At 35.0% G+C, this 72,089-nt stretch overlaps 3 protein-coding genes across 5 annotated transcripts; all 3 read right to left on the bottom strand.

The window, feature by feature from the left end:
- Nucleotides 1-4,324: 4,324 nt before the first annotated feature.
- Nucleotides 4,325-7,408, bottom strand: LOC139891629 (2-C-methyl-D-erythritol 2,4-cyclodiphosphate synthase, chloroplastic). Its single transcript, XM_071874609.1, has 3 exons — nucleotides 6,996-7,408; nucleotides 6,370-6,500; nucleotides 4,325-4,779 (listed from the first exon to the last, which is right to left on the bottom strand). Exons 1-3 carry the CDS (start codon nucleotides 7,327-7,329, stop codon nucleotides 4,546-4,548), a joined length of 699 nt encoding a protein of 232 aa, XP_071730710.1. The 5' UTR covers nucleotides 7,330-7,408; the 3' UTR covers nucleotides 4,325-4,545.
- A 21,773-nt stretch (nucleotides 7,409-29,181) lies between these two features.
- LOC139891628 (uncharacterized) lies at nucleotides 29,182-37,209 on the bottom strand. Of its 3 annotated transcripts, XM_071874607.1 has the most exons (10): nucleotides 36,870-37,209; nucleotides 34,859-36,260; nucleotides 33,831-34,723; nucleotides 33,644-33,747; nucleotides 33,119-33,188; nucleotides 32,145-32,849; nucleotides 31,246-31,448; nucleotides 30,822-30,945; nucleotides 30,183-30,389; nucleotides 29,182-29,673 (listed from the first exon to the last, which is right to left on the bottom strand). In XM_071874607.1, the coding sequence occupies exons 1-10, from the start codon at nucleotides 37,026-37,028 to the stop codon at nucleotides 29,530-29,532; spliced, it is 4,011 nt and encodes a 1,336-aa protein (XP_071730708.1). In that variant the 5' UTR covers nucleotides 37,029-37,209; the 3' UTR covers nucleotides 29,182-29,529. The 3 variants fall into 3 exon arrangements, with proteins under 3 accessions (XP_071730708.1, XP_071730707.1, XP_071730709.1); XM_071874606.1 differs by having other exon boundaries at nucleotides 33,831-36,260; XM_071874608.1 differs by lacking the exons at nucleotides 29,182-29,673; nucleotides 30,183-30,389; nucleotides 30,822-30,945 and having other exon boundaries at nucleotides 31,252-31,455; nucleotides 33,831-36,260.
- Nucleotides 37,210-39,735: 2,526 nt separating this feature from the next.
- LOC139891625 (E4 SUMO-protein ligase PIAL2-like) lies at nucleotides 39,736-69,128 on the bottom strand. Its single transcript, XM_071874604.1, has 17 exons — nucleotides 68,951-69,128; nucleotides 68,535-68,607; nucleotides 67,812-67,877; nucleotides 67,264-67,329; nucleotides 67,089-67,171; nucleotides 66,930-66,981; nucleotides 66,779-66,847; nucleotides 66,539-66,606; nucleotides 66,396-66,444; nucleotides 65,902-65,986; nucleotides 65,705-65,806; nucleotides 65,552-65,603; nucleotides 65,379-65,430; nucleotides 65,163-65,279; nucleotides 63,663-64,478; nucleotides 41,163-41,511; nucleotides 39,736-40,206 (listed from the first exon to the last, which is right to left on the bottom strand). The coding sequence occupies exons 1-17, from the start codon at nucleotides 69,124-69,126 to the stop codon at nucleotides 39,923-39,925; spliced, it is 2,559 nt and encodes an 852-aa protein (XP_071730705.1). The 5' UTR covers nucleotides 69,127-69,128; the 3' UTR covers nucleotides 39,736-39,922.
- Nucleotides 69,129-72,089: the final 2,961 nt, after the last annotated feature.

Below are 72,089 nucleotides of genomic sequence, written 5' to 3'. Positions count from 1 at the left end.
ATATATATATATATATATATATATATATATATATATTAAATCTTTATAATTATATATATATTATTTTATATTCTCGAGTATAGTTAACTTGTAATTTTTGTTCCGATGACTCGTACGTTTACGTTCGACTTATGTCCTGGTTCTGGTTTTTCGAACGTTATTTCGTATGCTTAGAAAACTTGTACTTTACGTTTCGCGACGTGTACCTTTAACAACATTTAGACTCAAATCATCAATAAACTAAATCACTCAAAGTGTAACTTAAGTGTTCGAGTGTTTTGGTTATTAGCTTCTCTAAATTAATGTCTCGTTATTTATCAAAGTATATTTAATAATATTATTTTACATCAAAACCTTCTATGACTAAGTTAATTATATTTTATCAATTTGTAATATATATATATATATATATTTTCATTTTGAAATATAAATTTAGAAATATTTATTCAAATATAATATTTAGTTTTTCAAAACTAATTATATTTCAGAGTTTATTATAATTTATTTTCATATTATAACATAATTTGATGTGAACCATTTATGTACTAGCGTTTACTCTGCCATCTCAAATATTCTAATTTACTTATTTAATATCAATCGAGTCACTAATCGAATATTAATATCGTTTATTAAATAATTCGAAATATATATAAACACGTTTTTAATTACACGTTGCAAGTTATTTATATATTTATATTCAATTAAATCACGGACCGTTATTATTTATAACTTGTCAAAAGGTTTCTAGAAAGATTCTAAATTTTAAGATAACGTTAAAACCTTTATCCTTATTAAAATGTCTCGGTAACAATTTTGTCAAAAGTGATTCCAGATATTTATAAAGTTATTTTCTTTTTAAAGAAGACGTGACACTCAAATCGTTTTATATAATTTCTAAAATTCATAATAATAATAATAACCTTAATAATCTACTTCTTGACATGTTGTAAACTGTGCTAATCTTTCGAAATATATCGTAGTACGTTTTATAACTTTGAAATAATGATTATATGTACTTGTGATTTAGCATAAAACTTTAATTAGGTTTTATATACATATTCAAATTACATTATGAAACGTTTTAGTAATAGAATTCTTTTAGACTGAAAACGTTTTCATACGTTTGAAATTAAATCAAATAACTATTATGAATTTTATTCTTCTAAAACTAATTATATTCAGATCACATAATCTATTACTAGAACTTATGTTTATTTTAAATCCTTATAGGTTTGTATTAACTTGTTTAATAACAATCCAGTGTTACTATATCTATTAGTTGTATTCGAAACCACTTATTTATATGTTCAATATATTTTGTCTATATATATATATATATATATATATATATATATATATATATATATATATATATATATATATATATATATATATATATATATATATATATATATATATATATGTTTCACATAACACATTTTATTACGTAGATGTTTACCTAAAACGAATAAGTATAACGCTATACGTTTAATACTTTGTTAACGTTTTCAACTCATATAATAGTTTTCATAACTTATTTTCATATCAACCAAACCGTTTAATGTTTTATTAATATATCACAATTTAATATTATTTATATATATATATATATATATATATATATATATATATATATATATATATATATATATATATATATATATATATATATATATATATATATATATATATATATATAAATATAATTGTTCGTGAATCGTCGAGAACAGTCGAAGGGTAATTGATTACATGAATATTATTCCAAAATTTTTGAGACTCAACATTACAGACTTTGCTTATCATGTCGAAATCATATAAAGATTAAGTTTAAATTTGATCGGAAATTTCCGGGTTGTCACACAAGTTGTATTGTACACATGAATTATGGACAACTTTGATCACTTTATAAAAAGGATTTAAAAAAATATTGAAATTATCACGGCCTAATTTGAGGCAAACGTAATATAGCTTTTAAGATACACACATTGAAACACGCAACTAAAGACTATATTATTCAAACTTATGCGTTAAACAAAAGGTGAATAATGTAATTCATGTAGTTCTTGACTAAACTAGCATATTCTCGTTCAACAAGCAGACCAACGAATTTAAAGTGCAACATCATATCATATTCTCATGCACATAGGACAAGTACCTTAAACTCTAAAAGCATATACCTAAAACAAAGCAGTTACAATGGGTCTGTCTTTATTGTGTATGGATTCTAGTTCTAGGATCTTGGAAGATCAATATCAGTCCTAAAAAAGTGTGTGTATCCGTAACTTTCATATTGACATTTACAGTACAAGCCCGAATCTGTTTGGGTGGATAAAAAACCAAAGTCAAATCTATGCAATTATCAAACCATATTCTAATTATTATTGTTCATCTGGTTTGGATTTTAATACAATGATGAAAGTGTAGCAAGTATAATCCTTACAATGGAAAAGCAATACACCAGCTCTAGATATCGATGCTGAACTAGCAAAGAAGAAAAAGGGTCCTGGAGCTTGTTCCACGTTTACCATAAAAGAACCATTAATCCTAGCTTCAGAGATTCCAAGTGGAGCATTGATGATCTTCTCAATCCTATCCCTCAATTTCATGCAGCCAGACTCAAGATTCCTAAGATTACCTACAACTCTACAAGCTGGTAGGTGATTACTCTCTTCCCAAAGACATGAAAGGATATCATGGTGAACTGATCAAGAACCTAAGCATGAAGTGTATTTCAATGATGACAGTCGTATAAGATTTCAAAGAATTAACCAGCTTCGCCTAGAGTCCATCCAGCATATAGTTAATCTACAGAGTTCAGCATACTTTTGTGTTGAATTTGCTCTGGCCTCAAATATAATTGTTAATGAGATCAGAGAAAGAGGACTCAATCCATATGATGATAACTTGTTGATGTCTGTGAAAGAAGAAGAATGGTTCTAAGTCTGCTTTAGAACTTTTTGTATATGGTAGTTGTAATTGTAATAGTATACTGTTGAAATGTACTTTGGCCGACGGGTTTGATAAAAAGCTAGTGTGGGCATGTGACTATTGTGGGAACATCCCAAAAGGGCGTACATATTTATTGAATAATAAATTAAAATGTTGTGTTCCCAAGGCGTTGACAAGTTCATCAATGAACTGCGCATGCGATTTAGTTCTTCATTCCACGTTGTCTTGTAAGGTCACTTATCACCGCTGATGTGCAACCTTCTTTCTTCAACTTCCTCTTCGATGTAAGTCGAATGACATGCTTGACAACACAGGAAACAAATTATGTCTGGAAGAATAGACACAATCTGTCTAAGTGTTTGTTGTTGCTTACTATTTTGTCGTTCCTTGTATAGATATTTTGTTGGTTCTTCAGCATTTGTTGAGTCTTCATAAGGAAACCAACTATTGACCATCTTGTGCTGATATCATGGGTAGCACAATTAAAAACTAAGACACACCACAGACTGGTATTATTCATACTTAGAGCATTTTAAGGAACCTATGTTGGCACATAATTACATTTAGCGTTAATAAATATATTGACATCATCAAATGGATCATTACAGTATTGTTGTGAGTGGACTATAGATTTGATGATATGTTCACTAATGTCCTTAACGAGGATAAAAAAAAAAAACTCGCTTTTCGTTGTGGGATGGGTTTGGTCAGTTACGATCGATTAATTGAACGTTTATAAAAACGGTTAACAGTCGGTTAATGGAACATCTGAAAAATAAATGAATGTGAAAAGAAGGGGAAAAAGGAAGTGAAAAAAACAATGACAACAAGTTTTTATTTTTAAATGGCGAATTACCAAATTACCCCTAAAGTTGGAGTTAAGGATAGTCATACCACTATGAACAGTAACAAGCTCATGGCCTATAATTATAATTATAATTATAATTATAATAATTATAATATATCCACCAATTTTGTACATTAACAAGTTGTATTGTACACGCGAATAATGAACAACTTCGATCACTTTATAAAATGGATATAAAAAAAATATTGAATTTATCACTGCCTCATTTTGGCAAAGGTAGACAAGCAATAGAAACTAACGACTATATTATTCAAACTTAAGCGGTAAAACAAAAGGTGAATAATAATGTAATAATTCATGTAGTTCTTGATTTAACTAGCATATTCTCGTTCAACAAGCAGACAAACGAATTTAAAGTGCAACATCATATCACAGTCTCATGCACATAGGATAAGTTATAAGTACCTTAAACTCTAAAAGCATACCCATAACAAAGCAGTTACAATGGGTCTGTCTTTATCGTGTATGGATTCTAGTTCTAGGATCTTGGAAGATCATTACCAGTCCTAAAAGGGTAAAAGTATATATTCATAACTTCCATATTGACATTTACAGTACATGCCCGAATGTGATTGGGCCGAAAACAAATCACTAGTCAAATGTGCGCAATTATTAAACCGTATACTACAGTAATTATTATTGTTCATCTGGCTTTGGATTTTAATACAATGATGAAAGTGTAGCAAGTATAATTCTTACAATGGAATAGGCTGTTTATTTATTTACCATCACTTTTTCATTAGAAGCACAACGGTATGAGCTGCAATACTTCTATTTTCTCCAAGGCTGTCTACCTTTTCATGGGTTTTAGCTTTCAAGTTCACAACGGCGGGGTCTGCACCTAAGAGTAAAGACAAGTTGTCCCTAATGGCCTCTTTATGAGGGCTTAGTTTTGGTCTTTGTAGTATCAAAGTGGCATCTAAGTTTCCTAGCTCATAACCCGCTTCGTCCATCAGTCTTACCTGAGTTTAGATCAATCCAAGGTTGAGTTAATAACATAATTGATTTGCAGGGTGTAATAATTAGGTTATCAATCATGTGATATATCATACTGATAACGATAAACTGAGCAGAGTCAACAGATAACTGCAGGAATACATATAGATAGCATAAAGGATAGCTTTATAGATACATTATTAGCAAAGTGTCAACTATGTGCAGCTGTAAGATGTGAATTTTTTACTTTTGTAGTTCTTATTCATGCCTATGTTTCACTCATGCTTACTGTATTATAATTCATTATCATAATAACACATAGCAATAACAAACCACATACCACAAACCGTATATTGTACGGGATAACAGGAATATGCTTGTTTATAAGCCGGTGACTTTTTTACTGAAGTCAACAAAGACAAATTCCTTGTACTTTAGCAAGTCAATTTATGCTTTCCATGTGGCAGGTAGTTAAGAACTAATATTAACAAGAATGAAGCGAGTAAATATTACATGATATCAAGATTAGTAATGAAGCATCAATAGTGAGGTTTAATTCTGAGATCTCTTTCATTTATTTATTATTTAAGATGATAGAAAGTCAGAATGCCACACATTAGTTACTATTTCTACACCTTCATACGTAAGAAATAGGTACTGTATGCAGCCAGGAACAATCGATCCCATAAGCTTGAAATTAGAATGAAGCGAGTGTTGGAAATATGTTCTCGGGTTGGTTACGGTTCAACCGTGGTTTGACCGTGGTACATATATTCCGAAGGTATGCCCATGAAATTAAATAATATAAAGTCCATTTATCCTATTCACACACAAAGGCCAATCGTAAATTTTTTGATACACCTTCTAATCGGGAATTAATTTATTAATCAATTGTTATTGGTTTAATAAATAAATACAATTTTGAGATTAATTAATTTATAATTAATTAATAAGCATGCTACCTCAATAAGCATGCTACCTCACCTTGAAAAGACAAAAAAAAAAAAAAAAAAAACAGCATGCTTGTGTTCTTTTTAACCGATACATGCATTCTCAAAAAGGAATCCCACCCTCTGCATCTTTTGACTAACTCAAAAAGGGGTTCACATTTTCTTCCTTTAAATTCTCTCTTTAAAACAATCGGTGGTTTAAAATAAACAAAAGGGAAGAATAGTACTTGAAAAAAAAAAAAAAAATTTGAAAGACTTTGCAAGTTTTTTTTTTTTTTTTTCTTTCGGTGGTCTTGAAAACAAAAGGAGAGAAAGGGTTTTGGTGAATTAGAAGGTGTATATCAAAATAAGGTTGGAACTTTGAGTGTCTACCGGATAGAGGAGCTCTCATTTGGGTTCTCTCCAAGCTAGGATTCTCAACAAAGACTACAAAGGTTGTAATCTAACTTATTCTTGTTCGTTTATTTATATTTTGTTTGCTAAAAGTTTTGTACATGGGTCCTTGGAAGAGTATGATTTTGTAAATTTTTAAAATGCTTCCACTCGCTTTGTTTTGGTATCATACTCCAACAGCGAGCACATTTATGACGATATTAAAGTTAGTAGTGAAGCATCAATGTAACAGCATAACGATTATATTGGTTGATATTATCACAAGAAACTTACAGCTTCTTTGATGAAAACGGATGATGCTGCGCCTTTCCATTTCGGATCGTTGTCAGGAAAGATTTGCCCGATGTCAGGTAGCCCCAATGCACCCAAAATTGCATCAACGACACAATGCAACAGCACGTCACCTAAAATACACAAAACACACAACTACACTTCATCAAACAATCATAATGCTGAGCATAACAGATGCATCACAACAACACAATCAAGTAAGAATTAGGCTCCCAATTCATTGAGCCACTACGATATACTCCTTAACTTTTTTTTTTTTTCCTATTTAAATGAACCAAAGAAATGTTTATATAACACCTCCAACTTAACTCCCTACAATTGTATCATACATTTGGTATATTTCGCACAAAATCTGTAACTATTCTAAAAATATATCTATCTAATAAGACTCTTTTATATGCTCACTGAGAAGTATTTGAACTATTATATACCTCAAAACTATATAATCTCCAATTTCCTATTTTCTAATCGATAAAATTGTCATTTAAATATTTAAATAAAAAAAATAAAAGTATACTTCACACACTAATTATACATAGGTCCTTACAAAATTGAACACCTAATATTCAGTAATTATAATCAAAATTAAAAAAACATAAACAAATTACCATCGGAATGAGCTTCGCAACCTCTCTCGTGAGGAATACTAATGCCTCCGATGATGAGTGGATATCCAGGCTCCAATCGATGAAGATCAAATCCGTGACCGACTCTAAACGGTAACACCTTCGAATTAGGTTTCGTACCCGCCGGTTTCTCAATTTCAACGGCGTTAGTTGCTGCCGCAACGACTGCCGGCCGTGATATTGATCGAATAGAAAGCGGTGAGCGTGTGGTGAAGCACGTGACAAAGGAGGTTGAAGTAGGTAGAATTGGTTGGTGTTTCGAGGATATTCCGGTCTGAACAGGAGGTGTGTAGGCTGATGTTGATGAAGTCGCCATAGCCACAGTGTGGTTGTGTGTGAGAGGGTTGATGTTAGTTTTGTTGAGCGTCGGAGTAATTTATTCAAAGGTTGGATCGGGTCATCGGGTGTGTGCTAGTGTAGATATATGGTAAGTATTCATTTTCAACGTGATTTATTTTTCTAATACCATTCGTAACAAGAGTTATAGCCCGACGTTAATATTAGGTATGGGCAATGGATCCAAAAAAAAAAAAAAAAAACTAGATCTGTGGGTATTCGCTTTTGTGATGGGCGAACAAAATTAAAAGATTTTATTTGCGGGTGGACGATGGATGTAATCATGTACGCGCTAACAGGTCGTGGGTGGCTGATGAATGTAATAGATCTGTTGCAGGTAAAATTCCATTCGAAAATTCGCAATATCCGTTTGAATGATCCACGAATATACCAGTTCTTAAAGATTAGAAATCACCACCTTGAATAAATGTCCAATTAATAAAAATTTACTCCTATAAGTTTCTACATTCCTCATATCTTTTTAGTATGGAACTTTTTATGAACTAGAGCATTCCACAACTACACATTACATATATTATATAATCAAAATGTGTTGTTGTTTGTTTCGTTTATTATACTGTCTTAATAATCTACATTAAGTTTTAGCTATATCTTTTAATTCGTCAACCCTAGTTTGGCAAATAAATTTTGATTGTTAATTTTAAACATTGTAGTGTCGCATATATTAGAAAAAATATATATATAATTAATATATGTTTTCTCATTTTATTATATCATAAACATGAACATGAATGTATGATTGAATCATGTTATTCATGTTATTTTTAATTATGTAATGATATTAATTTTTAATTTTTGAATTCTTTAATTTATATATCTTCATAAATAAGATTCGCGGGTAAACCCGCTACCCCCCAATATTTGTGGGTACTGGCAAGGATCTGAATATAAATCCGTTAACTAATATTCGCTAGTTAATGGATCATCAAAAAATCCACAGGTGCGGGTGATGGATATAGTGGATCCGCGCCCACGATCGGCGGGTGCCATCCCTAGTTAATATCACATGTTACGAGTTACGACTGACTGACATTGAGCTATATTTTAAAACTTTTTGGTGAGGTAATTGTTACATATACAAATGCCCAACGCCCCTAAAATTGGGCAACATTTACGTGCCAAATATAGGATTGGTGAGCGTCATTATGTGCCGTAAGGGATGGTCTAACATGCAAAAATGTCAAGGCGTGCAACATGTTATCACGGACATTTTTTTAGACCTTATTACATTTTCATCACGGGCATTTCTTAGACGTCCTTATTTTCATTTTTCTTCTTTTTCTTTCCATAATTCTCTATTACAACCCTTTTCACGACACTCTTATATCTCACAAACTTAGCCATGTCACTCACATAACTCAAACTCTGTCCACGTCAGAGTAATAATTAGAAGTTGTTTAGTTATCGCGCATTGGCACCGTAATGGTCGTCAATATTGACTCGAATTTATTTTTGAGACGTATATAACAAAGTGTTACAAATATTTTGGAATTATAATTCTTATTGTTTTATTGCGGAGTTTGGTTCATAAAGTTAGTATAAAAACATGTAGATATTAAATATTCAAATTCTAGAATAATTAACTTTCTCTCTCTAAAAAAGAGACGCTCCCAAATCTCTTACTGCTTCTTACGTTTTCATCTTCCCCACTCATCAAAAACACTAATTTTTTCTCGCCGCCTTCTCCGATCTAATCTGTTTCTGGTTTTGTAGCCCCCGTTCTTTCTTTTTTCTTCCTCCATCCACCGGCCTCTAGCCGGTGGCTTGGACCTTTTGATTGGCCATGGGTAAGAATCCAGGAAACAATAACAATAAGAAGAAAGAATCTCAATCAGTTGCAAAGGTGTTGCGAAGTCGAACTATTGGAGGCGATGAGAATATCGAGGTTAGCGATGACGCATCATCTAAGCTTGAAACTGAGAAGAAGACTGATGATTGTATGGCGGATGCTTCTGATCTATCAGCAGCGAAATCTAAAACCCACTCTAGGGATTTACAAACCGAATCATTGACTAGTGATGTGGCAGGTAATTCTTCCCCATCTGCTACTTCTGTTAATGTAACAACAGGGGATGGTGTGGGACCACAGATCAATAATCATGTCGTTAATATGGGCGATGAACAAATAAGCGTTTAAACAACTTCATATTCTTCTGAAAAAGATGTCGAACCCAAGATCAAGGAACATGAAGAGAGAGTTGGTGATATTGATTCGCCAAAGAAGAAAATTAGAGATCTTGATTCACTTGAGCAAGATAAACAGCCAATTCTTAATTGTCCTATGGAGGATAAATATAGGAGTGAAAAAAAATCATATGCCTTCTGTTTCGTATTTTCAGGCGGCTGGGGGATCTATTCCTAAAAAAAAAATAAACAGTGGACTTCAGGTTCATTGAACGTTCTGCTAGTTTGGAGGATGGTATAGATGTAGAATTGCCGCTGGCATCTATTTTGGAAGTGAATGAACGGTACAATAATACTCTTTATGGGTATTTTTTAGGCAAACGAGTGGCATATCCGGTGGTTAAAAATTATGTTACAAACGTATGGAAGAAGTTTGGATTGGAAAAAATAATGATGAACTCTAAGGGTTTCTTCTTCTTTAAGTTTGCTACGGAAACAGGATTGCTAGGAGTGTTAGAATCGGGCCCGTGGATTATTCGTTCAACTCCTATAATTATTAATTCATGGTCTCCTGATGTTTCATTAACAAAGGAGGATTTAACCCGTGTTCCGATTTGGGTGAAAATACATGATGTCCCGATTGCAGGATTTACTGAGATAGGATTAAGCGTCATAGCATCAAATATTGGTTATCCTCTGAAGTTAGATTCATACACGAGTACAATGTGTTTAGAGTCGTGGGGGAGGCCTAATTTTGCTCGAGCATTGATTTAAGTTTCGTCAGATAGAGAGTTAAAAGATAACATCAAAATGGCAATTCCTAGTGTCGATGGGAAGAGAAAATCCGTATGTACTTTAAAAGTTGAATACGAATGGAAGCCCCCTCGATGTGCGTCTTGTGCTACATTTGGGCACATGGAGCCTCACTGTCCAAAAAATGTTACTATAACAGAAGAAAATCAGTCAAAGGAGGAAGACTGCGTTGTAACAGTTGGCATAAAAGAATCAAATGGGGTAAGCAAGGTTAGTAGCAAACAATAGGCTGGATTTGGTGTGGGAAAGCCTAAGAAAATTTTGGTTTATAGGCGCAAGAAGAGCGTAGCCCAAATTAATGCTAATAATGGATTGTCGAAGGTAGCACCAGTGGATAAAAGAGATTCAGAAGTTGGGACAAGTAAGACCTCTCAAGTAAAGATTCAAAATTCGTTTGGAGCCCTAAATAATGACATATATAACCTAATCGACGAACCAAGTGATGTTGAATCTGATAAAGACGAAACTTCCGAATTTATGGCAGGGAAAAATGTAGCCAAGGCAACGACTACGTTTGACATGAAAAAGGGTTGGTTGTAGTTGTTTGTCTTTGCTTAGATGAGTAGGTTAGTGTTATTGGTTTTGCTAGTCCTTGTGTTTTGTAAGTCTAGCTTGTTTTTGTGGTTTTCTGTGAGGCAGTAAGGCGTGCTTGCGGTCGTTGTTCTTATTTGTATTTTTTATTATTTTTATAAATAATATTTACCGGGTGAAACCCTTTACCCAAAAAAAAAAAAAAGTATAAAAACTGTTATAATTCAGTAGGTGATGATGTAGCGTGAGGGTACGAAATAGTATTAAATTTTTAATACAAAATACTACAAAATATGACACAAGTTTTATTAATTTACGGATGGGATATACCTAAACCTTGCTACAACACTATAGGCAGTGTACCTAATCGTAGAGTAGTGTAGTTTTTAGTAAGTCCGGTTCGTTCCACAGGGAGCTGGTGAAGTTAACGCTATATTATTAAGTTTATTTGTAAAAATATATATATAAATAAGTAGTAGTATTATTATAAAATGGGGGTTTTACCGTTTAATGACCGGTTTGTCGATTTTAAGCGTAAAAATAAATGACAAAAATTAAAGTGCGTAAAATAAATTGCGATAAATAAAATGACAGAAAATAAAATTGCGAGTAATAAAATGACAGTAAATAAAGATACGATGAGAAATATAATAAAAGAATTATGCTTATTTAAACTTCCGTAATCATGATGTTTGACGTGTTGATTTTAATTTATTACCATGGGTTAATTGTCCTTTGTCCTGGTTTATTTGATACGGCTATCTGGTTTTTGTCCATAATAGTCCATCGGTCATAAATATAAAGTGCGAGTATCCTCGTCAAATTACCCTTATACCCGAAGTCAAATATTCCAACTGATTAAGGATTTAAACTGTGACGCAGTTATCACTTCTGTCAACAATTACACCAGTTATCACTGTATGTAATCCACCCCTGTTTTAATTAGTTTATGAATATTAATTCATCCACTTGATCAGAATGAATAATCAATTACCCAACCCAATTGATTAATTAAATGATTATAACAGATTCCATATGAACATCACTAAATAGGACAACCATAATCATTATTAATTATTAGGTTAATTAATTTGAAGATAGGTTCGACAGACTCCAATGAGTTGTCACTCAATTAGACAATACCCCCCATCTATTAATAGCCCATAGTTCAATTTCCACAAGTGTCGTTCTTTTGTTCAAACCCCAATTATGGTACAAAGCCCAATAACCCCGTCTTAATATTTTAGCCCAACATCACGATTACTTCGGCTCAAATAAGCATAATAATAACTTAGCTACGAGACATTAATGTAAAAAGGTTGAACATAACTTACAATGATTAAAAATAGCGTAGCGTTACACGGACAGAATTTCGACTTACACACTCAAATGATCTCTATCATAAATCTTATTATTATCATAATTTAAACTTAAAATTAAGATTATTGTTATATCTTATTACATTAACATTATGATAGAGATATAGAATATAGATATTGATAATTGATATTGATAATTGATCGAAGAAAAAAAAAGATCGAACAAAAAATTCTTCCTCCTTTCATCGTTACATAGATCGCTTTTATAGGCAAATTAGAAATTGAATTTTCATTTACGACCCCTGAACTATGCTCAATTAACAACTTTTTATTATTTAATATTATTCTTATTATGAATTATTTAAATATTATATTTTATTCTTGTGCATAGTTGACTCGTAATTTTTACACCGTTGCGTCGAGCGCTGAAAGTTGGTTCATGCCTCAGTTTCGGATTTTCGAACGTCCTTGCGTACTATTTTATATCGTGTACTTTGCGTTTTGTAACTTGTACTCTTGTCATTTTTAGACGTTCTTCATCAATAATTTGAACCTTTTTAATTGTATCTTGTACATTTGAGCTTTTTGGACGTTTTGGTCTTTCAAATCTTTGTTTTTGTCTTTAAATCTTCATTTTCGAGCGATTTGCGTCTTTCGTCTTCGCACTTATTTATTTAACTATTACAACTAAAAATAAGGAAATTACATTTAAAAACTTTACATATTGGAACGATATTGCTACTAAATATATGTTCATTTGGAGCACTATCAAATATCCCCACACTTGAGCGTTGCTTGTCCTCAAGCAATACAGAACTTGAAATAAAAACATACATGAATCACTTTTTTATTCATCGCACTTTGTACATCAGTGATTTTGATATAGCGGTATAAACAATGACAGTAATGATGGTTAAAGGTGGGTGTGTCATCCACAGTTGCCTCGGGTTTAGGTCAACGACACTTGCAATCAAATAGCCGATTTACTTTCGGTTTCCAAAGCAAAGTGCACATTTGAAAGGTGGTTTACAGTCCCACATGACTATTAAAATGTAGATCCTTAAGGAAATTGGATCTTTATGAAAACATTTGATCTTTTTGAAAATTTAATCTAGCTTTTACCCTAGATAAGTTTTCCGGAATAACCCTTCACCGGTGTTTGCAAAATATTTTTGTGGGTTGTGTGGGTTTCAGATTTGAAAATTTTAGCTCAACACTTATGGTTTTGTGTTACCCACTTGCTAACCTTGTATTAGGAAAGCAACACGTCCAGTTTACTTGTCCCGTATATTACCTTTCGGCAAACTACCGTCCGGTTGTAAAGGAAAACGATGAACAAGAAACTGTTAAGGCAATGTCCCGTGACATGCAGATGATTATGGTCTTATTAACGTGTCGGATGCTAGAACTATCCTTGGTAGGAGCGATAGTAAAGATCATCCTATAATTTTTCGGTCTGGCACAAGGTCCTGTCTCCGACCATGCTATGCAACCACCGTTCTTACGGTTGACACCCGATTTGGTTCAGGTGACCTAATGAATTCCAGGTGAATTTCTTAGGATTTTACGTTCAATGGTAATGAACGCATTGAAAATGGTTTTTCAGAAAACAAATCGGTTTGTATTTTTGATCAAAATATTTTCTCGTTCATGCTCGAGTTTAGATATCATCGAATTCCATGAGTTTGAATTCTCAATCTTTAAGGTCAATCTCTAGGATTGAGTATTATCAGTCTTAAAAGCTGATTTTTAATCTTTAAGGAGATTATCCTTTTCTGGGGATCTGATTCATTAGTCTTATCAAGCTAATTTGCACGGTGCCTCCCCATTGTACGAGATAAATCCTTCTCATGGTTAGGATAAATCTGACCACATGGCGACCCTGTTTGATGCTGAGGTCCGTGGATTTCCTGCTGATTTTAGTGATGACTTTTCTAGTTTTTTCGTCAACCTACAGCTGGTCTGGACGACAACTTCATGACCTAAATCAAGAAGCGCGTGTCTTTTTCGGAAGACTTTACTTCCTTTTAATGATGGAATTGATTCATCGTGTAGATCCATCTTTCTTTCAAATGTATTACAGTAAACCGGGTAAAACTGATTAGTATTGTCCAAAGCAAAAGTACCTGCAATAATCTTGTACAAAAATATGTGATATATGTTTTAAATTGAATAACTTGGTACATTCTTCCCACACTTAGTTTCTTTCTTTGCCTTTTTATTTTCTTTTATTTCATTTTAAATGAATTCAAGCGTTTTAGGGTGTTTCTCAATTTATGTCCTTTTCGAGGTAACGATAATTTCGGTATTATCACCTAGTTTTCACCGTTCATAAATATGTATAAACATGATTTTAAATTCATTTAGTTGAAAATTTTTCAAATTTTCACAAAATTTGGCAAATAAACTAAGTGCAAACCCGAGAGAATTTATAACCCTTCCCCACACTTGAGATCATGCAATGCCCTCATTTGCATGAAATCAGACTATAATTATAAATTCATGAGGGTGATTAGTGTAGAAAAGTGATTAAAAATACCCAGTTTGTAAGCATATTATTTTACATCACATTTGATATTTTGCTTCTTGTCGTCAAAATCAGTAGCTATTGCTGAACTTAATGTTAGTCTTTGAAAGTGCGTTGTTCTACCCTGTTTTGTACATAATATAAAATACAAACATATATATACATATTTTTGAAGTTGGGTATATTACCCCACGTTCAAAAATTTATAAAGTCTAATATCTTTTTGGCATACTTTAGATCAATAAAATTAAAAATAATGATAACAAAATTTGCCGTCCCACCCTCGGGTAAAGCAATTTCGGCTTAATGACCTAGTCTTCAACTCACAACGAATTTTAGAAATCATTTTTTCAACTTAATGAATTAAAGTAAATTTTGTTTTTAAATATCACACAAAACTTAAAAGCATATTAATTTCATATAAAACCTAAAAAAAAAACAAAAATTCAGAATGGGGGGAGAAAACTAGTTCTTTAGTGTCTGCTAGCGGAAAAGACCAATCGGATTCCATTCTCGGAACTACACGAGAACAGAACAACTAACTCTAGATAACATTTTCTTAGAACATTTGAATCTCCCCACACTTAGGTAGCTGTGGTGTCGAAATTGTGATTAACTTCATCGTCAATTTCTTTTAGTCCATAATCAACTTGCCTATCTGTGACTTTTTCTTTAAGCCAGTGCCCGGCTTCTTCCGTAATATCCCAAAATTCAACTAGTTTCGCCTTTTCTTTAGGCGACAGATTGGATACTAACCGGTTACATAACTTAAAGTTCCCCTTACTTCTAGCATCAATAGCCCGTTTATAAAGTTTCTTCATTGAACTGTTAATAACGGGATCATTTAATTTCGTATCAACAACGGGGTTATTTGTTATTGGGTCGTCATTAGGTGTTACTTCATTTTCCCCACACTTAGGCGTTTTATTATTATTAAGCACTACCGTTGGAGTTGGTAAAACAACATGGTTCTTACCAATCGTTTTTATTGGTTCAACGGTTTTGGTTGGTGGAGATTTAGACTTTCGAATCATAAAGGTGATTGATTTGTTACCACTTTTAAGTGTCATTCTTCCATTTCCTACATCAAATAACGCCCCGGTGGACGCAAAGAATGGTCGACCTAAAATTAGAGGAACGTTTGGGTCCTCTTCTATGTCAATGACAATAAATTCGACTAGAAAAGTTAAATTGCCTACTTGAACGGGTAGGTTGTCAGCAATTCCAACTGGGTGCTTAATGGTTTGATCAAAGAGTCGAACACTCATATCCGTTGGACTTAACTTACCTACACCTAATCTCTTATATAAGGAAAGAGGCATAACACTTACACTTGCACCTAAATCTGCTAGTGCATCATACATGACACAATCACTAAGTAGACAAGGAACAATAAATTCACCCGGATCACCTACCCTAGGTGGAGGTTTTGGTGGAACTGTCTTCACCGGGTTTATATTTACGGCTTTTGTTTCTTGCACTTTCTTATTCTTTTTCTTCTTCTTCTTTCCAGAGGTATCACAATCTTTATTACCTATCACTTGCTCATACTCAACTCCTTTTCTTGGAAACGGGATGGGTGGTTTGTATGGTGCCACCACTGGCTTTACATACTCGGGTGGTGGTGGTGTAACTTCTTCATTGTTACTCTCATCTAAAACCTTCCCATCTTCTGATGCTGGTTTTTCAGAATTCGTTGACACCATATTAACATTCTCATTCCGAGGATTTACTTCAGTATTACTCGGTAGCTTTCCTTGTTCCCTCTCACTCATCATGCTAGCAAGAGTACCTACGTGTTTTTCTAGATTCAAAATGGAAGCTTGTTGAGTTCTTAATGACTGATCAAACCTCTCGTTCGTTTGGGTTTGAGATGTAATGAATTGTGTTTGAGATTCAATCAGCTTTGCCATCATTTCTTCTAGATTTGGCTTTTTCTCTTCGGGTTGTTGTGGTGGTTTATACAAGCTAGGTCTTTGTTGATTGAAAGTATTGTTTTGAGTTGGTTGGTTATTCGGACCTTGTTGGTTATACCAGTTACTTTCGGGTCCTTTTGGATTGTAAAGAATGTTTTGATTTCGATTTAAGTTTAGCCTTGGCGGTTGATAATTATTTTGATAATTATTTCCCGGCCTTTGGTTCATATAGGAAACATTCTCTCGTTGTTCCATCGTTGGTTCAATGTGACAATCTTTCAATAAGTGTGGTCCACCGCATTGCTCACAACTGATTCGTATTGCGTGAATATCTTTATTCATCTTTTCCATTCGTCTTTCGAAAGCATCTATTTTTGCGGAAACGGAATCAAAGTCAGGGCTAGAATCGGCTCTAGCCGCTTTAGATGATCGAAAGATATCTTTTTCTTGGTGCCACTCATGCGAGTGGGAGGCTGTGTTATCAATAATTTTGTAAGCTTCAGTTGCGGTTTTCTTCATAATGGATCCACCAGCGGTTATGTCGATGTCTTTTCGTGTGGCGATGTCTACGCCTTTATAGAAGATTTGTACTATTTGAAAAGTATCTAATCCGTGTTGAGGACATCCTCTCAACATCCTTCCGAATCTTGTCCACGCCTCATATAATGTTTCATTTGGATTTTGCGCGAACGTAACAATTTCTCCTTGAAGTCTCACGGCTTTGGATGCCGGAAAGAATCGTTTAAGAAATTTTTCAACTAAAACATCCCATGTGTCAATCGCCCCTTCAGGTAACGATTCTAACCAATCTTTGGCTTCTCCCTTTAAAGTCCAGGGAAATAACATGAGATAGATTTGTTCGTCTTTCACTTCTCGGATTTTGAATAGTGTTCAGATCCTATTAAACGTACGAAGATGTTCGTTTGGGTCTTCATTCGGCGTACCACTATATTGGCACTGATTAGTTACCATGTGTAGAATTTGTCCTTTAATTTCATAATCTGGAGCATTAACTTCTGGTTTAATAATGGCGTGACCTTGGCCAGTGCGCTTAGCTCTCATTCGTTCTTCCATACTTAGAGGTTCTAGATTTTCCATGATTGGATTTGTTGTATCCGAATCACTAGAGGATTCTGATTTAATGGTTTCTTTCCTCAACAATCTCTGTTTGAATGATTGGTGGTTCCGGAGGAAAGTTTAATGGTTCGGGATCTACAAACCGTTCCTGAATATTCTCCGGATTCTCAATTGTGAGGTTTGTTTCAAAAACAGGATTATCGGAAATTTGAGTTTGAGGATTTGGTCGACTTGATGACGATTCTAAAGAAAAATCAACGGCGGCGATATTCGTTAAACGATGTCTTGATCGAGTTACAGGTGGTGAACGTACAAAAGGTGGTGAACGTCTTGCTCGGTGCATTCACTGAATATCCTATTAGTTTTAAAAAGGAAAGAAAAATTATAATAAGTTATCCAACCAATAGACTTTTCTGATTTTGCCCACGTTTCGAATAGCCAAAAGATGCAGCAGAGGGGCAGGATTCGTTTGGTCTCAATATAATTGAGGACTGTTTGGCTCCAATAACCCGGTCCACGTACAAATCCAACTATTACTACGAACCAGAAAATTTTGATGTCTATCAATTTAACCACTTAAAATAAATTTTCGTAATTTTAAGAAATTTAGAGAAGAAGTAGAAAAAAATTCTAAGTCCTAAAAACTAGAATGGCGAGAAATAAGAAAGAAATAGATTGCGCGTCGAAAAATGTCGAAAAATAAAAGGTCGAAAAATAGGCGTCGAAAAATAAAAATAAGAAAGTAGTGCGAAATACGGCGTCGTAAAATTCTAAAGCACCTAAAACTTAGTCTAAGGAATAAGCACTTAAGGGATTTTACGGCAAAGCCTAAAAATTCTAGAAGTAAAAATAACTATGGCAAAACTAAACTTAATACTAAAAGTTGCGACTATAGTCTAAAAATCTAAAGGTAATAAAACTAAAAAAACATTTTTTTTTATAGACAAAATTTTAAAAATATATATATTTTTTTTTAATAATTTTTTTTTTTTTTTTTTTTTTTACGTTTTTTTTTTTACGTTTTTTTGTTTTTTACGTTTTTTTTTTTTTTTTTTTTTTTTTTTTCGTTTTTTTTTTTAAATTTTAAAAAAAAAAAAACGATTTTTTTTTTACAAATTTTTTTTTTTAAAACGATTTTTTTTTTCTTTTAAAAAAAACGATTTTTTTTTTTTTACACAAATTTTTTTTTTTTTTTTTTAAAAACGAAATTTTTTTTTTTTTTTTTTTTTAAAAAACGATTTTTTTTTTTTTTTTAAAAACGATTTTTTTTTACAAATTAATAATTTTTTTATAATTATAATTTTTTTTTAAAACTTTTTTTTTTATTTCATTTACTATTCATGAATAGTAAATGAAAATAAATTAATTAATTTACTATTCACATGAAAGCGACATGATAGCAATTATTAATTATAAGTTACATAATATACTCCTGAAGTATTTAATAAATACGACTTTTTTTAAAATTTACGTAAATTTTTGATTCTTAAATATTTTTATATTATTATATTCTATTTCAATATTATTATATTATTATATTCTATTTCAATATTATTATATTATTATATTTTATTTCAATATTATTATAATTAAAAATATAGCGTTTTAGCGCTCCCCGGCAGCGGCGCCAAAAACTTGATGATGTAGCGTGAGGGTACGAAATAGTATTAAATTTTTAATACAAAATACTACAAAATATGACATAAGTTTTATTAATTTACGGATGGGATATACCTAAACCTTGCTACAACACTATAGGCAGTGTACCTAATCGTAGAGTAGTGTAGTTTTTAGTAAGTCCGGTTCGTTCCACAGGGAGCTGGTGAAGTTAACGCTATATTATTAAGTTTATTTGTAAAAATATATATATAAATAAGTAGTAGTATTATTATAAAATGGGGGTTTTACCGTTTAATGACCGGTTTGTCGATTTTAAGCGTAAAAATAAATGACAAAAATTAAAGTGCGTAAAATAAATTGCGATAAATAAAATGACAGAAAATAAAATTGCGAGTAATAAAATGACAGTAAATAAAGATACGATGAGAAATATAATAAAAGAATTATGCTTATTTAAACTTCCGTAATCATGATGTTTGACGTGTTGATTTTAATTTATTACCATGGGTTAATTGTCCTTTGTCCTGGTTTATTTGATACGTCTATCTGGTTTTTGTCCATAATAGTCCATCGGTCATAAATATAAAGTGCGAGTATCCTCGTCAAATTACCCTTATACCCGAAGTCAAATATTCCAACTGATTAAGGATTTAAACTGTGACGCAGTTATCACTTCTGTCAACAATTACACCAGTTATCACTGTATGTAATCCACCCCTGTTTTAATTAGTTTATGAATATTAATTCATCCACTTGATCAGAATGAATAATCAATTACCCAACCCAATTGATTAATTAAATGATTATAACAGATTCCATATGAACATCACTAAATAGGACAACCATAATCATTATTAATTATTAGGTTAATTAATTTGAAGATAGGTTCGACAGACTCCAATGAGTTGTCACTCAATTAGACAATACCCCCCATCTATTAATAGCCCATAGTTCAATTTCCACAAGTGTCGTTCTTTTGTTCAAACCCCAATTATGGTACAAAGCCCAATAACCCCGTCTTAATATTTTAGCCCAACATCACGATTACTTCGGCTCAAATAAGCATAATAATAACTTAGCTACGAGACATTAATGTAAAAAGGTTGAACATAACTTACAATGATTAAAAATAGCGTAGCGTTACACGGACAGAATTTCGACTTACACACTCAAATGATCTCTATCATAAATCTTATTATTATCATAATTTAAACTTAAAATTAAGATTATTGTTATATCTTATTACATTAACATTATGATAGAGATATAGAATATAGATATTGATAATTGATATTGATAATTGATCGAAGAAAAAAAAAGATCGAACAAAAAATTCTTCCTCCTTTCATCGTTACATAGATCGCTTTTATAGGCAAATTAGAAATTGAATTTTCATTTACGACCCCTGAACTATGCTCAATTAACAACTTTTTATTATTTAATATTATTCTTATTATGAATTATTTAAATATTATATTTTATTCTTGTGCATAGTTGACTCGTAATTTTTACACCGTTGCGTCGAGCGCTGAAAGTTGGTTCATGCCTCAGTTCCGGATTTTCGAACGTCCTTGCGTACTATTTTATATCGTGTACTTTGCGTTTTGTAACTTGTACTCTTGTCATTTTTAGACGTTCTTCATCAATAATTTGAACCTTTTTAATTGTATCTTGTACATTTGAGCTTTTTGGACGTTTTGGTCTTTCAAATCTTTGTTTTTGTCTTTAAATCTTCATTTTCGAGCGATTTGCGTCTTTCGTCTTCGCACTTATTTATTTAACTATTACAACTAAAAATAAGGAAATTACATTTAAAAACTTTACATATTGGAACGATATTGCTACTAAATATATGTTCATTTGGAGCACTATCAGTAGGCTTATAACTACCTTTAATGGTTATAAGAACAAAGAGAGAAAAAGAGAGAAGAAGGAGAGAAGAAATATTGATATTGATATTTCAAGAGAAAATGGTGCACCTTAAATGGTTACCATACATGTCTATTTATAGTATAAAATATTACTGTGCAAGAAATATAATAATAATAAAATTAACATCCAATCTAGATATTTTATAACACAATCTAGATATTTTATAACACTCCCCCTTGGATGACAATTTTATTAGAGAATAACTATTACTGCCTCGTTAAAAACCTTGCTAAAGAAAATCCATTGGGATAAAACTTTAGCTAAGGGAAAAAGAGTGCAGCATAGAGTTGACTCCCCCTCAAATAGGCAACGCCTGAGTTGTTACATCTTCTGAACATGTCTCATGCCAATATTATGAACGTGTGTTCTGAAAATAGCAGTTGGCAGTGCTTTGGTATAAAGATCAGCAGAGTTGTTGATTGAACGTATCTCATTTTAATCTGGTTGTCTTTTACGAGATCTTGAGTATATGAGAAGAATCTGAGGTTTTCATCTGAAACTGTATCATCTAAATCTTTTATGTACAAGTTTAGCCCTTGTGATTTGTCTACAGTCTCCTTCATGGTTTGCTCAAACCCTTGTTTCAATTCCTATTCCTTTGTAGTCTTTTCTGAGCCTTACCAACATACCATTCTTTTCCATCAAACTTATGACCGTTAAGACCGTCTATGGCTTTGGCGCCTCGTCAGTATTTATATTTTGTTCAGTCACTTTTGATACTCTTCTTTCATTTGTATTATGCAAGCTGCATTATCTTCATATATAGTTGTTGGTGAAGATAGTTGTTAGTCTTTTATAGCGTTCTAGTCCACAAGAATCAATAATGATTTGTGTCATTGATCTCAACCAAACACATTTTCGAGTAGTTTCATATAATGCAATCACTTCGTCATGATTTGATGATGATGTTGCAACAAATGTTTGTTTTAAGAACGCCATGATTTTGTGGTATCTCCATTTAGGAATACATATCGAGTTTGAGATTTATCTTTATGAGGATTTGATGAATGACCTGCATATATATAATCAACCAAATCTTGTTTTGAAACGTTATAATAAAATAATTTTAAATCAGCAGTTTCTCAAGGGTATCAAAATATGTGTTTGATCCCGCTCCATTGTCATTTGAGCTGAATCTTGCCAACAAATTAACTGCAAGAGAAATGTCAGGTCTTGTACAATCTATAAGATACATAAGAACCTCAATTGCACTAAAATATGGAACTTCTGATCTGTTAAGATTTTCATGATCTTTCATTTCAAAATAATTCTTTAAAAGTTGAATGATTTCATAGATCTCTTTATTCGTTCATATGATGTTAAGAACATTGACATAAACAACTACGATCACATATCCGAACATTGTTTTTATAAAACATACGTGCAAAATAAGTTTATATGTATACCCCTTTTTTTTCAAGTAGTCATTTAATCGGTTATACTATTGTATCAATCCATATAAAAATCTTTGTGATTCAATGGAATACATTTATTTGAGTTTTGCATTAGATACTTATGATACCTTAAACCCTTCAGATATATTCATATATATATCACTATCAAGTGATTCACATAGATAAGTAGTAACAACATCCATGAGATGCATTTAAGTAACTACCAGGTTGATTAAGTATCTAATAAGTAATTGTATTCACTACATAAGGATAAGTTTTCTTCATAATTCATTTCTGGTCTTTGTGGGAAATATTGAGTTACAAGTCTAGTTTTGCCTTGTAACTTCATTTGCACATTTCTTTTCGGATAAAAATTCATTTATATCCCATATGTTTCACATCTTTAAAAGTGATAACGATTGATCCGAAAAATTTTCTTTTATCGAGCGATTCTAATTTAGCTCGTCTTGCTCCTTTCCATTGAGCTCAATCATGTCCACTTTGTATATTCAATGACAGATTTTAGTTTCAGATCATCATCTTTATTCATGATGTCATTGTAACATTATATGAAAATATCTCATAGAGATTTTAATTTCATTTTGGTTCCATAATATTGCATAATTTTATCGCAATTTTAGTATTTACATTTATCAATATCCTCTGCAGAAGGAATATTGATTTGTGGTTCTTCTTGAACACTTTCTTTTACCTCATTATCAGCTGATTTTCTTTTTCGAGGATTTTTATCTTCGGAACCAATTGATCTTCCACGTTTGATGCGTGGCAAAGACTCAACAGTGACATTATTGCCAGCTTTTGGAATTTCAGTTCGAGCTGGAGCATTTATCGCTGGTATATATGATTTAGTCACTTTTTTATATCTGTAAATGCATAAAGTAATTAATTTGCAAGTTCTTACATATGCATTATTTTTGAACTTTCGTTTCACATTCTTTTGTGCGAGTTCAATATACCTTAATTGATGTTCACATCATGAAGCATCATTTTATTTTTTATTTTTATTTCTCCCCCTAATCTAGGGAACAATGTTTTATTAAAATGACAATCAGCAAAACGTGCTGTAAAAACATCACCCATCATGGGTTCAATATATCTTATGATTGAAGATGTTTTATATCCAAAATATATTATCATCTTTCTTTGAAGAACCATTTTATTGTGTTGTGGTGATACAATTGAAACATACACTGCACAACTAATGTTTTAAGGTAGAAAATATTTGGCTCTTGGCCAAAATCAAGTATTAAGTGAAAATATTTACGACTTCCACATGGTATAATGCGAATTAATGTCGCAGCATGTAAATTTACATGTCCACATATAAATATTGAGAGATTTGTACTCATTATCAATTGTCTAGTTATTAGCTGTAAGCGTTTATCTATTGATTCAGCTAAACCAATTTTGTGTATGCACATGAGCAACTGGATGTTCAACAACAATCCCTGTAGATATATAATGATCATTAAATGCTTGAGATGTTAACTCACCAGCATTATCAAGTCTCATCCTTTTAATGGTGTAATCAGAATAATGTGTTCTCAATTTAATAATTTGTGCAAGAAACTTTGCAAATGCCATATTACGGCTTGATAACATACAAATATGAGACCATCTGCCAGATGCGTCTATTAGAACCATGAAATATCAAAATGGTTCACATGATGGATGAATTGGTTCATATATCTTACCTTGAATTCTTTCAAGAAACATTTGTGATTCTTTTTCACAATATACTTTTCATTAATCACCATATGTGCTTTCCATTAATCACCATATGTGTTTTTTTTTTATATTTATAAATCACCATATGTGTTTTTTTTTTATTATCATATATCCTTTTCACCATATACGCTTTTAATCATATGCGCTGTGTTTTTCACCATATGCGCTTTTAATCATATGCGATTTTCATCATATGCGTTGTGCTTTTCATCATATTCGCTTTTTATCATATGCGCTTATCATATGCGATGCGCTTTTTATCATATGCGCTTTTTTATGTGAATAGTAAATTATTTAATTTCGTTTTACTATTCATATGAATTAATTTAGATTTACTATTTTGTTAATTGAGTAATATATATATACATCATATACTTGTGACTCCGAAGGCTCAAATGAATTTGACCATATAGTTATACGTTGTACCTTGCACATTAATTTTCAGTAGAAGCTTTAGATGCATATTATTTTCAGTAGAAGCTTTAGATGCACTTTTTTTTTAATCACCAAATACCACAAACACTTTGTTTGCGTTTGTTCATAGTCATCAATGAAAACCATTTTCTTTAATTTTATTTTATACAATAAAATTAACGCATCATTATTCTTTTCAAAAACAATAATCTATTGTTATTGTTCACTTGTGCCATGTTTAACAACAAAAGTCAACAACCTCTGTCTTGTTTGTTGTGGCAACCAAGAACAACCTTTGCTTTTGTTACCGAGAATCCAAGACCAAAAAACAATTAATTTTTAATTAATCTTTTATCAAAACCATAAATGATTTTATTGATCTACGTTGATATGGTCATAAAGAATTGACGGCTGACCTACTTTTGTAAGTCTATTTCGGCTATCATCCCGAAAACGCACAACGACCTTTTTTTTTTTTTTATGAACTATTTGTTTCATATCTAGCTTAGGCAATTATTGTGAACATTTGTTCCCTATAAGAGCATTTATTTTTTAGACTTTTAGTTGATTTGTACTTGTCACAATTAGGGATAGCACCCGCGGGTCGTGGATGCGGATCCATTGGATCCATCACCCGTACCCGCGGATTTTTTTAAAGAGACATCCAATTGAACCCTTGTTCGTTGAAACAATTTGACTATATTTTTACTCCCCATTATTAAACGGGCCATTTTGATGCACACTCTTAAAAAAAATAATTTTTTTTTTTTTTTTTTTAAGTTTTATTATTCAACCTCCTTTTTTTTTTCAACGGTCACGTTTTTAACAAAACATTTGACAAGTTTGGAAAAAGTTTTTTTTTTTTTTTTTTTTTTTTTTTAACATAAACAAATGTACTCCGTACTTTAATTTGAGAAGTAACCGAGTAATAATTAACGACTGTTGTTCCATAAAAAAATTTTTTTTTTTTACGTTACCCGTAAATTAAAAAAAAAAACTTTTTGTTTAAAAAGAACTTTCTACTGAGTTAAATGCATCATGTTAGTAATTTAGTATTTTGCACATATCGAAATCCTTGATTTACTCATGCATGTCTCAAAATATACGAGTAATTATTTTGTTGTCACGAATAGAGCTAGGTAACATATCCTACACTTTCGCATATAACTAAACATCTATCTTGGTTCCAAAGTTAGATTTAATTATCACATAATTTAATAATACTAATAAATTATAAATGTTAAAATAGAAATTACGGAGTAACTAATGTTTCGATTATCTTTTTCTACTATTACTTCTATATTACCCTTCTTAATTTTTGTTGACTCGGTGAACAGTACTTTTGTCTTTCTGAACTCGTAACTTTCTTTTGAGATTCAACTACTTTCTTAGTGTTAGGTTGACAAGATTATTAGTGAGAGGTTATTGGTGAGACACGTATTTACATAACACCCACCTGTATGTTTACTCTTTATCTTTTTCATTGGTTCATTCTCTGTATCTAAAATCACCCACTTCCTTACATACCAATATTTCTTCATGTACTTGGTATCTAAAATCAAAATCACGAATTCTTTTTTTTTATGGAAACACCTTATTTTAGTCGTTTTGAAAGTGGATATTTAAAGTTACTAGACCACATGTTCCTTCACTGAAAGTGGGTAGTTGGGTTAGTAGCCTACGTGTTGCTTTCCCCATTTTTTTAACTGGTAAAAAAAAATTATATGGAGTAAAATAATCAGGATCCATAAAACAAACAAACCCTTACCTACCATTCATCTTTGAAGCTTACTTTCTGGAGCAGACACCATAAACGATCAACCAAAATAAGAAATTATACATAAATAATAAATTTTAAGAATAAACATTAGTATGCATGAAATAAATAATGATTAATTGCATAAGTAATCATAAATGTTAGATAACATATAAAGATCCCATTGTATTCGTATTGATCGGAATTAATCTCGACCCATGGTACCGTGTTGTCAAATGACGTGTTGCGTACATAAAGTACTGTGTTGTCAAATGACGTGTTGCGTACAATCATGAGGTCTTATTAACATAAATATAAATGTTAGTGAAGTTAATAAGAGTTAGATTACATAAAATATAATTCAGGTGGTATAACCGACCATATATAACTTAAATAACATAAATATAAATGTTAGTAGTCCAAAATTTGATATATTCGAGTCTGAAAATTATTAATAATTTCATACCTTGATTAGTGATTCGTGATCGTTTGAGATATCTTTTAATTACACTAAGCTTTTCGTGCTGATAACGTGTTATAATTCAGTAAGCTTATAACTACCTTTAATGGTTATAAGAACAAAGAGAGAAAAAGAGAGAAGAAGGAGAGAAGAAATATTGATATTGATATTTCAAGAGAAAATGGTGCACCTTAAATGGTTACCATACATGTCTATTTATAGTATAAAATATTACTGTGCAAGAAATATAATAATAATAAAATTAACATCCAATCTAGATATTTTATAACACAATCTAGATATTTTATAACAAAAACATGTTTATGGTGTTATATATTACATTACAATAAAAAATAAAAATAGAAGAATATATAAAGGATTATGCTCAATTTCCACACATAAAAATTACTTAAAATTTATGTGGTTATCCAATTCAACTGAGATAGTAATCAGATCTTAAGTTATCGATTGTAAGGTTTTAAAAATAATGAGTATAAATAGGGTATTATCAGACGAATGTTACTCTCAGGTTTTTTTTTTTTTTTTTATTTGAAATGTCACATATGCATCACCCAAACATAATAAATCAAGATCAATATTTTAGTATGTTCAAAATTTCGATAAGAAAATTGTTTATAATTTTGTTACCTTTATACCTTTGAAAACATGATAATAAAAGACAAGACCAAAAATAACACTCCGATAATAAAGAAATATATGTCACATGAGGACAAGTAAATGCGCAGGCTAATAACATACTCCGCACTATGTGGTTGTTTTCAATTTGATAATTGATATTTTCAACTCTATTTTTTGTTTCAAAAAAACATGTGTATCGGCAGGGACATGTTAGTCATGTGTTGATTTTGTCAACCCATCCAGCGGTCCCCGGTAGCCCACTGGAGCCTGGCGAAACACCATCAACCATTTCCCCACAGCATGCCAGGCCCGATAAACGAACCTGCATTGTCATTGTTTCAATCTTCGCATGCGTGGGAGTAAGGGATCATTTGGGCCCGGTAAGAATGGTTTTTGATCCAATTATTTGGAAAATCCTCACCTAGTGGGAATTGAACCCTCACCTCCCCTAAGGGAGAGTGAGTCATTCACCACTAGGCTATTGGCCATTCTTTCAACTCTATTTTTGATTAATCCACTCAAAGTTGCTAAAATACTCTTAAATCATGTCTACACGAACTTTTTGATGGTATATATTTGTCAGGGTATTTTTAGAAAATGTCATCATATTGTGTTGGACCTATCAAAAATAAATTTGAAAAACCACGCAAGCTTGACTTTGTATCCACCGAGTTGCCCAATGAAGCACACTACTCAGGTTTAATTCCTTGCTATGTCAAATTGTTCAAAAATGGAGTGTAACTAGAGGGCGTGCATAATGCGCAATTCACCTGGTATCAGGTCTCGCGCTTGGGGGCTTAGTTACACGAGGTTTTATCTTCTATGGGGAGCCAATGTGCTCGATCATTGGGGGTTTCCTCTCTTAAAAAAAAAAAAAAATAAAAAAAAAAAAATAATAATAATAATAATAATAATAATAATAATAATAATAATAATAATAATAATAATAATAATAATTGGAAATATCACATCTCTTTCAATTTGCATCCTAATCCTATTCTAATTATTGTATAAACTTCCATAATCACAAGTTGGATTTAATTACCCTATCTTTTATGTCTAACAAATTATCCCCGGTAACACATGATGATCTAATAGCTATAGCTATCAAATTGGAAGTGGAAGAGTCTAGTTAGTTGAGATGAGTAGTTGTTGAGATGAGTAGTTGTTTGATGACTTTGTGCAAACTAACGCAGTCTTGTATATAGTCAAGCGGTGACATCGTACTTACTGCACAAATATTAGGTGTTGGTCGAAAATACTACCTTCTCATGTACTGTATTTTAGAAATTTTTATTTTTATTGAAATTAAACTATATTTGATAAATGTGAGTTTTTCCCTTATACGTTTAACTTTTAACTTAATTTATTTAAAAAGGTAGAAAAAAGTAATATTCTCTAATTCCTGATATTTACAAGTATTCATTTTTTCTTTGCAACAAATTAACAAAACCACCAACCAATTTGACATCAAGGTGGCTAAGTTGGTAATCATTCTAGATTTAACAAAAAAACATTTAACCTCAAACTGCTATGAAGATATCCCAATTCCAAAATCCCTGAATGGTATATTTGTAACACCAAAACAATATAAGGCTACAAGCAACAAAACTGTTCAATAAAATAATCAGTATGTGGTCTATATAAGCACTAAATATGTGGTAACTTGTAGCAATTGTGGAAAACACCAGCAGGTCAACATGAAGGCAGAGGCTGGTTTTGGCTAAAACATGCTTTCCTCGATGATCAAACCTCCTGTTGCCATATCATGAGAAGGTAATGTAACCCGACGATATTGATCAAATGCAGACTAGAAGGCCGTCTTGTCTTTTTGTAATTAGATGATCGAATATTGGTAGATGAAATCTGGACAAAACATTGATTGAGGTTATAATTGGAAGGTTCCCAATTCCTGGCCATGTCTTTTGAGTAGTACTTTCCTTCCGGTGTCCCATTCTAGCCTGTACGAGAGATCAAGATTATGAAGCAACAGTTTTAATCTCTCCGTTTCACTCAAATCCCTTGAATTGTCCTGTCAAATCAACAGTAAAATCAGTATTTACTTGTTCCAATGTATACAACTTTTCATTATAGGTAAAAGATACCAGAATCGTTAATTTTGGTTCACGGAAACATTCATTTATCATCGGACATTTTTTAAGATATTTAACTTTTAATCAAACACTTGTTGAATCATGTCAAGTCAAAAGTTAAATTTACTTTCAGGCAGATTAAGAAATTCTTAGTTCACATTTGAAGAATGTACCGGGTCAATTCACATTTGTCAGATTTGGTTAAGCGTAGCATTTGAGATTCGTTTGTTGATATACAAGTCAAATATGTCAACTTTAGTCCGTCAAAAAAATTACATTTAAACGTATATGATAATTTTCTAAGGTCAACAAATTTAAATTACATTTTGAAGAACTATACTGGACCTCGAAATTCAATGTACGTGTAGTTTCAGGATGGTGCATATGTTTCAAGATGGTAAGATAGTGATAAATTACAAAACTACCCTAGTCATTATTGTAGAATTACCTGCGAAAACTGCTTCCCGTTACCCATTACATTAGCCATAACACTGGACCTTGTGGAAGTAGGAGAAAACCCTTCCCATGGAGGAACAAAAATCAGTTTAGTGCAATGAACAGGAGGTACAAGATTTCGACTAATCTTCTCCCACCACATGGACCCCAGTGACCACCATCTGATCATTAGACCATGTTCAGAGAAAGCTATCAAACCCTGTTAACAATAAACATATCATATAGCTGAAACTATTTTAATGTATATCCCAAAGAAGCTTATCATATTAGAATAGTAAACAGCCAGAATAATATAAACAGGAGTGATGTTGGGGTTAAGGCCAGGAAAATCACAAAGAATGTGTAAAAATATGTATCACGAGTCATGACCTATACTGGTGTCATCCACAAGGTTGCAAAAAAATTGCTACTCGGTGGGTACTCGCTCGAGACTTTTTAAGGAGTACTCGGATGTTGACCAAGTTTGACTCTGACCAATTTTGAATGATTTTCCGAGTAATTCTGAGTTCTGCAACACTGGTAATGGATCTTAATCTGAGGGATTAACGTGATACTGCTACTGGTGCATGAATTTATAAGGCATACATGCATGAATATGACACATATCTTTATATAAGATCACAAAATGTACCTCTCCATCAGGTGAAAAGCTCAAGACGGAAATTGCAGTATTTACAGTCATTTCAGAAGCTCCTCCAAGCAATGTTGGAAGTCCTGGAGGTCCCGCAGCATCCAAGATCTTTATTTTCGTCATACTACAATTACATAAAAAAGTATATAAATTCAAAACATCTATACAATGAAAATAAAAAAAAATAAAAAATACACATATTATGTAATTCCTGTTGGAACATAACTTATGTGATCACCTCTGTAAAAGTAATATGGATAACAATTAATTTTTTTTTTTTTTTTTTTTGTATAACCCCACCTCTAGCTGTTTGATAATTAGTGGTTACAACTAATTATATATTGTTAAGACTAATAGTTTTAGCATAACCACCTTCGGTATCTAAGTGATGATGGCTTAAACCAAAACAAGTTTCAGTCATTACCTTTGCATTTCGTATACACGGATGATAACTTTGTTAATATCTCCGATTGCATCTCCAACAGCCAATCTTGTAGACGAGTCGTTCAAAGCGACCATGGGGAATACACGCACAACTTCCTTCAATGTAGCCATTGAATTCTGCAAGCAACTTTTACGCATCGCCATGTTGCCAGGGTCCATTGTCTGTAAAATAAAATTTACCACCTGCAATCTGGCTAAATGTTAAACGTATTACAGCTGAAAGTGAACTTTAAGATAAGCTGCACAAAGTCCATCAAAGCGCCATAATCTTACTGGTGTATTCGGAATATAATTCTAGCCATATTTGGTATCTTAAAAATACTTGCTTTATAAGTTTTAGGACTTTACTTCTAATCAGCTATGCTAAAGAAATTTCTAACAAAATATTCATGTACAAGTTTTCTTATTTTTCATAGTATTTAAGACAACAAAAGTAGATTGGAAGTATATATAAAAGGGTAAGAAGGGGCAAGAAAGTACTTATAGTTTTCCCCGTTAAATAATCGAATATGTTTGTATGAAACTGATTATTTGACATCAGAATCATAATCACAGTATCCAATAAAAACATGGGTACTTCACAAGATCAAGTCAAAACAATCATTTTCATATCTCACATATAAACACCCTGCAAAAATCGCATCTCGGAGAGTACTCGGTCTGCACTTTTTAAAGATTACTCGGAAACTCAGGGAGCACTCGGATGTTGACCAAGTTTGACTTTGACCAATTTTGACCTAGTTTTAAATGGTTTTCTGAGTAATCCTGAGTTTTTCCGAGTCTTGACCGATTTTCTAAGTAATCCCGAGTTTTGGCCGAGTTTGACTAAGTTTGACATAGTTTGACCAACTTATAGGTTAGAAGGAAAAAGTTGCAAACCCTATCGAGGTAAGGAGCCAAATTTCTAGGAGAGCCACGCGTTACTCTGATGAGTGTCATAAGGGAAACAATGTGAACAGGTGAATCAGATGCAGTTGACCATATCTGTCTTTCTATCACATGTAAAAACGCAGGTACATCAGCCATTGCTAAACTCGGTAAAAGAATTTCAACCAACGATTCACGAATCTCAACAGACGAAACCGAACCATGTTCGATTTGAAGAAATATATCCGCAGTCAAACGAGGTATTTCAGCACTGATGCACACGCTCCATGTACTCTCCATACCTTCGGCCAAAATCTCAGCTGCAGTGGAACTATATTTTTCATTCATGGCCATTACTAATTTTAGTAACGGTTGAATGCACAGTGTTGCAAGACGTAATTTTACTAGACTTGGATACCATACAACTAAAGCGGAAGCAACGACGATATGTGATGTCATCCCATCTTGACTTGTTCCTCCTACACACGATATCCAATCTTGACGTTCGAATGATTCTAACCATGATACCATTTCAGAATCCTCCTTACTAGAGACGTTTTCTGTCGCGTTTTCTTGAACGGATCCTTTGGATTCGGTATTATAGGGCTTGTTATTACGTAAGGGACGTGGAATGGCTCTTGAAGCAGCACAGTGAAACAATGAACGTGCAGCCATCCGAACATGTTCGCTCTTGTCTTGCCAAAAGCTGATCAAAAGCTGTAAAAACAGAGAATAAGAAAAGAATGCAAACACTAAAGCTAAAGGATTGTCTTGAAACAGAGAGTCGAAAAGAAGCTGCTATATAAATATAAATATAAAGGATTGTTTTATATATATTATGTGGTGAGCAAATTTAACAGATGTTATATGAGACCTCCCAAGTCCAAAGTTTGCATACTTCAAATGAAACATAAGTTTCAATGAAGACAATCATCAAAGGTAACCAACCTCTATGGCTACTAAACTCCGAATACACAAGAAGTTACCTGGAGCAAAGGTGGCTTAACGTCAGGAAATTTCTCTGCAAATTTTCTTGTGTAAAACGCTGCTAAAGCACTGCAAAACAGATAGAATCCATCAAAATTTTGCAAAGAAAAATGGACTACAAGAACATGTCTCAAAGTGCTCCTCCAAAAATAAAAATAAAAAATCCAGGTTATTGCAATAGAAACACAGGTCATGAACCAATTTGTAGCACTGGAAACCATCCAAAAAAAAAAAAAAAAAAACATTCAAAACTATCAATGTATTACATTATCTTGAAAAACAAATGTACAAAAAGGTAAGACACGTCTTTGATAAACCTACTTCACAGCCTAGTGATTGACTCATGCTGCTGCAATTTGCATTTCAGATTTAATTTTTGAAGTGTTCATATGTGAGGTTTGCATTCCAATTCCCAAAATTGACATAGGCCACCCCTCATGCCTTGCAAAATTGCACAAACACCACCAGGTTTATTTACAAAAATCATAATTCTAATAATCAATTAGCTACAAAATGTGTGTTACCTAGTTGCTGTGGAGCATGAATGAGACAGGCTAATCATGTGTTGAGCAAGCGACACCATAGTTAAGGACCTGATTGCACAGAACTCGGATGACGATCTCCAAAGCTGAAACATTAATATTAATATATCAACTGCGAGAAGTGATGTATGTCTTATTAACATATTGTTGTAGACATTATATATAGTACCTCTAGTTTTGCAGATGGACCAGGAAAAGTTAACGTTAGAGACCCTCTATCCCCAAGTAAACCAGAAGCCAAAAAGAAATTTTTAGGTTTTTTAAGCTTCATATCCAAAACTAACAGTTTGTCAAGCTCATCATCGACGTTCCACAAATGCAAAACTGACAAACTAAACCGAAATAAACATCCTTCTAGTGAATGAGCCCAATCAGCGTATTCTGTAACATCTGCAGGCGTTTCTAATAAACCATCTCCGCCATCTGTACCCAAGCTGCTCATTCGGTCCAACCCATTTCGTGGGGTCTGAACCGCATGTGCATCATTCTGAATCTCAAAAGATTCAGATCTAAGGGACATCAATAAAGTCAGATCAAAAGTGAGTGTTGCAATTCCGGGAAAAGGGCACGAGCATGTAATCGGATGTGCGGTATGTGAGAAATCGGGGGTATTTGGCTGAGACTGTGAAATTTGTGTATCCTCAATCATTGGCAGAAGCAACGAGGATACAGAAGTGTTCCGCTCAATGGAGCTTGCAGAAAAGTTACTCTTGTTCCTACTCGTACAGAAATGGTCAAACATTGACTGAGCAGGACTACCACGAAGAACACGCTCTCGGGCTCCCGATTTTATATCCCAAATATACAATACATCAGATGAATCAGATGTTGCTGACTGATTAAAGGAAAAACATGCCAAATAACCGCGTGTACTATCCCATACTACTTTCGATGGTACATACGGGTGTCCCGGAAACATTCTCTCAACACGGAGCGTGTTAAGTGAAGCTAAAGCGACACATGAATCGTCTCCAACAGATAAAAAGCAATCACTCCATGGACGGTCAGTGTGGGCCGGGGATAAGATGATTTGGCGCACTGGTTGAACGTGATGGTGCAACACTGCAATAAGATTGGTAGAGTTAAGATCCCATATACGTACTGTACAATCCATACTTCCCGAGATTAAATAAATATTTGAGTTAAATTCTGTGGATGTACCCACCATCTGGTGTGCAGCCAGACAGAGAATCGCACCCGTGTGGCCTGAAAGATATTGTTTCCATGCACATGAATCCGTATCTTGAGCTTCCGTTTTTTCAGTAAACATATTGAACCGTAAGACTTCGATTTCTCCACTATCGTATCCGTAAACTATTGCATAAGGGGATGAATCATTTTCAGATATAACCATTGAAGACGTGACTACAAATTCTCGCCTGAAAAGACTGGGGCGTTGTTCGTTTGTATCCACAAACCACTCATTGAAATAACTACCTTCACCAACCAATTTGCATTCTTGATAACACTTTTCACCGCTATTTATCAACGCCCATATTGTTATCAACGGTTTCCAGTTTACAGGTTCTCCAGTGTGGAGGCACAATGATTCAATTCGAACAAGATTTTGACCCATTAGAACAAAAGAAAATGATAATTCAACATTAGAAGGGTGTGAAACAGCAGGAACTGAACATAAAGGCGTGTATTTGAAAGTTTTTTCAAAATATGATACTTTGTAGATGATTACAAACCCTTTACTGTTCCAAACAGCAAAAGTTTCTACAAATATGTTAACGTTTTTGTCACCATTTGACACCACGTTAGAGTAATCATTCCCAAGAAACAGGCATCCTGCAACGTCATACTCACTAAGTTGATCGTCTACGAGTAAAATTTCACCAATTTTTGTACTGTCATCTACCAGCTTAAACACACAATAGGTTCTAAAAAGAATTGCTAAAACCTGTCCTGAAGCAGCATATGAAATTGAAAGTTCTCCTTCACTCGACTCTTTTAGCGAATCGGACATTTCCAGGTGAAACGAATTCTTTTGTGAATCATCCAAAACATCTTCATTACGGTCGGTTTCTTTTAGTAATGATATACATTGCACGTTACCAAACGAGTCAGCAATCAGCACTGACTCTTTCTCCATATCACCACCAATGGATGTCACTATGGACATAAACTTAAAAGAACCAATAGATAAAGTTCCACGAAACACAGTTTGCACTATCGTTAGAGTATACGAATCTATTATTACAACTGTGCATCTTGAAGGTTTAGTAGACTGTGGTTCACCGTATTCAGAGGAATCAAGTGACTGATAGTCTAACAAATTAACAGAATCAACAAAATGGCAGGCTACACATACATATCGCTTATTTTCAGGTAATGGTTTAACCATGTATGGACTCCCGACCCAAGCTGGCATTTTCCTTCTGCGGCTGCAATGTCCACTGTCTCTGCCCCAAACGCACAATACACCATCAGTACACGCACTTATTAACGAACCATAGTTAGCTGAACTAGGGTTAGATGCCACATTACTTGAATCACTTGTTTTCTCATCTCCTAAAGTCGATGCCGGAAAACAGATATCCATGTCAGAAATTGGTGCAGTATGACCACATAAGATAGCAACTGGTTTTATATCCTGACGATAAAAACATATACATTAACGTGACAAGCTAATTGCTCGTGACTTATACATTAGGATATGATAAAATTCTGATTATAAAGATCATGTCAATTGCAATTGCAAATTCTAAACAAGTATCTACACTGGATAAGTAATTTCAAGTAGACGATCTATCTCATTTAATCATCCAAGTAAATGTCCTAAGATTTTTATATAGATTGTTGCATATGTCAGCCTTATACGAAACCCCTAAGACGACGATAACATCCTAAAAACTGACAACTTATGCTTAGGTTTTAAGCCCTGGCAATACAGATATTTATCAACATGACAAGTGCTTATTGGTACCTAACAATAATTTGGGGATAAACTAAGCCAGTATGAACACTAATTCTAACAACAACATGATAACTTAATGAATTCAACTACAGTAATATACCATCAAAGTTAATTTTGTAAATTCGGAATCTAAAAGTGAAAAATGAAGATAATATGGCGTAATTGCAACTTAAACATAGCTGAATTACTGAAGAAGCAGTTGAATAAACAAAACCTAATTGCAATCTATGTATGCATAGGTTATAAGTTGAGTAATTGATGATGAGATTGAAGTAAAAGACTCACGTGATCGGTGGTGTTAGTTGAGGATAAATTCCACCAGAAAATGGTGCCATCGGATCCGCCGGTGTAAAGATTCTCCGGCCGGTCGAGTACGGCGGTAGCCGTAACTTTGTGAACCGGCGGTGATTCAGACCAAATACACGCAACAGATCGACACTTCATCGGAGAAGAGCTTATTCAGACCTATTGCCACGGATCATAAAGAAATAATACTCCGTACTCCGTATGAAATTTTAAATAATTATTTCTGCAATAAGAATGATATATTGTTTTAGAACGGTGATATATCCGCTATCATTTTTAATTCATCCACCAATTTTTTTTTTGAAAGCAAAACAATTTATTATTACAATCAAAACGAAAAGGAGTACAACTAGTGTGTGAGATACAAGAAGGTATTTCAGATATATTACATACAAATATGTACTATCTACTCATATGAATATAAACACCTCGATGGGTAGCAGAAGTGACCCGAGTATGATGTAATGTTAACCCACACCAGAACGATTCGTACACAATGAAGCCAACGAGTTTGAGTTGATAAGCCATTCGTGCCAATTGAGTAGCACTCTCCTCGATCTTCTTGATACCCAATCGAATGTCAATAATTGAATATCGATGATTAGTGCTGGACTTGAGAGAACTTTTGTTATGAAAACTTTGTTATTGCGATTCTTCCAACAGTTTCGCATAGAGGTTTGAGTTTGATGTCATAAAGAGCGTCATATTTACCACAGAGTAACTCGTCATACATTAACATGTTGTACTCTATAACCTGTTAATGTACAGTTGTGTGGATGAAGTAAAAATGATGTTAGATTTATCAATATTCAATTTTATTATAAAAAATAAAAATAAAATAAAGGTTAAAATAAAAATGTTGTTATTACTCTGTAGCATACTCACAAAATGAAAGTAACTTGTCCGTATGGACTAAAAATTAGTGGAATTTTATACTCCGTAATTAACAAAACAATACAAAACGTAATATATTAACCAAAATCAATCTTGCCTCTACAATAAACTCAGTTAAAAAATAACAATCAAATAATAAACGTATTACATTATAAAATAAAGTAGAAAAAATAAGATGAAAACAAAATATAGAAAATTAATGATAAATTGTTCAAACAAAAAAAATAAAACTTAAGTATCTACATTACTATTTTGTGTTGTTTATTTACTATTTCAATTCATTAAAATTTAAAATAGATTGTTATACAAAAACTATTTAAAGAAAATTATTGTTAGTCAAAATGAACACTTTAACATATACAGAGTACTAACAAAGTATTCATCCATGTTAAAAATTTATAGAGTAACTAACAAGTAAATGATATTCTAAATATAAATTTAATAGCCACATACGCATCTGTAAGGACGTCAATAATAAATTGATAAGATTGTTAGATCATTCGCAGCGGTAGCGTGAAAGGAGCTTCGTTCTCCAAGCCGTTGAAAGACTCCAATGTTAGCAAGCTTCTTTACCAAGCCGTTGAAATGACTGTCCTTCAAGATATCAATGTTGAGCATATTGAACCACGGAGCTGAAACATTTTTTTTTGTACACAATGCATTATGAGGGATACATTGTATTAATTAATTAACTTAAGTGGGCCAATTTGATGGTAAAGGGGTATGTTATGGATATTAGTAAGTGTGATGGGTTAAGTGAAAGAAATAAACTGGTGAGGTGTCGCTAATGTGGCAGGAATGTGGTTCCATGACAGGTGTCATGGATAAGAGTGGTCTTAGTTAAATAATCAGTTAATGTGATCATTGACATTTATGACTTTCCCATCTTTTATCACGACGTTAATTTTTATTTTTTGGAAAAATATTTAAACTGAAAAATGATTCAAAAATCAAGTTGTATTATAATATCAAGTTTTATTATAATTTATTCAAACACACGCCTGAATAAAAAAACCTGCAATATTTTGAAATAATTGTTAGCGAAGACCTTACTGCACAATAAATGACATTGACTAAAGCACTCACAAACGTTAAACAAACCATTACAAACAATCATCATATCATCATATCCAATTATAACAAAACACGTCTATTGATCAAACCATCACGAGGATCCCAAAAAATCCAACTTCACCAAAGAACTTGAACCTCAATGTTTTTCTAGTAAGTTCGATGATCAAACATATTTTCACGGGTTAAGATGAACCTATACTAACGACAAACAAGATTCGGACCTCCGACGTACATCGTGAATAACCCTCACCGAAATCGTACAGATTCCGGTTGAGTGGTCGAGCGTTAGTCCACTAATGACATAGCATACAAAGCCGAATGAAGGGTTTATAGTTCATGGAACATATCTGAAAGTCTTGAAGAATGTGATTATCGTAAGAATGTCTGTTTGTACGATGAATATGCTTTGTTACGTGAGAACGTATCCCTCAAGGGTTTTGGAGCCTTATATTTATAGGCTAGCAATTAGGATTACATTAAGGTACTACACGTAAATAAACATAATTCATTTCATAACTCGCGTTAGTTAAGAAAACCGAATCGTAAATTGATCTTATCTTTACCTTGATCAACAAGTTATACGCAAGATCCAGTCAAAGGTCGCATTCAATGGTACACGTGCATCATAAGTGTGCGGCTATACCCTGTATGCGTGAGCCATACGGCATGGAGACTAAGTCGGCGCACTTATATATAATTACATTATGCCTGTAATTAGGATTGCATGCGCATAGTACGCAATTATGCGAGTATGCACATGATTAATAGAGATCATCTGGTATCTATCCATTTATGTGTAATAACAAAATCAGTGGTAACATGTCCCCAAATACTGCATATTATCATATCATATAATCAAATGTAAAAGAGAGTGTTACCAAGTGGAAGAGAGTTTGGGAACCAAAATGAAATCAGAGTTTGCAGTTACACAGCCATTAGTCACTAGATACAAAAGTGGCCATGTTTTCTATTCATACCCTTTTCCATATCCTAATTATAAGATTAGAGTACATCACCATCATATTAAGGTTAAACTCCACCACCATCACATTCACTACCGCCATCTAACACCCCCTGCCACTTGAACCGTCACGATTAACGTGACCATTTCTAGTATTTTCCATCAACACTTGCAGATTGGACGGTATAAAAGGTCTAGAAGCGTTAAAATCTGACGGTCCAGCAGCTTGTACGGGTTGTGTTGGCAGAACCAACATCTGTTGATAAACAGGATCTTCTAGAGCCTCACCTGACAAGCTTCCACGCATGCTGCTGCGTCTAGTTTGTCGCCAGTTGGTGCCTACACCTGGTGCATTCGTTGAACCCTCCAACACACCTTGAGCTTGACCTGGATATACAATACCAAGATACAATGAGGTAACACCAAATTTCAAATTTAATTTAAAAATATACTAATTGTTGCCACCATCCACGTCATTTTACCCATTGAACTGTTCCGTCTGATACTGTTCACTAGCAAGGGTATTTTATTTTTCCTTCTTTTTGGAAGCTGACGTCAATATGATGTCATTATTCTATTTTAATTTCTTTTTTGCTTAAAGGAATATAGCAACACTATTTCCCACAGTAACGTGCAGGCCACTCCCGGCTCGTTTAAAAACGATACGTCACTTACAATTTATTCAAAGTTTAGGATTAAAGCTATAAATACGCTATATAATTTCACTTTTGTTCCAATGTATGCTATATACCCAATAAAATACCAGTGTAGGTTACAGTGGCGGAACTTGAACCCGGATACAGATGGGCGGGGGTGAAAATTTAATTATTTTTTAATTGTAAGCAGGGGTAAACACTAAAAAAAGCCTTATTTTTTGGTAAAAAAAATCTTTTATTGTAAAAAATATTTTCCCCGTTAAATCCAGGTGGGACAGATACCCCCTTTGGGTTACACAATCTTCCGCCACTAGTAGGTTACATACTTTCAATAAGTATTCTAATGTAGGCTACCTGCTGAACCGGTAAAATCAATTTTTTAACATTTGTTTCTTATTTTATATGGCTACAATTAGGTTATATCCTTTCATTTGTGTTTCGATGTAGGCTATATACAAAAATGATTTGTTCCAATGTACCACTAACTACATTATCCACAAAGATGTCACGTCAGCTCATTTTTATTTTATCCGGTTATCAAGTTCAATGTGTTCATATTAGCTTACTTTTTGAAATTATATAAGCCTACATTGGTATTTTATTGGGTATATAGCTTATATTGGAACAAAAGTGAAAGTATATAGCGTATACACTAAAATTTATATGAAGAAGAGTAGTAGAGTATACCTCTTTGTGCTTGCGATAATGGTGTGGACATGGTTGATCTTGGAGTGTAGAGTGGGGCAGAAACAGGTGGGGTCCAGCTCATGTTCTGGGTAACTCGTTGAGTAACAGAGGCCTTGTTATAGTGGTGGGCTTGTTGGTGGTTTCCTAGTCCAGTTTGGTGAACTTTAGTAGGCAACTGAGCAGACGACAATGTTGAATCGATCATTTGGATAAAGGACTGGTTTTGAGGAGAGTAAAAGCGATCAGAAGGATGAAATTGGTGAACCGATTGTTGTTGAGGTGGTGGTCCACCTGAATACGAGCCAAGTTGCTGAACCGGTTGACTTGAGCGATCACGATGACCATAGTTCTACAAAGGGAAAGAAAGCTTAAATTTGAGTATTCATAAGCTTAAGGCTTGCTGAGAATCTAGTACTTCAAAAAAAAAAAAAAGTTCCTTTGGCCAAGAGGATTCAAAAGTAAATTACAAAAATGGTCCCTGTTTTATAGGGTATTCTACAGTTTAAGTCCCTTTGTAAGTTTTTTTGCATGTTCAGTACCTAAAAAGGCATGTGTTGTTACATTCAGTCCCAGAGCCTATTAAAAGGACTAAAATATCCTTAATTTGAGCTTGTGTCCATTTAATAAATAATTATGTTACATATAGTTTTAAATATAATACGCATTAATATTAACTAAAGTTATTTTATATAATTAGTGTAAACTTTAGTTAACAGAACGTGTCGACTAAAAATAAATATTTGATCAACGTCGAATTTAATTATATATTACGTATGGATAACAACCCTATAGGCAAATTAGTCAATTCAAGTATGAAAATGTGAGGGTTGTTATAGTACCTCCCCGTTAAAGAAAACTTCGTCCCGAAGTTTCAAGTAGACTTCTCGGATGCATCGGCGGTTGAGAAGAGGTGGGGATATTTCCGTTTCATTTGGTCTTCACGTTCCCAGGTATACTCGGGGCCACGTCGTGAATTCCAACGGATCTTAACAATGGGAATGTTGCTTTGTTTCAAGCGTTTAATCTCACGATCCATAACTTCAATAGGTTCTTCGATGAAGTGCATTTTATCATCAATGCGGAGATCATCCAAAGGAATAACAAGTGGGTCATCAGCAAGACACTTTTTCAGGTTCGAGATGTGAACTACGTCGTGTACTCTACTAAGCTCAGCAGGTAGTTCTAATCGATACGCCACGGGACCAATTCTCTCAGTAATCTTGAAAGGTCCAACAAAACGCGGACTTAGTTTGCTTCGTTTACCAAAACGAATGACGTCTTTCCAAGGGGATACTTTCAACATGACTTTATCACCAACTTGGAATTCCAAATCCTTTCGACGTTTATCAGCATAGCTCTTCTGTCGGCTGCGGAAAGTTTCCAATCGTTTCTTAATTTGTACGATCTTTTCGGTAGTTTCATGTATGATTTCAGGACTAGTCAATTGTCTGTCCTCTAGTTCATCCCAACATAGGGGTGATCTACATTTTCGTCCGTATAAGGCTTCAAAAGGTGCAACCTTAATACTTGAGTGGTAACTGTTGTTGTAAGAAAATTCAGCCAAGGGCAGATGTCTGTCCCAACCTTTGCTGAAGTCGATAACACAAGCACGAAGCATATCTTCAAATGTTTGAATGGTTCGTTCAGTTTGGCCATCAGTTTGCGGATGATAAGCGGTACTCATGTCGAGTTTAGTTCCAAGAGCAGATTGTAAAGTTTTCCAGAATCTAGAAGTGAATCGACTATCGCGATCAGAAATGATAGAAATAGGGACTCCATGTCGTGAGACAATCTCTTTGATGTAAAGTTGTGACAATTTCTCCATCTTATCAGTTTCTGTGATGACCCGAAAAATTTCGACTAATTTAAACCAATTCTCTTTATGATTTAATATTATGTAAATATACATATATGTATGTATATATATATATATATTATAAGATGTACAAGCAAAAACGACTTTCCTACAGTAAAACATTAATTGCTACAGTAAAAATGACTTTGCTACAGTAAAACACTATTTGCTACAGTGAAACCGTATTTTGCTACAGTGCTACATACAAAATTCTACACTGAGTTAAACCGAAAATCCCTTAGCTTTGGTAACTAGTAGCTGCCAGTACATAGGATTTGGACTGGTGGGCGCGAATAATTGTATATGGATCCATAGGGCTTGACATCCCCGTCCGAGCTAGAGCGCTAGCCTTTTAACGGACGTATGTTATTTGAGTTTAAGACACGTTGGTTTGCGTGTATTAAAACGAATGGGGTAATTATCACTATAGCGTTAAGTTTAGTTACCAGGGTGCTCTGTTACGTAGAATCTATTGATAAACTTTTGATGAAATCTTGTGGTCTATCTTTATACATGTTTATGACTCGAGCAATTAAACCTATAACTCACCAACATTCGTGTTGACTTTTTAGCATGTTTTATTCTCAGGTCCTTAGAATGCTTCCGCTGTGATGTGCTTGTTGCCTGCATGGAGTCTCTCATGCTTTGTACAAAGTTTATTGCATTCAAAATAAAACTGCGTTGTGTAATAAATAATTGGACTGTGATGTCAACCTGTAAATTAAAGACTTATGTATTTCGGGGTTTTGCTTATACCTAAGCACTTGCCCACATGTTTATAACTTTCTATGTTTAGAAAGTCACTTATTTTAATGAATGCAATATTTTATCAAAACGTATCATATAGAGGTCAAAACCTCACTGTGGAATCAATGATTAACGTGCCGCGTCAATAGCGATTTTGACGGGTCGTTACAGTTGGTATCCGAGCTTGAGGTCATAGGGAACCAGAAATTACATTAGTGTGTTTAACTGGTAATTGTTAGGATGCATTAGTGAGTCTGGACTATGACCATATTTGTTTTTACTGATTTTTGCATATCATTTGGTCAAAAACATTATATGTAATATATTTATATGCTAACGTAATTGTTGTTTCAATTATGTGATAGATGACTTCCTCTAATCCTATCATTTTGTACGACTCGAAATCGGACACTGAATCTATTCTATCCACAACTGAAAAGGGCGTTCCAATACCTATTAAAGAAGAAATTGTGTTAGCCGGGGAATCTCAACTCCCGGTAAACCCAGAGGAGGTTCCAGCTCCACCCAACTCTAGTTTTCCGGAGCCACAGTATCGTTGGCATGGACCCATGATCCCTGGAGTAAACGAGGATCGTCCATTTCTAAACAAATATGGACATTGGTCCAGATATACCGCCGACGGGCGGGTTGTGCCGATTACGCCTGGCAGATTTCGGTTCATGACCACCGGTACATATTCTTGCAGTTCGTCATCATATTCTCCTACACATGACTCAGACAGTTCGTCATCAGACGAGATCAGTAAGGAGGAGGATTTCGCTAATGAAATAAAAGAGATCACTAAGGAGAAATTCCAACTTGCTATAGATAATAAAAACAACCACAATAATAAAATGTCCTTAATTATTAAAAAAGAACAGGACCATTCGATCCGTAACCACCCTTATTGTATTAAACCCACTGAGGTAACGGGTACCTCAAAACCCCAACTAAAAATAAAATACACTGCCAGAATGTCTGTCGGACCATGTGCACACAAACAATTGGCAGAGAGAACCAAATGGGAAGAAGTTTCTGATAGTTCTGAATGAACGACCTCGCAACCATAAATCTTCCATGCGCTATTTTATTGCTTATGTGTGCTACTCTATCTTGTTATGTAAAATAAGCATATGTAAAATATCAGTATTGTATGGTATTGTATTATTTTGGTTTATTAATAATAAATGCATGGAATGATTATTTGTATTATTACTACTTATTATTATTATTACATAATAATGTAGTAACTCGCTATAATTTTCATAGTGGAATATTATTAGGATTTTAGTAGTTAATTCCTTGTACTAGCTATTATGTATGAACTTAACGGGTAGGTAATACCCTAGAAATAACTAGTTGTGGAGCCCTCGCTTCGCGCTGGGGCTCCGTTTTGAATGCGAGTTAAAAAAAAGTCTTTATCTATTTTGTAAAAAAGAATTTTTTTCGACATAACATTGAAGGGTTGTTCCTTTTGTGAAAGTTGCTTCTTTTAGCGTTCGGGTTTTATTTTAAAAAGAAAAAGTTAGTAAAGTGGGGGTTCGATTTGTATTTTAATAAAAGTTAGTGGGTTAAGTTTGTGAAATTTGAAAAAACTTTACGTATAAAGTGGGGGTTCGATTTGTATTTTAATAAAAGTTAGAGGGTTAAGTTTGTGAAAATTGAATATGAGTAAAAAAAAAAAAAAAATTAGTAAAGTGGGGGTTTGGTTTGTATTTTAATAAAAGGTGGGGGTTAAGCTTGTGAAATTTAGGGGAAAATAAACGTACAAAGTGGGGGGTTCGATTTGTATTTTAATTAAAAGGTAAGGGGTTAAGTTTGTTGAAAGTGGGTAAATGAATAGGACTATTCATTTACACTACACCATTAAAAAAAAAGTTAGTAAAGTGGGGGTTTGGTTTGTATTTTAATAAAAGGTGGGGTTAAGCTTGTGAAATTTAGGGGAAAATAAACGTACAAAGTAGGTGGGGGTTTGGTTTGTATTTTAATAAAAGGTGGGGGTTAAGCTTGTGAAATTTAGGGGAAAATAAACGTACAAAGTGGGGGGTTCGATTTGTATTTTAATTAAAAGGTAAGGGGTTAAGTTTGGTGAAAGTGGGTAAATGAATAGGACTATTCATTTAAACTACACCATTTAGATATAGGTATAATTATAAAATGCTAATAAGAAGAAAAGGCTTTTATAATAATCGGTTCATATTATTAATATGCTACGATTAAATATTGACAACTCATTTTACCTATAATATTCTATATGATTAAATTATATCTGTTGTGTTTATTGAAGAAACATGTCTCAAATGTCGGATGCTGAGTTTGAGCAACTAGTCGAGAAACGTGTGAATGAAAGAATTGCTGCAGCCGAGGCAGCAAAAGCAACAGCCGAAGCAGCAGCCAAAGCAGCAGCCGTAAACACAAACTCACGAAACGGATGCTCATATAAAACTTTTCAAGGATGCAAACCACAGACGTTTAGTGGAACTGAGGGACCAGTCGGTCTAACCCGATGGTTTGAAAAGATGGAGTCCGTTTTCAAAATCAGTAATTGTGCGAACGGAGACAAGTCAAAGTATGCTTCGTGTACGTTGCAAGACGGTGCACTTACTTGGTGGAACAATTATGCTAAAGCAGAAGGAATAGATACGGCATATGATATCTCTTGGGAAGAACTGAAAAAGATGCTAATCGAGGAGTACTGTCCTCGAAACGAGATCAGAAAAATGGAATCTGAGTTACGTAATCTGAAGGTTATCGGCGCGAATCTCAATAACTATGAAAAGCGTTTCATGGAACTAGCCTTGTTGTGTCCCGAATTGGTGCCAAACGAGAAACGAAAGATAGAAATGTATATTGACGGTTTATCGATCAATATCAAAGGAAATGTTACATCGTCCAAACCAAATACGATGCAGGAAGCCATGACAATGGCACACCAACTCATGGACCAGATCACAGAGAGTTCGATTAAGGCACCAATTACCGAAGTCAAGACAACTGAAGGAAAGAGGAAATGGGAAGACTATAAGGGTAAAAGTACTCACCTGAAGAAACAAGAAACTTTTAAAGGTAAACAAGATGGGGCAACTGCAAGTCCAAACTATAAGGGACCTCATCCGTTCTGCAAAAGGTGTTACACACATCATGCAGGCTATTGCCAAGTGGTCTGTGATAAGTGCAACAAGAAAGGACATGTGGCGAAAGATTGTTATGCCACCGTTTCTGAAGTAAAGACAAAATTGACCGATGTCAAGAAATGTTATGGATGCGGGAAGTCTGGTCACTTTATAAATCAATGCCCTGATAAGGAGAAGAACAAAGAACCCGCACGTGGGAGGGCATTTAATGTTAGTGCCAGTAAAGCACGTGAGGATCCTAATCTTGTCACGGGTACGTTTACCGTTAATAATCAACTAGCTTCTATTATGTTTGATACGGGTGCTGATAGAAGTTATATGTGTAAAGACTTTAGTTTTAAACTAAAATGTGCATCATTACCTCTAGACGATAAATATACTATTGAATTAGCTAATGGTAAACTGATAAAAGCCGATAAAATTTGCCATGGTTGCGAAATGAATCTCGCTGGTGAAACCTTCAAAATCGATTTGATACCCGTAGAACTAGGAAGTTTTGACGTAATCGTTGGCATGGACTGGATGTCCAAAACAAGAGCGGAAGTTGTTTGCGCTGAGAAAGCAATCCGCATCCCTCGTAAGGATGAAACGTCATTAATGATTTATGGGGAGAAGAGCAACTCAAAGCTGAACTTTATCAGCTGTATGAAGGCCCAGAAACTTATAAGAAAAGGTTGTTATGCTATTCTGGCACATGTAAAGAAGATCGATACTGAAGAAAGAAGCATTAATGACATGCCGGTTGTAAGAGAATATCCCGGAGTATTTCCAGAAGAATTACCGGGGCTACCTCCACACAGATGTGTAGAATTCCAGATTGATCTCATACCAGGAGCTGCACCTGTAGCCCGATCTCCATATAGACTTGCACCTTCAGAAATGCAAGAATTACAAGACCAGTTGCAAGAATTATCGGACCGTGGATTTATTCGTCCTAGTTTTTCACCTTGGGGTGCTCCTATTCTGTTCGTCAAGAAGAAGGATGGATCTATGAGAATGTGCATAGATTACCGAGAATTAAACAAATTAACGATCAAGAATCGGTACCCATTACCGAGGATTGATGATTTGTTTGATCAATTGCAAGGATCAAGTGTTTATTCTAAGATTGATCTACGCTCCAGATATCATCAGCTGAGAGTGAAGGAAGAAGATGTTCCTAAAACAGCGTTCAGAACCCGTTACGGTCACTATGAATTTTTAGTCATGCCTTTTGGATTGACTAATGCTCCAGCAGTATTCATGGATCTAATGAATCGCATCTGTAGACCGTATTTAGACAAATTTGTCATTGTTTTTATCGACGACATATTGATTTACTCGAAGAACAAGGAAGAACATGAGCAACACTTAAGACTGGTACTAGAGATACTCAAGAAAGAAGAATTGTACGCAAAATTTTCGAAGTGTGATTTCTGGTTACAAGAAGTACAATTTTTGGGCCATGTTGTCAGTAAACATGGAATTAAAGTTGACCCCGCCAAGATCGAAGCCATTAGTAAATGGGAAACACCGAAGACTCCAACACAAATCCGCCAATTCTTAGGTCTTGCTGGTTACTACCGAAGATTCATTCAAGATTTCTCTAGAATCGCCAAACCCTTAACTGCATTGACTCAAAAGGGAAAGAAGTATGATTGGTCCACGGAACAGGAATCCTCATTCCAGTTATTAAAGAAGAAGTTAACGTCTGCACCCATTTTGTCATTACCAGAAGGAAATGATGATTTCGTGATCTATTGTGATGCTTCACGCCAAGGTTTAGGATGTGTATTAATGCAACGCACAAAAGTCATCGCATATGCCTCACGACAACTAAAAATTCATGAAAAGAACTATACGACGCACGATTTAGAACTTGGAGCAGTAGTTTTTGCACTCAAAATATGGAGACACTATCTATATGGCACCAAGTGTACAGTGTACACCGACCATAAGAGTCTTCAGCATATTTTTGATCAAAAACAACTCAATATGAGGCAACGTCGCTGGGTAGAGTTGTTAAACGATTACGATTGTGAAATCCGTTACCACCCCGGAAAGGCTAATGTTGTAGCTGATGCCCTAAGTCGAAAAGAAAGAGTAAAACCTCTTAGGGTCCGAGCTTTGAATATTACAATTCGTACTGATCTCACAAAACAAATTCAAGCAGCACAGTTAGAGGCTTTAAAAGAAGAAAACGGAAAAGGCGAAATAAGCAAAGGGTTAGAAAAACAACTTGAAGAAAAAGCCGATGGAACCCTGTATTTTGCTGGTAGGATATGGGTACCAAAACATGGTAACCTAAGGCAACTAGTACTGGATGAAGCACACAAAACGAGGTACTCAATTCACCCAGGAAACGGAAAAATGTACCACGATCTCAAGAAGTTTTATTGGTGGCCTAATATGAAAACAGAAATTGCTACTTATGTAAGCAAATGTTTAACGTGTGCAAAGGTCAAAGCTGAGCACCAAAAGCCGTCAGGATTACTGCAACAACCAGAAATTCCGCAGTGGAAATGGGAAAGAATAACCATGGATTTCATTACGAAATTGCCAAGGACTGCAAGTAGTCATGATACTATTTGGGTGATAGTTGATCGTCTAACTAAATCAGCTCACTTTCTACCAATAAAGGAGACAGACAGTATGGAGAAATTAGCACGCCTATATTTGAAGGAAGTAGTTTCCAGGCATGGTGTACCCATCTCTATCATATCTGATCGCGACACCCGATTCACATCACGTTTCTGGCAGTCATTACAAAAAGCATTGGGAACTCGATTAGATATGAGCACCGCTTATCACCCACAGACAGATGGTCAAAGTGAAAGAACAATACAAACATTGGAAGACATGTTACGGGCATGCGTGATTGACTTTGGAACCAGTTGGTGTAACAACCCAAACCGTAACCGACCAAACACGACGAAATTTCAAACAAAAAAAAAAAATTTCTGGTGCAGGCCATCTGCGCGGCGCGCCAGGTGGCCGCGCGGCGCGCCAAACCACCTGGACAGCCCGCTGTCCCCGGAAGTCAATTTAATGAAAATGTTTGACTAGTTCCCGACACATTTAGCTAAAACGCTTTTAACCATGACTTCCTATATGAAAAACTAGCACGTTTAATTAATAAAATCAAATTTACGAAGCGGGTCCCACATCGACCCAAATTACCCCTTGAGTACCAAAATGCAATATTTGACCATAAGACTTTTAATACAAAACGAAGCCGAGCATGGCGATTGGGGATACGCTACCCAATCCTAAACAATCCAAAAGCAAGTCTCTAAAGCAAACTATGCAAGTCTTCTAGTCCTCGCGCTTACCCGAGCCACCAATCCGCATGCAATCTATAAAAAGAGTCAACAACGAGAGGGTAAGCTAATGCTTAGTGAGTAGAATAAATATATACATGCATATACAACTTACCTACTCGCATCCACGACATCACATAAATACACATAAATCACTTACCTCATCGTACCAAACGCTAGTATCATCAAATCGTATAACTAGCAACCTCATAAGCAATCAATAGCTAGTAACGTCAAACCGTACAACTAGCAACATCATTAGCATAAATAAATATATATATAATAAATCAAATTAAATGCTAGCATCAACAATTACAATTCATGGTTAACCAATCTCTTCGCTAGGGGAACGACTTCGCGAATCAAGTCATCGATGTTCATAACATTCGTTAGCTTCCAAAAACGGCTATGGCATGCTAACCCCCCGAGGTGTTCCAAAAACGGCTATGGCATCACCCCTCAAGTGTTCCAAAAACGGCTATGGCATCACTTGCTCAATGTGAGTAGAACACGGCTATTACTCACGCTTTCGTACACCAACACGGCTATGTGTACGGGTAACTCAAATAACAACGTGGGAGTAAAACACGGCTATTACTTGCCACTAAATACACAAACACGGCTATTACTTGCCACTAAATGCACAAACACGGCTATGTGCCTTAGTACAAAACATGGACTAATACGGCTAAGTCCCACAACCTTGGTCACAAAACGGCTATGTGACACCATCAACACGGTACATAAATCATATACATACATATATACATATTCCACTCACAATAATCATTATGGACAAGAACGGCTATGTCCCACCACTACGGTCACAAAAACGGCTATGTGACATCATTACTACGGGCAACTATCAATGTGGACAAAATGTCTATATCTCACAACTATGGTCACCAAACGGCTATATCCCACAACTATGGTCACCAAACGGCTATATCCCACAACTATGGTCACCAAACGGCTATGTGACACCATTTCCACGGGCACATAAATCATATACATACATATATAGATATTCCACTCACCTTGAAGTCTTGAAGAATGCTTCCAAGTAATCCGCAACTCGCCAATGGAAAGTACCTATTCCATTACCACAATTACAATAATACACTTAGAGTGGATTTACAAATCAACCCAATTCGTCACTAAGTGCAATTTCGACCCAAATGCACTTCCAAGCACAAACCGTGCCCAAACTAACCAATAGTCACTAACACAAGTGAGAATGGTCCTAATATGCCAATTAAACCCGAACTCAAGTGTTAAACACGTGTCATACCCATTTTGACACTTAAACCCTAATTTTGACCCATAAAGGTCAAAATCTCATTCTTTGCAAGTTTTGACACCAAAACACATTTAACTCGGTTTTATACTTCAACTTAATCCATTTTAAGTTTATAAACTTCATTAAATCGCCAATTGGGTCATAATCACCACGAAACCCTAATTTGACCCAAAGTCAAAGTTAGTCAACCAAATAATCCTAAATGGGTTCCAATACTTCCATAATCACTAACTTAAGTGATTTAACTAAATTTCAAGTTCTAAACATGGCCAAATAGTTCACCAACCCGAAATCCGCCAACAATTAACAACAAACCCGATTACTAGCATCACTAAACTCATTTCATCACCTAAAAGGGTTTCACAACAAATTTACTCAAACCCTAACTTGAATATCAAATCAAATAATTGAAACTCGGAGTTTGAGCTTACCAATACTATCACCGCGTAGCCGAGAACGAAAGGAACAACTTTAAAACCCGAGACTTTGAACGATTCGAGCTTCTTCTTCACCAAAACCTCCAATCTCTCTCTAAATATTTGGAAGGGATGAATGGACATGAAAAATGATCCAAAACTGATCCAAAGTAGCTAATATGGCACACAAATCCGGCCCCATGTGATTTTACCCTTTTACCCCTCATTTAATTTAAATAAAAACAAGGGAGTTCTGTCAGCAGCAATCGGCGCGGCGCGCCCCTACCCCGCGCGGCGCGCGGCCTCTCTGAAACAGATTCTTTTTCATTTTAAACTTTATATAAATAATCCGCGAAACCCAATCTCGAATGTCTTAATACACAAACAAGCAAGATAAATATTCGGGTCTTACAACTCTCCCCCACTTAAACTCGATCACGTCCTCGTGATCCTCATCACTTAACCACGTGGACCTCACCCTACGGTCCTCGACATAAGTCCCAATCCGACTTTCCTAAGCAATTCTTTCCCAACGAATCGCTTTCCACAACTAAATCGTCACCCGCGATTTATCGAAACCACAATCCGAGCACTACAACCATGCTCCCTTCCTAACATCGGGAAAACTCAACCACTCTCGTACCGAGATATAAATCCGTTAGCGTACTATTACCGAGTACAACGCTAAAAGCAACTAAGTCACAACCTAAGGTCATCAACCCGAACCGATGAAGACCGAACCAAACGAATCCTTACGGACAACACCACTTAACAACATCCATTGTAGTGCGCAATACGACCCATACGCAGCTACCGTAGCAACACAAACCCACGGTTAGAAACCGATAGCGCCCAAAACAGCTATGGGAACACAAGTCCCAAGGTGTACGAAATCATCCATCGTCACACCCGTAACAAACATGTGAGCGAAACACGGCTATCGCATCACTAATCATACCACGTGGTCCTCACGACCCCACCATCGACGCATAAAACGACCGATAGTTCCTACAACATGGTCCTTACGACCCCACCATTGGTGTATCAAACAACCAATAGATTACAACTCAACATGGCCGAAACAACCCGAGCCAAAACACATATGGAGGATGGTCGAAACAACCCGAACCTTAGTGAATTCGCACAACCCGAAATCCACCAACCCAATCCATATATCTCACAACGAAATGACCGCACAACCCGAGTCATCGTGAATACGCGCAAACCGATATTCACTACCTCAAACTATGAGCCCAACTAACAGGGACAATCGTACTACCCGAAATATTGTGAATACGAACAACCCGATATTCACGTCCCACAACACAACTCTCTTGATGAAGTCAGCGGACCCCGAAGGTCATGCTCCACCAATCTCAATACCGGATGAAGTCAGCGGACCCGAAGATCATGCTTCACCGATCTCAACACCACGCTCATGACGAAGTCAGCGGACCCTAAAGATCATGCTCCATCAATCACGTACTCCCATGATGAAGTCAGCGGACCCGAAAGTCATGCTTCATTAATCCACAATACTACGATGAAGTCAGCGGACCCCGAAGGTCATGCTTCATCAACCACATACCATAATCGAGCAAGAACCACCTATATCAAACATAGGTACCGAACAAGAATTCTCCAAAAGAGAACCCGACACACACCTTCCTTAACCGAAGGATTTCACCTTGCTCACCAAACACGACCATTATCTCTCAACGAGGTTTACCACATTACCACCTCGGTGGTAATTCCAATCTAAACCATAAGTACAATTTATCCGAAATCGTACTCTACCACAAATCGACCAAAACTAGGTCTCGACAAAGTGTCCGGATCTACCAAAAGCATCATCCGAAATATCACACTAAAACTTCCTCGTGCGGGAGTGCGACTCCCCCACTTGGAACCACGTTCCTATATCACAACTCGTACACCCGTACGATGCTACCAAAGGTAGACTTTACCAACAATTGGGTACACACGACCCATCACCACACCTTGCTCTAATCTTGAGCACACAAAGGATTTCAATCAATCCTTAAACACTTCGAACGAAAAGTGTAGCACGATTACACAAACCATACCCTCGCAATTATCCAATTGCTTTAGTTTGTCAAGTTTCACTTAGTCACTCATGTACCTAAGGGTTTCTCCCGGGACCCTAAGTACAATGTAACCACAACACAATCGGAGTCGACACCACGCTAGTAGGTATAAAAGAGGCACCTAATGTCGCGTCATAAAGACTCCATTACCAACATACGTCAAGATTTTAAACACTCGATCTCAAAGGTTCCAATCACCCGACGAACCCCATGGTTCATCACTTCAACACAGAAGCGAACACGCGCTTAACAATCGAACACCAAATCCATTTCCGTGGCTTGGTAGTAACATTTCCCAAATACTAAGGAATGCTTGGTTGCACCAAGTCTTACGCCCTTCACAAATCAATTAAAACGTCACCATAGGGTACTTCCATTAGGAACGTCACCCATAACAACAACATGCACAACACAATGCATCTAACAAATCCGAACCTAAACGCCACATAAATAAATATTCAAAAGACATATTTATTAAAACGAAACGTACCTCAACGTCTCCTTGCGGCATTCGCCGCCGCCAACTCGGGACAATCCGGCTTGCGATGTCCCTCTTTATGACAATAGTAGCACATTCCGTCATCACTTCTCGGCATTGTGCATTCCCACAACTTGTGACCCCTAACGCCACAATTTAAACACCTAGGCGCACGAGAATCCACCGCGCCCTTTACCACATTACTCGTACTCGCACTCGGACCCTTAGTCCTCTTACTCGGAGCACCATAAGTAATAACCCTTCTCTCACTTGAAGGTTCGGCCTTTTTCGATCGCGTATAAGACTCGAAACCTCTAGCCACCGCAAATAACTCCGCAAACGACTTCGCGTAACCCCGGCTAATTTTGCTTTTCAAGTCATCGCTCAAAGTTCGATAGAAATCCTCCATCAACAAACGATCGTTCCCCAAATAATCCGGGCAAAAACGAGCCTTCGACATAAAAGTCGTCTTTAAAGTATTCAAGTCCATAGAACCCTGTTGCAAATTTCGCAACTCACAGCGCAATTCCGATAAATCGGCTGAAGTTCGGAACTCCTCGAAGAATCCCTCCTTAAATTCGTCCCATGATAATGCCATAAACGTCTCACCACCGACAAGATCAATCTTGCCATCCAACCAATCCTTCGCCCTACCTCGCAACAAACTAGTAGCGAGTCTCGTCTTTTTCTCGGGTGGGCATTCCATAGTACGAAAACACCCTTCGACATCCGAAACCCAAGTCGTACTCACCAAAGGATCCGGTTTCCCATCATACATAGGGGGTTTAGTCCTCATGAAGCTCTTAAGACAACGCTCCATTTCACCCCTATTTTGGAATTCGGAATACTTCCCATCCATTTCTTCTCGAAACGCCCTCATTTGCTCCGCAACGGCGGCCGTAACTCTAGCGTTAAATTCCGTGTCGTTCGTCTCGGTCTCGTTTCGCGTCGTCATTCTAAAGAATGCAAAACGATTAGTCCACGCACGTATAAAACGACACGCACAACACCCTCCCATCTTGCTAAACACTCGTCGTACATCACTTGTTAGACACGATTTGCACCCGTAATAAGGTCTGCAAGTTCTTATTACGCACGCACGCCGCATCGACTCGTTAGTACAACGACCGCCTCGCTCGATGCTATAAACAAACACAAACAAAATTCTACGCGATAGAAGCACACGCGAGAATTACACCACAACACAAATAATATATTAATAATATCCGCATTACTAATATAAACGTTAGTCGACCTATAAACAAGGCACTAACTAAACCCATTCCGACCCGTAATCCTACAAGTCCCGCAACAAATTAAGCACACACAAAAGTCTAAGTCTAGGCACCTATCTCAAGTCACCTAAATCCCTTAGACCATGCTCTGATACCACTTGTAACAACCCAAACCGTAACCGACCAAACACGACGAAATTTCAAACAAAAAAAAAAAATTTCTGGTGCAGGCCATCTGCGCGGCGCGCCAGGTGGCCGCGCGGCGCGCCAAACCACCTGGACAGCCCGCTGTCCCCGGAAGTCAATTTAATGAAAATGTTTGACTAGTTCCCGACACATTTAGCTAAAACGCTTTTAACCATGACTTCCTATATGAAAAACTAGCACGTTTAATTAATAAAATCAAATTTACGAAGCGGGTCCCACATCGACCCAAATTACCCCTTGAGTACCAAAATGCAATATTTGACCATAAGACTTTTAATACAAAACGAAGCCGAGCATGGCGATTGGGGATACGCTACCCAATCCTAAACAATCCAAAAGCAAGTCTCTAAAGCAAACTATGCAAGTCTTCTAGTCCTCGCGCTTACCCGAGCCACCAATCCGCATGCAATCTATAAAAAGAGTCAACAACGAGAGGGTAAGCTAATGCTTAGTGAGTAGAATAAATATATACATGCATATACAACTTACCTACTCGCATCCACGACATCACATAAATACACATAAATCACTTACCTCATCGTACCAAACGCTAGTATCATCAAATCGTATAACTAGCAACCTCATAAGCAATCAATAGCTAGTAACGTCAAACCGTACAACTAGCAACATCATTAGCATAAATAAATATATATATAATAAATCAAATTAAATGCTAGCATCAACAATTACAATTCATGGTTAACCAATCTCTTCGCTAGGGGAACGACTTCGCGAATCAAGTCATCGATGTTCATAACATTCGTTAGCTTCCAAAAACGGCTATGGCATGCTAACCCCCCGAGGTGTTCCAAAAACGGCTATGGCATCACCCCTCAAGTGTTCCAAAAACGGCTATGGCATCACTTGCTCAATGTGAGTAGAACACGGCTATTACTCACGCTTTCGTACACCAACACGGCTATGTGTACGGGTAACTCAAATAACAACGTGGGAGTAAAACACGGCTATTACTTGCCACTAAATACACAAACACGGCTATTACTTGCCACTAAATGCACAAACACGGCTATGTGCCTTAGTACAAAACATGGACTAATACGGCTAAGTCCCACAACCTTGGTCACAAAACGGCTATGTGACACCATCAACACGGTACATAAATCATATACATACATATATACATATTCCACTCACAATAATCATTATGGACAAGAACGGCTATGTCCCACCACTACGGTCACAAAAACGGCTATGTGACATCATTACTACGGGCAACTATCAATGTGGACAAAATGTCTATATCTCACAACTATGGTCACCAAACGGCTATATCCCACAACTATGGTCACCAAACGGCTATATCCCACAACTATGGTCACCAAACGGCTATGTGACACCATTTCCACGGGCACATAAATCATATACATACATATATAGATATTCCACTCACCTTGAAGTCTTGAAGAATGCTTCCAAGTAATCCGCAACTCGCCAATGGAAAGTACCTATTCCATTACCACAATTACAATAATACACTTAGAGTGGATTTACAAATCAACCCAATTCGTCACTAAGTGCAATTTCGACCCAAATGCACTTCCAAGCACAAACCGTGCCCAAACTAACCAATAGTCACTAACACAAGTGAGAATGGTCCTAATATGCCAATTAAACCCGAACTCAAGTGTTAAACACGTGTCATACCCATTTTGACACTTAAACCCTAATTTTGACCCATAAAGGTCAAAATCTCATTCTTTGCAAGTTTTGACACCAAAACACATTTAACTCGGTTTTATACTTCAACTTAATCCATTTTAAGTTTATAAACTTCATTAAATCGCCAATTGGGTCATAATCACCACGAAACCCTAATTTGACCCAAAGTCAAAGTTAGTCAACCAAATAATCCTAAATGGGTTCCAATACTTCCATAATCACTAACTTAAGTGATTTAACTAAATTTCAAGTTCTAAACATGGCCAAATAGTTCACCAACCCGAAATCCGCCAACAATTAACAACAAACCCGATTACTAGCATCACTAAACTCATTTCATCACCTAAAAGGGTTTCACAACAAATTTACTCAAACCCTAACTTGAATATCAAATCAAATAATTGAAACTCGGAGTTTGAGCTTACCAATACTATCACCGCGTAGCCGAGAACGAAAGGAACAACTTTAAAACCCGAGACTTTGAACGATTCGAGCTTCTTCTTCACCAAAACCTCCAATCTCTCTCTAAATATTTGGAAGGGATGAATGGACATGAAAAATGATCCAAAACTGATCCAAAGTAGCTAATATGGCACACAAATCCGGCCCCATGTGATTTTACCCTTTTACCCCTCATTTAATTTAAATAAAAACAAGGGAGTTCTGTCAGCAGCAATCGGCGCGGCGCGCCCCTACCCCGCGCGGCGCGCGGCCTCTCTGAAACAGATTCTTTTTCATTTTAAACTTTATATAAATAATCCGCGAAACCCAATCTCGAATGTCTTAATACACAAACAAGCAAGATAAATATTCGGGTCTTACAGTTGGGATCGACACTTACCGTTGGCAGAATTTTCATACAATAACAGCTATCATACGAGCATCAACGCAGCACCATTTGAAGCACTTTACGGTAGAAAGTGCAGATCTCCTATCTGTTGGAGTGAAGTAGGAGAAAGACAACTTACTGGACCAGAAATTATTCATGAAACCACCGAAAAGATCATTCAAATACAACAGCGATTGAAAACGGCCATGAGTCGCCAAAAGAGTTATGCTGATGTAAGAAGAAAACTGCTAGAATTTCAAGTGGGCGACAAAGTCATGTTGAAAGTGTCACCCTGGAAAGGCGTTGTACGATTCGGTAAACGAGGAAAGCTAAGTCCTAGGTATGTAGGACCCTTTGAAATCACCGAAAGAATTGGAACAGTTGCTTATCGATTAAAGCTACCGCAAGAACTTAGTAGTGTTCACAACACATTTCACGTGTCAAATTTGAAGAAATGTTTAGCTGAAGAGGATGTCGTAATTCCTCTTGACGAAATACGAATCAATGATAAACTCCATTTTATCGAAGAACCTGTTGAAATCATGGACCGTGAGGTCAAACAATTAAAACAAAGCAAAATACCGATAGAGTTCGTTGGAACGCAAGACGAGGACCCGAGTTTACTTGGGAACGTGAAGATCAAATGAAGCAAAAGTATCCACATTTGTTCACTGATATCGCTCATGAAACAGGTACTACTCAAAATTTCGGGACGAAATTTTCTTTAACGGGGAGGTACTGTGATGACCCGAAAAATTTCGACTAATTTAAACCAATTCTCTTTATGATTTAATATTATGTAAATATACATATATGTGTGTATATATATATATATTATAAGATGTACAAGCAAAAACGACTTTCCTACAGTAAAACATTAATTGCTACAGTAAAAATGACTTTGCTACAGTAAAACACTATTTGCTACAGTGAAACCGTATTTTGCTACAGTGCTACAGTGAAAACGAGGGTGTTTTGCTACAGTAATTTGCTACAGTAAACACTATTTGCTACAGTAAACACTATTTGCTACAGTAAACACTATTTGCTACAGTAAAACACTATTTGATGTCGACGAACTAGCAAACAAAAACAGAAAAGGCGGCCATGCGATCGCATGGCAAAAACACTGAAAACTCATGCGATCGCATGAGCTACAGTAAATCGAAAAGTAATATAAATACGCAGTTTGTTCGACGATGTTTTTCACATTTCTCTTAATATTTATATTTATATTATAATTATAATTTTAAATTTAAGTTTAATAATAATAAGGTATATACGAGGGTGTTTTTAATTCGGGTTTCAAACCGCTTTAAGCTAAGAAAATATTGGGTATTGTTCGGGGTATTGTTCTTGAATCCAAGGCCAACCATACAGTCGTCTACCATCATTACGTCTACGCAATTTGCCAACAATATTGAGTCTCAATATTGAACTGTGAGTTATAGTCTCCCTTTTTAAATACTTTAAATATTTTTGGGCTGAGAATACATGCAATTTATTTTAAACGCAATAAGACACAAGTACATACAAAATTCTACACTGAGTTAAACCGAAAATCCCTTAGCTTTGGTAACTAGTAGCTGCCAGTACATAGGATATGGACTGGTGGGCGCGAATAATTGTATATGGATCCATAGGGCTTGACATCCCCGTCCGAGCTAGAGCGCTAGCCTTTTAACGGACGTATGTTATTTGAGTTTAAGACACGTTGGTTTGCGTGTATTAAAACGAATGGGGTAATTATCACTATAGCGTTAAGTTTAGTTACCAGGGTGCTCTGTTACGTAGAATCTATTGATAAACTTTTGATGAAATCTTGTGGTCTATCTTTATACATGTTTATGACTCGAGCAATTAAACCTATAACTCACCAACATTCGTGTTGACTTTTTAGCATGTTTTATTCTCAGGTCCTTAGAATGCTTCCGCTGTGATGTGCTTGTTGCCTGCATGGAGTCTCTCATGCTTTGTACAAAGTTTATTGCATTCAAAATAAAACTGCGTTGTGTAATAAATAATTGGACTGTGATGTCAACCTGTAAATTAAAGACTTATGTATTTCGGGGTTTTGCTTATACCTAAGCACTTGCCCACATGTTTATAACTTTCTATGTTTAGAAAGTCACTTATTTTAATGAATGCAATATTTTATCAAAACGTATCATATAGAGGTCAAAACCTCACTGTGGAATCAATGATTAACGTGCCGCGTCAATAGCGATTTTGACGGGTCGTTACAGTTTCCTTGATCGGTAAAAAGTGTGCAGATTTAGTAAGGCGATCCACTATGACCCAAATAGTATCATTGCCACTAGAAGTCTTGGGCAATTTAGTAATAAAGTTCATAGTGATACATTCCCACTTCCACTGCGGAATATCTGGCTGTTGAAGTAAACCAGACGGCTTTTGATGCTCGGCCTTAACTTTCAAACAAGTAAGACACTTGCTCACATACTCAGCAATATCAGATTTCAGATTAGGCCACCAATAAAACTCTTTCACATCATGATACATTTTACTAGAGCCTGGGTGAATAGAATACCTAGTCTTATGTGCTTCATCCAAGACTAGTTCTCGAAGATTTCCAAAGGTTGGGACCCAAATTCGGTTATTAAAATACCGTGTTCCATTTCCCTTGAGTTCAAGTTGCTTTTCAAGACCTTTTAGTCCCTCGAGTTGAACATTTTTTTCCTTCAATGCTTCAAGTTGTGCTTCACGGATTCGAGTTGTAAGATTAGTCTGAATAACCATGTTCAAAGCTCGGACTCGAATAGGTTTATTACGCTCCTTTCGACTGAGAGCATCGGCAACAACATTTCCCTTACCGGAATGGTACTTAATCTCACAATCATAGTCGTTTAGTAGTTCAACCCATCGTCGTTGCCTCATGTTTAGTTGTTTCTGATCGAAGATATGTTGAAGACTTTTATGATCGGTAAACACCGTGAATTTAATTCCGTAAAGGTAATGTCTCCATATCTTCAAAGCTCAAAGCGAATACCACAGCTCCTAACTCCAGGTCATGTGTGGTATAATTCTTCTCATGTTTCTTAAGTTGTCAAGATGCGTATGCAATAACTTTTTGACGTTGCATCAATACACAACCGAAACCTTGATTCGAGGCATCACAATAAACTATGAAATCCTCGTCTCCTTCAGGTAAAGATAGAATCGGGGCTGTGGTCAATTTCTCCTTTAAAATCTTAAACGCAGATTCTTGTTCTTCAGACCATTCAAACTTCTTCCCCTTATGAGTTAACTTAGTAAGAGGTTTCGCTAGAATAGAAAATTCTTCGATAAATCTTCGGTAATAACCAGCAAGTCCCAAAAATTGGCGAATATGCTTCGCATTCTTAGGCGCTTCCCAGTTCTTAATAGCAGTGATTTTTGCTGGATCGACATGTATTCCTTCACTATTAACCACATGTCCGAGAAATTGAACTGTTCGTAACCAACACTCCAGCTCTCCAGCTGCAACCAACACTCCAGCTGCAAAGACTGATCCAACCGTGCCTACTTGTTACGGTTGTGGGGAAGTTGGGCATTTCAGAAACCAGTGCCCTAAGAACAAGACTGCAACAGCGGGTAATGCTAAGGGTAGAGCATTTGTCATGACTACCGAAGAGGCCCGTGAAGAAGATGAAGTTATAACGGGTACGTTCCTTGTTAACAATTGCTATGCTACTGTTTTATTCGATTCCGGTGCTGATAGAAGTTATGTGTCTACGGAATTTTGTGCCTTATTCACTGAAAAACCACAAGCCTTAGAAATCAAGCGCCTTGTAGAAGTAGCAAACGGTAAGGTTATGAAAGTAGACAATATTTATAAAAATTGTGATCTGATTCTAGCTGACAAAAACTTTAAGATCAACTTACTGCCAATCGAATTAGGAAGCTTTGATGTAGTTGTAGGGATGAATTGGCTAACCCCGTTGAGAGCTGCAATCATGTGTTATGATAAAACCATTAATATTCCTCTTGAGAATGGTGAAACCCTAATCATACAAGGAGAAAAGAGTGGTTCTAAACTTAATATCATCTCTTGTATAAAAACCCGTAAATACCTGATGAAGGGGTATCAAGCCATCTTAGCTAATGTTAAGAAAGTCGAACCGGAAGAGAAACGAATTGAAGATGTTCCGGTGGTTAGAGAATTTCCTGAAGTTTTTCCTGAAGAACTCCCTGGTCTCCCACCTCAAAGACAAGTCAAGTTTCAAATCGATCTAACTCCCGGTGCTGCACCTATTGCAAAGGCACCATATCGACTAGCTCCATCCGAAATGAAAGAATTATCCATCCAACTACAAGAACTCTTAGAGAAAGGATTCATTCGTCCTAGCTCATCTCCATGGAGAGCACCTGTTCTTTTTGTTAAGAAGAAAGATGGCACGTTGAGAATGTGTATTGATTACCGAGAACTCAACAAGTTAACTATCAAGAACCGTTATCCACTTCCGCGTATTGATGACCTATTTGACCAACTGCAAGGGTCAAGTATCTATTCGAAGATTGATCTTAGGTCAGGGTATCATCAGTTGAGAGTCAAGGAAACTGATGTTCCCAAGACTGCCTTCCGAACTCGTTACGGACATTACGAATTTCTTGTTATGCCTTTTGGTTTAACAAAAGCACCAGCTGTATTCATGGATCTTATGAACCGTGTATGCAAACCTTATCTTGATAAATTCGTGATTGTTTTCATCGACGATATCTTAATCTATTCCAAGAACAAGCAAGAGCATGAACGACATTTACGTTTGATCTTAGAATTGCTAAAGAATGAACAATTGTATGCCAAGTTCTCCAAATGTGAATTTTGGTTACGAACAGTTCAATTTCCAGGACATGTGGTTAATAGTGAAGGAATACATGTCGATCCAGCAAAAATCACTGCTATTCAGAACTGGGAAGCGCCTAAGAATGCGAAGCATATTCGCCAATTTTTGGGACTTGCTGGTTATTACCGAAGATTTATCGAAGGATTTTCTATTCTATGGTATATTAGTCATTTTAAGAGGATCAAGGACTGAAAATGTAACGAAATGCGCCATCTACAGACTACATCTGCAAAAACCTGATCAAGGAACTTTAAACTGTACAAAACCGTGTAAAATAATGAGCTTTTTTTCTGAATTACACACATATTAACAAAGAACAAATGAAAAAATGAGTACAAACAATGAAGATAATCACAGATCATTTATACCTGCGGGCCCATGTTCTGGGATGGTTGACCTGAGCTCATATTCATCATCTGATGCTGATTCGGTTGAATTTGATATCTAACCGTTCTTGCAGAGGTCTGATCTGGAAGTGCCTGAACACCGATAGGAGTTCGTGTTATCTGCCGTGCAGGTGTTGTGTACCTCACACTATATCCACTGTTTGAGTAATGTTGTTGTGACTGCATATTGTAGGACACAGAAGTTTGACTTTGACTTTGTGCTAGTGTATTCATGACAGCATCTGTTACAGGTGACATCGTAGCTGCACCTGATCTAGTATTGGATGATGACCCAATTGCATGTACCGGTAACTGCATATTGTTGGACACAAAGGTTTGACTTTGACTTTTACTTTGACCTTGACTTTGTGTAAGAGTATTCAAGACAGCATCTGTAACAGGTGACATCATGGTTAAATTTGATCTAGTATTGGATGATGACCCAATTGCATGTACCGGTAACTGCATATTGGTGGAGGAAAAAAGTTGACTTTGACCCATCTGTGAAGTAACATTTGCAGACACCATAGTGACATTGGTCATGTTCATGTTTTGTAACTGAGCAGGAGTCGGCTTTTTATCGTGTTCTTGAGGAGAAACCGTGACATCCATATCATTTTCTGTTCCCGTAAGATCTAAAATATTTGCATCTGCGTTTATGGAGTTAGTAGGATCATGGTGTAAAGGCGGTTTATCTTGTTGCTTGTCCTTATGACCATCACCGTCGTTAATGGTTTCCCATAAGCCGTCACGTGAGATGTTCACATGTGAAACATTTGCATCTACTTCTTTCAGAACCTACATTAATGGATGATAGTGAGTCCTACTATAAATGGCTGCTTTTAAAAACAATAATAATAATAAAAAAAAGTTACTATGAATGGGCAAGGTTGCAAATATCGCTACTCAGGAGTACTCGGTCATGACTTTTTAAGGAGTAATCGGAAGTTTACCAAGTTGACTTTGACCTGTTTGACCGAGTTTTGACCAATTTTGACTGATTTTTCGAGATTTGACCGATTTTCTGATTAATCATGAGCATTGGCAAGTTTGACCGAATTTTAAACAAGTTTGACCAAATTTAACCGAGAACTCGCCGAGTACTGCCCAAGTTGCAAAAACAGAGTACTAGTCGAGTGATTCTGAGTTATTCAACACTGTGTATGGGTCATTAACGAAAGGGTCTATTCAGGTTTGAATTTATTTCTAATAAGCAGATAATAGAAATTAGCTAAGTCACACTGGTTGAAAATTTCCAACATGTATTTCAAATGCACAAAACCTACTAAATTTTTGTTCAAGAAATTAGATTATTAGCAATAAATATACGGAGTTTTTTTTTTGTAATCATACCTTTAACACAGAAATTAAAAGATAATAAATATACACGAACAAAAGTAGACTGAAAGTATATCCTGGTCAACTCGACAGAAAAAATTATTAAATTGCATAAATTAAAAATTTTAGTTCTTAATTACTTGCCTTAACCATGTCTCTGTCAATTCGGATGTCAGTGAAACAAACAGATTGACTACAATGGGGACAACGCCATGAGGGTCTTCTCGAGTTTATGTCCACATAGTTGTCAAAATCGAAACACTGCAAAGCATTATATATAATAAAACATAATCCCGAGTTACGACATCCGTAAATGAGTCGGCATTAATCACCATAAAATAATACAGTGTGAAGACTTACTTGAAAATGCTTACACAAATGTCCTTTGACAGGTGTTTTTATCCGTTTAAAACTGTAAAAAGAAAAGAACACAGGCCCAGAAACGTAATGAGTAAAAAAAAAAAAAAAAAAAATTTTTTGGTATTACCCGAAATAAAAAACTAATGAGATAGATTATAGATAAAATTGCAGACCTTATGGGGCAATTTAGCGAAATTCTAGATGTCCCTTCGATTAAATCGGTATCTATAATGAGAAAACAAACATAAAACATATGAATACGAGTGTCAAATGAGTATATTATATGTAACAGTTCCTTCGACATATGTTACATTACACGAGAATACCTAAATCGGATGCAGGTGCGACAGGTGGCACATAATCTAGAATGGCAGTAGCAGTTGGATTTGAGACCATACTCATGAAGGCAACAGCTATAATATAATTTCCTATAACAATTAAAAGAGGATTATTAATGCTTAAATGAAATGTAGAAGATTAAAGAATCATATAATGAAACAGAGAGTTTTTGTTAGATTAATACCACTAAACTGGCCCAGCACTTGAAGAAGATTAGATCCATACTTAAGCATGCGCGTTACATTTGTTGGAATCTGTGGTCCAGGATCCTGTTTGGGAATTAATAAGAAAGAGCAACACATTAACGCATATACAAAATCCAAACACTCTACGTAGATATGTATATATGCTATAGTTGCAATTTCGACCCGTTTAATTATTTTGATTTGTATTACTTTTATCTGTACGGATCAAATGGGTAAAACAAAAAAACTTAACCTCCTAAATCAATTCTTTTTTCTTTAAAAACAATAAAAACATATTTGAGGAAAATATGTTATTTTGTATAAACATTTGTCACACTAGCTTTAATCTTTTCGTCAGAAGGTGTTTCGGGTCAGGCCAATCAAACCAACCAGGCTCGATCCGTACCAAAAATTGTATTCATTTAGACCTGTAACCCAACCCACCCATTTTGACTTATATAATAGATGCCCTCAAGGACCAATCTAGACAAACCTTGTAAACACAAGTCCTCATATCCACGGGTTGTCCATTCAACAAAATGCTACAAATTAAACGTACACAATTTTGGGTCAAACCAAGTCAAATGCATTTGATAGATGTAAAAATATACACAAAGGATTAAGAAAATGATATACTTGACTTGCTGAGGGCTGATGATGCATGATGATGTCTCAGTATTATCTGTTTGAACAGCAACCAAATACTGCAGAGAAGTTAAAAAAAAAAGAAATAACATTGTTCGATTGTGAAAATATAATAAATCAACGTCACTATTATCAGTAGTATATTAAACTAGTGACCCAAACTTTTGATTAAAACAGATAAAAATCAACTAATAAGCACTTCAAATGAGCAACAAGCCAAATTAGACTTACTATTCTATCACCAGAAGATAGGGCAGTCTTCGAAATATGGAAATCTTTTACAAATGCACCATATCCTAGCTAAAATATCGACAAAATTATTATAATTAGCGCATAGATTTTTTAAGAACAAACTAGTTTAATGAAAATGAAATGCTATTACCGTAGCCTCAACAGAAACAAGTGTTTCACCCATCTTCATTCCTGGATAAAACCTGAAGAAATATGATAGCATTTCAAAGATTAAGTCAAACAGAAAAAACATATATATAAAAAAAAAAAAATAGCATTTTTAATACAAGATAAACACCAAATAAAAGACCTTAACATAACGTCTGAGATGGCCTGATGAAATGTGCTCTTCTCAGAGTCCATATCTTTAACACTGCAGAAACTAACTGCAATCTGCAATCACAAAAGAGTAGAGTTAATAAAAGATGGTCCTACAAATACATACATGGATATTATATCAACGAATATAATACCCTTTTAGGTACCTCATTCCAAAGATGAAAAATTTCTTCATTTTCCTTCTCATTAAACCATCCATTTCTACATGCGCCCTAATATAAACAATATAAAAGACTTAAACTTGATGATGTAAGAAATGCTATTTTAATTAGAGTATGTAAAAAATGTAGAGCGCATCAACAGTAGGATACAAATACCACCGAGGCATTTGCCTGAGTGGTATCGCGGTGGTGTTTAACACCCTCGCCGGGTAAGAGGTCCAGGGTTCGAACCTGGCTTCTGAATGACCAAATTAAACATGGACTGAAATAGGCTCCATTGAGGTCAGCCCAAAGGGAAGGTTTTACCGATCCGATCCGGGACTAAGGACCGGCCCGCCTACCCCTCGGGATGGTTTAAGGGTTCGGATCCCTGTGATCGTGGTTCGGGTTTCCTGCCCGAACGTGTGTGTGTGTGTGCAAATGATGACTAGGCTTCGGTCCGGACTGATGCAATCTTGCCGTTCAGAAAAAAAAACAGTAGGATACAAATATATATCAGCAACCGTTAAAAAAAAGTTGAAATGTAAGAGTACCTTTATAGAGATCATCAGAACCATGATTGCTGCAAGCAATGAGGCATCATTTTGCCACTTAAATACCTATGCACGTAATGACATCAGCATTTTATGTCTCATAAGATAACTTACTAAAAAAAAAACCTTATGTAAAAGTAGGGGTGGAAATTCACAACGAAACAAAAATCCAACACTATAAATGGGTTGGCACGGCTAAACTGTTTACTGATAATGTTAGGCTAGAGTTGAGCTTTTCAAGCATTTCTGACCGGCCAACCGTTTAAAAAGACGACACATATTTAAGTACTACGAGTGTAGAGCACAAGTTCAAATTCACTCTACCAAAACTACTTTAGCTATATGAGATTTTTTTCCTTTTTTTGAAACACCATTTATGTGTCATAATTCTTTTATTAAAGGGTGTCATAATTCTTTTATTAAAGGTAAAAAAATCACTATAAGTCCATTTTGTGTGGTAAACAAACCTAGCTAATGATAAAAAATAAACAAAAGTTATGTATCCAAAATGAGTTTTATGTCATAACTCTTAAGTCTTAACAGTAAAATCAACTAGCACAACATTAATAAAACACATTAGATTTTGGCTCTAGATTATAACTTAGTATACTATATACTATTAACTATATTATTAACTAATTAATTAATATCATTGATTAATTACTTTCATCATCATTTATCATACATATAAAGTGCATCAACAACGCCTTATGTCATGCTTACTTCCTTCATCAAACGCGGCAAATCCGAAGCTCTGTCTGGAGTCTCATTTTTACCAACAGCATTGTCAATACCTCTACAATATCACATAAATAATCAATCAATATATATTATTAATATTAAATATTATTACCGAATTAAAATTTAATACTTAAAAAATAAAAAATAAAAAAAATTAAACGCCGTCAGAATATAAAATTAGTCAACTGTATGTGCAAAATCGAGACACAATAAACAATTAGCAACCATGAGCTAGGGTTTAACAACAACGCCTTTCTGTTACCCGCCATAACTATTTACAAAATACGCCTAACGCACGAACAAAAAACAAAACGATTTTATAGCAGAAATATACATATACATATACATATACAGATATTTGAACAAATTTTTTAATACATTTAAAGAAGATGAAAAACCTGGAGAGTAAGGTGCAGAGATGGAGGAACTCAATGTTGCGATTATCGATTCTAGAATCATCGTGAATATGAGCAAATAAACGATTAACGGTGTCTGAAATGCTAAAGGAGCTGACGTACGCCGACGTATTTACCGACCGGTTCATCTGGACCGGATTCATCGACGTACCGGCCATACTAATCAGTGCCACTACAGTGCTAGCTAGCTGTCAACTTGTGCAGCAGGGTGATTTGATTTGAAGGGATGAAAAGGGTAGAAATGTAATTACATATGTGTTTTTTTGTTAGTGGTGATTTGTTTTGGAAAGAATATTGACCGGCAATGAAGTAAATTTACATAAAATAGTAATGGTTATCTTTTCACCTTCCACTTTACCAATTACTCTGTATAGAAACAACGCGTCAGGCCAAAGTAATACGGACTATTTATTTATTTAATTTTGTTTAATTTAAATGAAACAATTTTTTCGAGCTTACATGCTCTTGTTGCTTTAATTATTTTTTAATTAAAGTTTGATTATTTGTGTGGTTAAAGGGTATGTTCTATGACTTCGTGTTTAATTGTACGGTACCAAATCCGATAGCGATTCGTTTGATTCGTATTAGAGACGAGAAATCCATTTTTCGAACAAACACCTCCCCTTTGGAGAGGTAGTTCCATGGGCTCTTTACTTCGATGGGTCTATCAATTTGGGGCTGTAGGATCGAAATCGGAAATCAAGCCCATAGTAGTTTCATTGGATAAATGTTGGTATTAACACAGGGAAACCGAACTCATTAAAAAGAAATGGGAAAAAGGGTCTATCCAATTTTGCTGATATTACTCCCCCTAAGTAGCTGACAACATCTCACTCGAGTACTGGATCTATTAGAAACAATATAAGTAGCATTTGAAAACGCATCAAAGGACTAACTAAAGACTAATTTTTCTTTAGTTCTTTCAAATTTGGATTTTTGGATAAGAATAAAACGGCATCTTTCACTGTGCGTTGGGAAAACCAACGCTCATATAATGCATACAATCCTTTTTTGGACCTGACACTCTTTTTTTGTTGGTTCATAGTCCACACGGGGGTTATGTACCGTAAAAACCCAGAAATTTCAATCAAATTTAAACTTTTAAAATTCCGACAAGATATGCAAATTGACGTGTTGCATTAAAAATGTTTTCATACATTTAATTACCCATTGGACTTTATCATACGATTCACGAACACACTGTAATTTAAAACTCGAAACCCGATATATATACGTAATTTAATTCAAAGATGAAAACGTTTCACGATATTATGATTATATTTTATTTTTTTTACTTAGCAAAAGTATGTTATTAGAATATATTTTACTTATGAATATAAAGCGTTTTGAAAGAAAACTATATTTATTTCTTTAAATATATAAAAATTTAAATAAATAATGTTATTACTTTTTTATTATTACGCATATTATACGTACATAGTTTTATACTTTTACTTTAATTTTACTTTACTTTAACTTTAATAATTCATACTTTAATAATTCACATTAATAATTCATACTTTAATAATTCACTTTAATAATTCATACTTTAATAATTTACTTTAATAATTCACTTAATAATTTATACTTTAATAATTCAATTTAATAATTCATACTTTAATAATTCACTTTAATAATTCATACTTTAATAATTCACTTAATAATTCATACTTTAATAATTCAATTTAATAATTCATACTTTAATAATTCACTTTAATAATTCAGAAATCTATTCTAAATAGAATTCAATAGGTTTCATTATTTCATAAAAACTTGAAAATATTTTTCTCTAAACTCTGTCAGTCGATTTACATATATATATTTACTCCGTATTATTTCAAGATATTGTTAGTATACATAAAATACTACGACGGGGATATGCTCGGATGATTTCAAAATGAGTTTTCAAACTGGTTAAAGCTAAGGAATTTATGGGTTATATCTAAGGAGGTTATGGATAATGTTCGGGGTATTGTTCATGAATCAAAGGCCAACTTTGCACTTATCATTTACGTTACGTCTGCATTTTTTTCCTGCAATATTGAACCAAAAGTATTGATATGTGAGTTTATAGTCTCCCTTTTTTAATTGTTTTTACAATATATATTTTTGGGGCTGAGAATACATGCAATATTTTATAACTATTTTACAAAATAGACAGAAGTACTAAACTTAATTCTACGTGAGTTAGAATCACAAATATTCCCCTAGCTTGGTAACATTAATCTATTGGTTTATGAACTGGTAGGCGCGAATCCTATTGATAGATCTATCGGGTTTGACAACCTCAACCGGGCTAGTAGCTCTAGTATCGTAAACGGATGATTAGTACTTCAAGGTTATTATCGCACTTGATTTGAAACGACTTAAAACCGTTTAATTAAAACCGGCCAATTTTTTTTTTAAAGTATAGGAGCGGCGTGATGTTTCGCGAGGTGTATATAAAATATACTATTAAATTTTAGCAGGAAATACTATTAAATACGATACAATTTTACACAAGATATTTATTTATTTATAGAATGGATATACTTAAACCTTGCTACAACACTTATAGGCAGTGTACCTAATCGTACAGTAGTGTAGTTTTTAGTAAGTCCGGTTCGGTCCACATGGAAAATCTTTAAACAAAGCTTAACGCTATATTAGTTTACATTTATAAAAATACAAATATATATATAAGTAATATTATTATTATAAAGGGGGGTTTTTACCGTTTAATGACCGGTTTGTCGATTTTAAAACTTTGGTCGCAGTTAAAACCAAATGTAAAATAATAAATAAATACAAGACTTAATTTAAAGCGTAAAGTAAATAACGATAATAAAATTGCAAATAATAAAAATGCGATAAAATAAACTTGCGATAATTAAAAAGTACGATAATTAAAAGTGCAATTAACTACAATAACAATAAATAAAAGTGCTATAATTAGAAGTGCAATTAAATATAAAATAAAAGAAATTAAATATGAAATAAAAGAATTATGCTTATTTAAACTTCCGTAATCATGATGTTTGACGTGTTGATTTTAGTTTTATGCCCATGGGTTAATTGTCCTTTGTCCTGGATTATTTAATATGTCCATACGGATTTTGTCCATAATAGTCCATCAGTCATA

The sequence above is a fragment of the Rutidosis leptorrhynchoides genome, chromosome 2 (genome assembly GCF_046630445.1).
Source record: "Rutidosis leptorrhynchoides isolate AG116_Rl617_1_P2 chromosome 2, CSIRO_AGI_Rlap_v1, whole genome shotgun sequence".
Lineage (NCBI taxonomy): Eukaryota > Viridiplantae > Streptophyta > Magnoliopsida > Asterales > Asteraceae > Rutidosis > Rutidosis leptorrhynchoides.
The sequence above is the reverse complement of the archived record's forward strand: the minus strand, read 5'-3'. Positions and strand labels throughout refer to the sequence as shown.

What these genes read in the sequence shown, in the direction of transcription:
- LOC139891629 (XM_071874609.1), bottom strand. Translation starts at nt 7,329, where the DNA reads ATGGCGACTTCATCAACATCAGCCTACACACCTCCTGTTCAGACCGGA. An exon ending in TTGCGAAGCTCATTCCGATG is followed by an intron (nt 6,501 to 6,995) that starts GTAATTTGTTTA and finishes TGTGTATTTTAG; the next exon opens with GTGACGTGCTGTTGCATTGT. An exon ending in CCGTTTTCATCAAAGAAGCT is followed by an intron (nt 4,780 to 6,369) that starts GTAAGTTTCTTG and finishes ATCTAAACTCAG; the next exon opens with GTAAGACTGATGGACGAAGC.
- LOC139891625 (XM_071874604.1), bottom strand. Translation starts at nt 69,126, where the DNA reads ATGGCCGGTACGTCGATGAATCCGGTCCAGATGAACCGGTCGGTAAAT. An exon ending in TGAGGACTTGTGTTTACAAG is followed by an intron (nt 65,987 to 66,395) that starts GTTTGTCTAGAT and finishes ATTCCCAAACAG; the next exon opens with GATCCTGGACCACAGATTCC. An exon ending in CGCACCTGCATCCGATTTAG is followed by an intron (nt 65,604 to 65,704) that starts GTATTCTCGTGT and finishes TTCTCATTATAG; the next exon opens with ATACCGATTTAATCGAAGGG.
- LOC139891628 (XM_071874606.1), bottom strand. Translation starts at nt 37,028, where the DNA reads ATGAAGTGTCGATCTGTTGCGTGTATTTGGTCTGAATCACCGCCGGTT. An exon ending in CAACTAACACCACCGATCAC is followed by an intron (nt 36,261 to 36,869) that starts GTGAGTCTTTTA and finishes TTTTATCGTCAG; the next exon opens with GATATAAAACCAGTTGCTAT. An exon ending in CGTGTATACGAAATGCAAAG is followed by an intron (nt 30,946 to 31,245) that starts GTAATGACTGAA and finishes ATGTAATTGTAG; the next exon opens with TATGACGAAAATAAAGATCT.